General features: G+C 38.7%; 1 protein-coding gene and 1 long non-coding RNA gene across 4 annotated transcripts; both read left to right on the top strand.

Annotated features, from left to right (window-relative positions):
- The first annotated feature begins 8,607 nt into the window (after window positions 1-8,607).
- LOC139464274 (uncharacterized) lies at window positions 8,608-10,108 on the top strand. Its single transcript, XR_011653099.1, has 3 exons — window positions 8,608-8,885; window positions 9,611-9,731; window positions 10,063-10,108. It is a non-coding gene; the product is annotated as an uncharacterized lncRNA (long non-coding RNA).
- A 23,539-nt stretch (window positions 10,109-33,647) lies between these two features.
- On the top strand, window positions 33,648-58,862 carry LOC139464273 (transmembrane protein 98-like). 3 transcript variants are annotated; one of them, XM_071245798.1, is made up of 8 exons: window positions 33,861-33,986; window positions 43,296-43,353; window positions 44,906-45,074; window positions 46,054-46,185; window positions 47,650-47,859; window positions 48,937-49,057; window positions 53,257-53,293; window positions 57,911-58,026. In XM_071245798.1, the coding sequence occupies exons 3-8, from the start codon at window positions 44,938-44,940 to the stop codon at window positions 57,937-57,939; spliced, it is 666 nt and encodes a 221-aa protein (XP_071101899.1). In that variant the 5' UTR covers window positions 33,861-33,986; window positions 43,296-43,353; window positions 44,906-44,937; the 3' UTR covers window positions 57,940-58,026. The 3 variants fall into 3 exon arrangements, with proteins under 3 accessions (XP_071101898.1, XP_071101899.1, XP_071101897.1); XM_071245797.1 differs by lacking the exons at window positions 33,861-33,986; window positions 53,257-53,293 and adding an exon at window positions 33,648-33,736 and having other exon boundaries at window positions 57,911-58,862; XM_071245796.1 differs by lacking the exon at window positions 53,257-53,293 and having other exon boundaries at window positions 57,911-58,862.
- Window positions 58,863-72,089: the final 13,227 nt, after the last annotated feature.

Here is a 72,089-nt window from a genome sequence, read left to right as displayed (position 1 = left end):
ACGCCATTGACGGCCACAAAACGCCGCCAGACTGAATTCTGGTCAAATATATACTGCTTGCCCTTGGTAATTACCCTTGGTATCCATAAAATAATAATATGGAAAAAAGTCTTGGGCCTCCTTCACCTCTATATACATCATGTTCTGTGTATTAAATATTAATATCAACACTGACGTTCAGTGATAGTGACCGGCAAACTGCATTCTAACCCCGCCACTTCTGAATAATACGATACATTTAAATCATTTGACGATCTGCATGTACAGAAACATATCAACAAGCGGAGGCTGCTTCTGAAAAAATTACTTACCTCATCCGAATTCACAGATCATCTGTCCAGTTCTAGTTGCTGCACAATCTCTTGGTTGTAGACTTCTAATATATGTCTAGAGTGAGCTTGAACTAAGATGGCTGGTGACAACAAATCTTCCGCGACAATGTGACGTCATTCTGACAACAACAGGCTAAACTTTTCAGCAGTCGCTCTCACGCCGCTAAAAATGGGCGCAATTGTTATTAACTGTAATATTGCTTGTGACAACATTTAGTAGACAGATAACTTCGTTATATATATATATATATATATATATATATATATATATATATATATATATATATATATATATTTTAAAAAAATAAAACTAAGAGATGGTAGATCTACAAGTGGTTTCCTAAACATCATTTACAAAAAGTGTTGTAATGTCCAAAGCACAACGTTATCACAACGTTAATTTGCAACGTTGTTGTTACGTTGTGGAATAACGTTGTCATAGAGATACGCAATTACGTTCAGGAAATTTTAGTATTAAGAGATGAGAATTTAAATGCCGAATATATAGAAAGGTAATGCATTAATGCCTTGGTATTCTGACAAATTCGTGTTGATTTTGATAAAGCAGTTCTATTCCTTTATGACTATCGAGAAGCAAACTCTATAACTTTTCACCGACGTTTCAGAAACGTAGCTACAAAACGTTGTGTGATGTCCAATGCACAACGTTTTCACAACGTGAATGTGCAACGTTGTTATAACGTTGTGAAATAACGTTGCACGTTGACGTTATAACAACGTTGTGACAACGTAATATCACGACGTTACCAATGCACAACCTTTCCACAACGTTGTGACAACGTCGTTTGTTAGCTGGGAAAATATTAAAAATCCAGGTTGTTTAGATATTGGATCCATTTTGACAGCTTTCTCATTGTACTCAACTCAACGCACATTATTTTTTGTTGAAATATCAAGCCTTCAAACAGATATGAAAAGCACATGTCCGGCCACATACCAAAATTAGAAAACTGCGCCAAATATTCTAACACTGTTAGTCAAATGATAAGCGGTCTCATTCACTCGTCGCTCCCCTCAGACATTTTCCAATCGTGATGTACTAGACATGCTTTCTAGTTCATCCACGTCACAACACGCGAGGTCAAATCACGCGCACCTGTCCAGACGACAAATTCACAGTGGCGGGAAATCACCGACCGTCTATTAGCCTATCTGAATAAAATTGCAGATTGCAACGAAATAAAATTAATTTTACTCATTGCTGACATTTCAGATGACATAACAAATATGAGTTGAAGACTTGCAATAGATTATCGTACGTTAATCGAGAGTACAGTGTACATAAATGAGTTGTAAATCTAATATTAATTTTTTAACTAATATCCATGGCAGAATGTTTGAAAACGAGCTATAATATGTTCCATCTTCTGAAGAGATTAGTAATGTGTATTTGATTATTTATATGCATACACAATTGGTTATCAATTATCTTCTACAATCACAGCATGTACCATGCACATTAGACTCATGGAAAATACTATTTCAGCAAACCAATAACAGCACCATTATCACAGTTACAATGAAAGGAAAAACAAATCGAAATCGAACCTAACAGCACAGCGTATCCATAAGCGGTTAATCCAAATACAAAAAGGTATTGATGTCATCATTGTAGAAGTTATGTTGATGTTTTCAATAGTTGCACTGTGTTTGTATCGTGTGTACCATCGACAGAAACGGGGGCCGAGCTACCACATGTGGAACCGACCTTGACACAATTTGTTTACAATATGGCGTCGACTCACGTTAGATGTCGTGGCCACACTTTTGAAATCTCCATTTGCGACAAAATGTGAAACACTTAGGGCAAGTCACTGTCACGGTCGGGTTGTTCAAGCAATCACACATGACTCTTAGTCATTTCATATGAAAAAAGGAGCAGTTATTTGTCTGAACGGGCGAGTAGCTAGGACAACCGGTAAACAAGAAATCGCGGCACAGATATGATGCGAACGTGCCCTGTCGATCACTTCGGGCTTGGCTATTCAATGTTTAGGTTTTGATCATGAACCTCCTGTCCATAAATATACACTGTACCAACTTAATATTAACGATTAAAGCTATCTTTCAATATCTTTGTTTTGAATATTTTCTGTAAATCAGCATCATAAACAAAAAGACAATCTGCACTGTCGGTTGGAATGTAGCGCCATGCTACATCGCCATGACACAGTCGACAAACATATGCAATACTTGAACAAAAATGCTTCCGTGGCCGACTAAACGTTAGTACTCTTACGCCAATTACTGTACAATGAGGACTACTAAACCTTCTGACCAGTCCGATCACATTTCTTTTTCAAATTGGCTGTCTGATATATTAATAGTTACGTGTATGTGACATGGGTGCATAATAAAAAATTGCCTTCATTCGCAAAAAGTTCAACATGGCAGAAAAAAAATCGAGAAGCGCGGTAACCACATTACTAATCTCGCCATATTTTGCAATCCGTAGCATTGCATAAAATATGGGTTACACGATATTAACGTTGAGATTGATTAGGGTGATTATGGTTATAAATTATTTCAATGAATGTCATAAATGTAATGTACCGACCATTCCGCCATTACCGATAGTCGATAAAAATATACAAAACGTGTAAACAAACTTGTTCATAAAGGAGTGAACAGAATTGTATTTACGTGAATAAGTATACAGTTGGGAAAAATATGTCTTTCTGACCACTCAGATCATATTTTTTCTTATGAGCAAGGATTTTGTCTGAAAATATTTATGTTTGTGACATGGGTGCATAATCAAAATTCGCCGTCATTCGCTTGGTGTTCAAACATGGCAGAAAAAGGCCGAGAAGAGCGGTAGCCACTTTACTAATCTCGCCATATTTCGCAATCCGTAGCATTGTATAAAGTATGAGTTACACGATGTTAAAGGGGAAGTGTACACGCAAAAATCACTTTCTTTCTTTTTCTAAACAAAACGCAATTTTAGAATTAGTTTGTATCTGTGTTTGAAAATAAACACTCATTTTTTTTCACAGTGAAAGTAGGAAGCTCACAATAGTGTGAAAGTGATATGCCGTTATGAGGCCTTCGTTTTACGAGCGAAATAGGCCTGAGTTATCCCCCTTAGATTATGACGTAATTGGTGCCAATTCAACTGGGTCCCTGTCTATTCTCAACGCAAAAGATATCAAGGACCAGTTTGCGGTAAAACAACATGGTCTACGACACACTCCGGCGCAGTGGTGTCTCAGCATAACACAATTCTGGCTGGCATCTGAGAAGCTAGAATCACAAAACTGTACCTACACCACGTGAAGCGGCTCTAACAAAGCATGATGACGTCATAATGTTTATCAATTGGCACCAATGACGTCATATTGCAAGGGGCATAAGCCATGGTGTTTTTGTTATGGAAATAGAACACTTGGTAAATGTGAAAAATATGAATCGTTTTAGTGCAAAAAATATGTTAATTAAATATGATGTTTTTATATTTTTGTCTATGACACTTCTATGTTAACACTTTTAATGTGGAAAAAGTACAAGAAAAAATGGTTCCTTTCCGTGTGAACTTGCCCTTTAAAGCTAAGATGATTGGGGTAATGATGGTTATAGTTTTGACTTTGCGCACTCAGTGTTAAATATCAAAATTCACAGTTTAAAAAGGGCATTTTCTCGGGACCATATATGGTCCCCTGGCACTATGCGGGTGTGAAAAGTGAGGGACCATATATGGTCCCGTAGCACCAAGAGGGTTAAAGGGCAAGTTCACACGAAAATAAATTTAACCTATTTTTCTTGTACTTTTTCATCATGAAAAGTATTTACCTAGTAGTTTTAGAGGCAAAACAATTAAAATATCACACGTATCAAATTTATTTTATTCATAAAATCGGTTCATATTTTTATAATTAAATTTTCGTTGTGTTCATGGAAATTCCTGCATTCTGATTAGCTGAATTGGTCACGTGTTATTGCATTCATTTCCCAATGAATGTAAAAAATTAAGCCACGCCCACCGCTGCGCACTACTTTTATTACTGCGGAATGTCGGGGAATCCCAATATTACAGTCGAGGGAATTCTCTTTCTGCTCACGTGTATCGTCATGCACAGGACATTTAGCGACTTTCATGCATATTCATTGTCCAAACTACCCTTTGAAACCGAAGGCCGAGAATGAATGAAACAGCAAACGTGCAGGCTCGCTCGCCAGTTATTTTCCGCTCTCCTCGGTTCAACTTTCATGTCTTCGCGTTTCATTTCTAACTAGCATTTCTCCAACTGTTTTACCGTAATCAGAGAAGTAATGTTTGAATCACGCAGTAAATGACCATGTTATTTGAAACCACAGGGCCACGTATAGCCATACTATACTGACTGTACTGGTTACACTAAAAAAAGAGAAGGGAGGACACCTCCGCTGATCGAAAACCGAACAATGTTTCCATCCCAAAACAGTCCGATGTATTTCGTTTTACAACTGACTAGTAGTTTGTCAAATATAACTTTAAAAAGATTTAGCACCCGCAAAAGTATTTACCTTGTACATAGTTTAATCACAATTTCGTCTCAAAAAGTAAACGGCGAACAACGAACATCGAGACGCCCGGAAGTTGTACTCGCTTTACATACCACTCTCCAAAGATCGTCTCCGATTGGTCGAAAAATAATTGCTAATCGCCGTTGGCGTTTTTTATAACTTCGTCTGCTAAGCTTACCACTACATTGAGTAAATGGCAAATCATCCGTTCTGCAAGATTGTCAGCTGGTAAAAACATTATTGACTGTTAGATTATAGCCCAATGTTTATGTCTAAATGTCACCAAATAAGTGGAGAAATATTATTGAACTCTGGTCTAGAAAAGGGCACAGATGTCATGATGTTTTCAGCATGATTAATCTTTGGTAAATACAGCAATACATCAATTTATAGGGTTATGGGTTATTGTAGATTCATAATAAAATATTTATACATATATGTGTATATATATATTCCACTTCATTAAATTAGATAAAATATTACTTGCATAGTTAAATTTTTCCCACCTTGGTGTTCAATGCAGCCATCAAGAAGTGTTAAATGTGTATGAATTGCACTAGTATACTATTCTACTCTTAATTTAGTAGCTTGTCATCTGTTGTACCCAATTACTACAGTGTTCCCGCTGGCTTTTTTAAATTGCCAGTCCCCTCTAATTTGTGCCAGTCACAACTTTCAACAACTAAAAAAAATATGAAAATTATTTAGTGTTAATTCTTTCAACTTCATGTTCTGAAATAATTAGTTAGATCTGTACGTCATTCACACAAACTCAATCACAATTTTCTCTTTCTTTTTTAATATTTTACTACAAAGTCGCTACAACTGGTTATTTAACCTAGAAATAGACAGGGGGAAACCCTGATAGTAACAAACAAGCTGAATTTGTTCGAAAAATGTACTTATATCTGAATATATGAATATCACTGATGTTTTTGTTCAACAACAAAGATCTATAAGTACTTTATTTGCCAGTCCACAGGGACACATGACTGTAATTACCGGTAAACGGGAACACTGTACTATATCATGGAATTGAGATCACTGTGTACACAGGCCTACAGATTGCCAATAACAAGAAGCTATTCATTAAATATGACAGCTTCACATATTTTGACTATTACTTGCATCATCATATCACAACACAACAATTTTATGATACATAAATGAGATATTTTATTAACTGCAAAACAATTAACTCATCAATATCACATCACACAATTAGGAGATAAACATACTGTGTTTTCAATGTAGAGCTAGGTTACCTGTAGATTTAACCCCGCTAAATTGAATTTGGAACCAAACGCGCAACGTGAGGTTTCAAATGTTAAATTTAGCGGGGTTAAATCTACAGGTAACCTAGCTCTACATTGAAAACACAGTATGTTTATCTCCATTCTACCATGACTAAATAAAATGCGAACTCTTTGGTGTTAGCAAATATACAGAGTGAAGCGGCAAGGGTTGAGTTCAGTGTTTTGAGTGGGTTATCGATCTGCATTACAGAATCACCAAACAAAATATGGTGCTGTATATACTCAAGCAGTTTGTTTACACCGTATTTACTTCACTCGAACATATGACAGGCATTGAAAGCATATAAGCACGGAAACTTGGTAAGCTAACATGAGGTGGGCATCCCTAAAGAAAACAAAGCAAGCTTTGCAAGGCTTTCGCTCTACATCGCACGTCACCATTATGACGTCATATCGCTCATTGTGACGCTAAAGATATGACGTCACAGTCGTATATAGAAAAGCGCCAAAATTTCAAGCTCTCTTTTGTCTCCAAAATGTAAATACATTCCCTTTGTTGATTTCTGTCGTGTTTTTCTGCACGAAATGTATTGTCACACATCCTTTGAATATTGTAGTAACCGCATCTGAGCATTTTGTAACCGGTAATTGTAGATATAGTTATTCAAATATGCCTACCGACAATGACTGACAATAGTACTATTCTATGAATATTAGCTTCCGCGGTGATGCGGCCGTCAAACCAGCTGTTTCAATCAGAGGGGGTTTATTGTGATTTAATAGCCTCTGATTGACCAATCAGAATCGAGAAAATTCCAAATTCATGGTAGAATGTGAATTCATGTAAATTAGGGATGATGTAAATCACAGATACAAAAGCATCAATCTAAAAGTAAACTGTTATTACTTTAAGAAATTATGCAGAAATCCATTATTAAACAAATATTCCACTCTCAATAATTTTCCTCATTATCAATCCATCAATAAGATTATTTATATAGCATGCCTGAAACTTTTGTATACCTTCACAGGGCCACGTTAGTGTGTCAGTACAGTATGGCTATACGTGGCCCTGTGTTTGAAACAGCCGCCTTCTCTCGGACATATTTCTTCCGGTTCGTTACAGTCTGACTGTTGCAAGTCTTTTCGCCTCTTGCCTTAATTGACAGGTCAAATGAACATTGTTTTAATCCCACTCTCCGTTGATTGGCTACTGACTGTGTAGGCGTGTCAAGTTATGTGCATAAATTAAACGATCACCTGATTCATGTCACGCCACTGTATGTATTCCTACACCTGGAATGTTCATCAATGCCGTCATTTTTGTCTGTTTTGATATATGCAACTGTTTTGGGTTAAACTATTGTAGATAAAACATGTTTTACGTTGTCAAATTTAATTATAAGCATTGACTGTGTATTTGTTTCGGTTCATTGAGGTATGAATCGAAAAACCGATGTGCAAACTTTTGTAAGAATCCGCTACGCGGATTCATACAGTTTGCACATCGGTTTTTCGATTCATACCTCAATGAACCGAAACAAATACACAGTCAATCCTTAACCCATTTACAGAGAGTTCTATTTCCATAATAAGCACACCATGGCTTATGCCCCTTGCAATATGACGTCACAAGCTCCTCACAGCGATAGTACGTTCCCGGAGCTCTCTATACTATCGCTGCCACCAGTCAAAACTCCCCACTGTGAATAGGTGGCCACAACCATGCTTGGAGTTGAACTCGCAACCGAATGACCGTTATGTTTACAAACAAGTGACGACTGTCGTGACGCCGAATACACTTATCGCTGCTAAATTACTTTCTTCGTTTGTCAATTTGAATTTCTGTTTCATTAAAACTATCGTGTTATTGATATAGTAAGAATGTAAGGGAGAAGTTGGTTGATTTTCCGTTAGTCTGCAATCTCGAACCAATCTGATTATCAAAACAACAAAGTGAATTCATCTGGAAAACATGGTCAGTCGTAAACCTTTTCAAATTGAAATATGATGGCATTCCCAGAGACATAAACAAAAGTATAAACGTTACTACATATGGGGTTGGAGGGCAAATTTCAAGATTCTTGAAATGGCCGCGCCCACACTGGTGGCAGCGATGTTACCGAGAGTGTAACGAAGGTGTCACGCGCTGGGAAGGAGCTTGATGACGTCATTGGTGCCAATTGATAAAGGAATGACGTCATAAGACTTTATTAGACGCGTTTCACGTGGTGTATGTAGGTGTGTGGTTCTATCTTCTCAAATGCGCAGCGTAGCTATTGTTTTGTTCGGTGCCGAGCTGTCCAAGACACAACGCTAAGCACAATTACTCTAAAATTATTTCGTTTTCCAAAATCGCGACTGAAAAGACAACAACACACTGATAACATACTGTAAGATTTGCAATTATGGTTGGAAGGGTCCGTTGTATGAATTGCGCTTATTCGTTTATTTGTGTTGCGCATATTCGCTCTTGCTGAGTTGCTGTCGTCTTCCGTTAGAGTTTAGATACCTGCTGGTTCTGAAACCACAGGACCATATGTAACTAATAATAACAATAAAAAGAAAACTCGCCAAAAAATTATAGACGAGGCCGAAGGCCGTTTTTGTTTCTATTATTAGTTACATATGGTCCTGTGCTGAAACTGATCGGAAGCGGATGGTGTACGATCCTTATATGGAAACGGGCTAAAGGGACAGCACTCTCATCAAGACACTGACTGGGATGTTTTTGTAAACAAACGCCGTAAAGTTGAAGTAACTCGATCAGGTAAGTTTGCTGTCTTAGTTTATTCTAACCACAGCAGTATTTAAGAACTTATTTTAGCAGGGGTAGTGTGATATTTGTACATAGTTTCACTTGATAATCATGAATATTCGCGATGTTGTCTCGTTCACGTGTTCACTTCCTGCATGGTTATGTCGATGCTCCTTATCAGCTGATCGTTGCAGTATGCAGCAAACTCCTGTTGATGGAGTAAGTTGTGTTACGTAATGTTTTAGTTTTACAGACATTCCCGTCTGGAATTAACACAAATCATCTCATTTCGGTAATAAACTTTATAATAACACTGGAAAACAAATTATAAATTATATAAACTCATTGAAAGTCTGTGTGTGTGTGTTTGTGTGTGTACCTAATCTTTAAATAATCATGAACAATAATTTTGATTCAGACTGTCGAAGCAAAAATCCGCAAAAATACATTGTTGCAACATGTTTATTTTTTTATATTTAGGCTTTATATATTTTTTATTTAAAAGATATCTGGTTTTGCTGGTTTGTATCTGACAAAATATCTGGCACTATCCAAAATCATCGCCCACCTACCACCCAAAATATTCAAATTTCATGTTCAATGCAATTTACACATATATACAATTTATAGCACATTGATACATGAAAAAAATCAAATTACCATTTTATATTTTGTGATAGTGAGATATAGATGACAAAAGTGTTAATGTTTCTATGCTGTATCTTTCAAATATGAAGTATCGAGCCAAGTCATGCCAGACACTGATGCCCAGAAAGTACAGGTCCCCGGTCCATCATGGTGTAAAGTCGCTGTCCAATGTACACCAGAAGCATGGCACACAGTGCTTCACTGTATGAGGTACAAAATAATATTTTGACAATGAATAATCACACAATGTAAATACTATATGCAAATAATTTCTGTATTGAACTATTTTGTGTATCTATTATATTCTCTATTGTTGACTTTTGTTGTAAAAGTGTAGTGTGGATGACAAATGAAAGTTTACTGTGAATGACATATAAAAGTTTAGATCTGATACAATTTGTACACAGTTAACTGATGATATTTGTATTCAGGCACCCAGTGACATGACTGTCACTGCTGAAAATTATTAGCACCTTCTTTTACAATTATTTAGTCAGTGTACATATTATTTTGACAAATTTATGTTAAAATTATTTTTCAGGTCCCACAATGATATGGAAGAGTATAAATGCGACAAAACCCTTTCCATAATCATATGAAATCTCTGTAAAAAACAGTTGATGGTGCGATTCTGACTATTCATGAGCACGTGTTAATGAATCACTATCAAATAGTGATAATACCAGGTGTTCGCGAAAGGTGAGAGTATCCTGCCCCACCGGTGTCACAAGAAATCCCTGGTGTTGAGATCCATTTTCATTGTGTGCAAATTGTGTTTATTTTCATTATATATAAGTTATAAGTCATAAAATATTAGAGTGTCTTGTGAGGTACAGTGCTTCAGACAACAAAAGAGCTGTACTTTTGAAATAGTCAACCAGTGCACTAACAAGGTGCCACTGAGCATTTAGCCAGTGCTTGTGATATTTTCTTCAGTCTTTTCCCCGGCCTTCGCCCTTGCCCAAAACTACCTCATCCAGCATCAGCCATCCTGTATTACAGAAACTTATCAAATGAAACAGCAAAGGCTGATTGTTGTCAGAGACCATAAAACAAGATTTCAATGAAAAAAGTTTATTTTAATGAGCATAGAGTAAAACATTACATACATCAGATGGAAATCTTTCATGAATCACGTCGACAACACAAGATGGAATAACTTTTCTCTGATTCTTCAACTATTTCTGCAAATCCTCAAAGTCAACCTCTTGTTTATGAGGTGTAGATAGATTCTGAAATGAAAAAGTGTCTTTTATTAGTCAAGCAATGCACATTACAAAAAAATATCATACCATTTACATATATATTATTGTCATTAAAACTGGAGGGATGCTTATATAAGAAGTAACTTGTATTGATGATATATGCATAATTTTTATTACATGTTTATAATTCAATAAATACCAAAACAGTTTATAATTCTATTATGTTGACATGATGTGTTTATTACTGTAGGTTTTAATACTTCTTGAAATATTGTGGGCATGTTTTAATATCACTGATGTAAGTTAATAACCTTACAAGCTACATATGCTTTCACAACTTGCTGGCAAATAAACATTTATGGTACTCAAATCTCTTATTTTACTTGTCAGATTTGTTTGTTGTGCATGATAGATCTTAAAATGCATAATAAAATAAATTGATGAAAGTAAATCATATTATATGTTTTCTAAACTTTATTTCAAGTGTTCATATAAAAAAGGGTGGTGGGATAGCCTTGTGGTGAAAGCGTTTGATAGTCACACTGAAGACCCAAGTTCGATTCCCCACATGGACTCAACATGTGAAGCCCTTTTCTGGTGTCCCCCAGTTGTGATATTTCTGGAATATTGCTAAAAGCTGGGTAAAATCCTACTCACTCACTCATATAAAAAAATGATTGCATATTTCATTTGCATTTTAGGGGGTGGTTGTTACAGATGTTTTGCTCAAAAGGTCAGGTTGGGAGGTCCAAATTTCCAAACAAAGATTTACAATTTAAAATATCTTCACTAATATTCAAGAAGTTTTTCTTATAGTTTATTAGATAATTTATATGTATTGATTGTGACAGTAAATGAGCTTTTTATACACATTTTACATATATCTGTTCCACTCAGTTAAACAACCCACTGTTTTTAATAATTACATGTAATTATATATTAGATGTTTCTTTTCTTTTTTATAGTTTCAAAACATTTTTTTTTTAAATCTGGCCCCATAATAGATGATAAATAGTTTCCCTGCAAAGTTGCAATACATTTTCTATGAATGGTTGTCAGAACAAACCAATAACCAATTGTCTATTAAATAGAATAAGATACTGTAGTCCTACTGCAGTAACTGGTTTCAAACACCTAAACAAATCAATGGAGAGATCTATCTTTTCACTTTCAAATGGGGACGGTGTGAAGTGTGAAGTACGACATCCAATTACTTATCAATAAATATGGCAGGTATTTTGAACTCGGATGGGAAAAAATCAAAGAGAATCTTTTTTTTCCCCAATACGTTTCCACTCGGCAACCGACTTTAGAAACGTACTGGGACGTACCCCATTTTCGTGTTACACTAAGCATATGGTCTCATCAGATGGGGGCCTGATGTGTAATCTTGTTGAGACAACGTTTGGCCACAGATCGTATTTGTTACTTGATATTGGCAAGTAGCATTGATCTGTAGTCTATAGGTGGTGGGAATAGTTACACCTAATACAGACAAACTCAGATTGACGACAATGCCGATACCGGCGATAGGGTTGTAACAGGGTGGGACAGGATGAATAGGCCTGCTGACGAAGCATGCGGGTCACCAGGCTTGACAAAAATCTCATAGAATATTACGTTTCCGCTTCTGAAAACATAATAATGAGCATATAGGTAATTTAGGTATACACACATCAAGTGTTATTCTTACCACGTTGTCACTGGTAGACCTAATTGTGTAGATGTCGAGTCGGGGTCGGGTGACAAATTAGGTGATGTGGGTCTTCTCTTGTTTCCACTTGATTTTCATCGTTTCCATACCGCTAAGCTTGCTCGTTTTGGTTCAAAATCGTAAGATTTTGCGATTTCTTGAAGGGTCAAGGGAACCTCTTCGGACCAGGCAAGGTATCGGATGCCATGTTGTCTCGCCATAAACTGGTAATTGATATCTTTTGCGTTGTGACAAGACAGGGGCCCAGTTAAATTGGCACCAATTACGTCATAATCTAAGGGGGATAACTCAGGCCTGTTTAGCTCGGAAAACGAAGGCCTCATAACAGCATGACATTTTCACACTTATTGTGAGCTCGCTACATTGACTGTGAAAAAAATGAGTGTATATTTTCAAACACTGATACTAACTAATTCTAAAATTCCGTTTTGTTTTAAACAAGAAAGAAAGTGATTTTTGCGTGTACACTTCCCCTTTAAGAACGAAAGAGAAGAAAAACGTATGAAATCTCAACCCTACAGATAAACCTCACTCACCGCAGTCTTATGTTAAGGTGACGTCATGTTATCAATTTGTGAAGTCCAGAACAATGGATGAAGTCATATCGTATTTTTCACAACGAAGCACCGTGACGTCATGTGGCATCAGTTGACCAATCGGCTTTGATAATAGCTAAAATTCGCTAGTGACAATATCGGAAAGTTATCACACACGATCATTGTAAGTTCTCTTGCCCAATATTCCCCAAGAACAATGCTATAGTCAATATTATAGCTAAATTGGATAGAATTATCATCAAACCGCCCGCACGTTATCAGAAATGAGCGGGCCACTGTAACTTGATAATGCCCTCATATTGCTTGACCACGGGCCATTAACAAGCCCGTTGTTAGGTGACGTCATAGAGTAGAGAAAATTACGTCACGTATTATAGTGACGTCATCTTGTTTGTTCTATGACGTTTCCATATTTGTAAAATGTGGTCAGTGACATTCGTGTTGATTGCAGAAAATGTTTCAAAACCGATGTTGTTTCTTTTTATTTGATAACAAATTCCATCCATTTTAGCTATAATAACGGTAACGCTCTTTTTCAGGGCATTATCATTTGCAGAAGCCCTCAGTCTTTTCAACTGCCCTCCTTCGTCGGGCAGTTAATAGAAAACCTCGGGCTTCTGCAAATGATAATGCCCTGAAAAATAGCGTTACCCTTATAATCATACCAAGTTATCAGGCATTATGCATATTGCACAAATACATGACATTTTTAAAGCTAACTTTGCCTTCACAGCTCGAAGGTTCTTCGGCTGTTAAATCATGGACAAGTAATCAATAAATGTTTATTATTTTCCGCAATATGTTTTTAATATGATGAGTAACAGTCGTTTTATGTCAGTGTGTTTTATCATTAAACAATGATTGTAACTGTGTTACATCGTTTCTGTTTAGATTCCGGTTCGCCCCGATTATGTTTCTAGGTTTGTCAGCACCATACCCGTGCTCGTGGGTTTAAACCGAAGTGGTAAACGTCTAAGGCCTGCATCACTTCGGGATTTCCTCCCACATTAAGCTGACACGCCGCGATATAACTGTAATACCGTTAAAAGCGGCGTTAAACCCAACTCACTCACTCACTCTGTTTAGATTCGTAGACGCTCATTGCATAGTATTTTGACAGTAATTAGTTGTCAGGAATGCAGTACTGTTCAATGTAAGCAGTTTTGCGGAAGTTACGATATTTAGATGTAAGAGTCATGTGTAAATGTCGGGAATACCGTGGACTGAATGAACTGTAATGTTCTAGTGCCGCTAGACTAGTGATGGCATTGTGTAAAAAAATCCAGAAGCTGTTTAGACTGTATGTAAGAGGACAAGAGCGGGCATCTCGTATCCCCCACACATTTCATCTCTCACACATTTCATAACATCAAGACCAGCTCTCGTGTGAAGATCAACCATCACCCTGAGGTCCCTGCCAAGGGCCATCTCAAAAGCTTGACCACCGTCACAGAGAGAGAGAAATATATTATTATCAATGACTTTTGCTATCACCACTGTGTTTTTTGTGTGTTTGAAACTTACCACTGCCATCATATTATATATTGCCATTGAATATTGTACTACCACTCTATTGTGTACTGTCATTGTAATTGCTGTGCAGTTATTTGTATTGATTTGTAAACCTAGTTAATTTTGTAATACATTTGTTGATTGTATACCACATGCTGGTTGTTTACATATTTCTTGGTTAACTTATTGTTGTCCCCTACCGGTTACTTTTTTCAAGTTAATATTTCAAATTTTAAAATCTAATAAGAATTTTTAGAATGAATGAGATCATAATTAGATTTCATATAATCATCCAAATTTTATTAAAATCATGATGTTACATAATGGACAATCCTATGCATATTTTACTGCCCTATTAGAACGGTTGTCGCCCTATATGATCAGGCACAGTGGTCTTTATACAGGAGTAGCAGGTGATGTTTCAATATTTTCACACACTGTTTCTAGTTGTATGCTTGTATGTTCACACGGTTCACGTTCAAGGACATTGACTATTTTTTTTCAACATATCCTAAATAATCCTTTCTTTGTTGTTTGTAATTTAACGCCGCACTCAGCAATATTCCAGCCATATGACGGCGGTCTGTAGATAATCGAGTCTGGACCAGACAATCCAGTGACTGACACCATGAGCATCGATCCACGCAATTGGGATACGATGACATGCATCAACCAAGTCAGCGAGCCTGACCACCCGATCCCGTTATAGTCGCCTCTTACGACAAGCATAGTTGCCTTTTACAGCAAGCATGGGTTGCTGAAGACCTATTCTACCCCGGATCTTCACGGGTGAAATATTCCTTTCAAATTTGGTAATGATAATGAGGAATGTTCGTCGGGCAGTTCATAGAAAACCTCGGGCTTCTGCAAATGATAATGCCCTAAAAAATAGCGTTACCCTTATAATCATACCAAGTTATCAGGCATTATGCATATTGCACAAATACATGACATTTTTAAAGCTAACTTTGCCTTCACAGCTCGAAGGTTCTTCGGCTGTTAAATCATGGACAAGTAATCAATAAATGTTTATTATTTTCCAGAATATGTTTTTAATATGATGAGTAACAGTCGTTTTATGTCAGTGTGTTTTATCATTAAACAATGATTGTAACTGTGTTACATCGTTTCTGTTTAGATTCCGGTTCGCCCCGATTATGTTTCTAGGTTTGTCAGCACCATACCCGTGCTCGTGGGTTTAAACCGAAGTGGTAAACGTCTAAGGCCTGCATCACTTCGGGATTTCCTCCCACATTAAGCTGACACGCCGCGATATAACTGTAATACCGTTAAAAGCGGCGTTAAACCCAACTCACTCACTCACTCACTCTGTTTAGATTCGTAGACGCTCATTGCATAGTATTTTGACAGTAATTAGTTGTCAGGAATGCAGTACTGTTCAATGTAAGCAGTTTTGCGGAAGTTACGATATTTAGATGTAAGAGTCATGTGTAAATGTCGGGAATACCGTGGACTGAATGAACTGTAATGTTCTAGTGCCGCTAGACTAGTGATGGCATTGTGTAAAAAAATCCAGAAGCTGTTTAGACTGTATGTAAGAGGACAAGAGCGGGCATCTCGTATCCCCCACACATTTCATCTCTCACACATTTCATAACATCAAGACCAGCTCTCGTGTGAAGATCAACCATCACCCTGAGGTCCCTGCCAAGGGCCATCTCAAAAGCTTGACCACCGTCACAGAGAGAGAGAAATATATTATTATCAATGACTTTTGCTATCACCACTGTGTTTTTTGTGTGTTTGAAACTTACCACTGCCATCATATTATATATTGCCATTGAATATTGTACTACCACTCTATTGTGTACTGTCATTGTAATTGCTGTGCAGTTATTTGTATTGATTTGTAAACCTAGTTAATTTTGTAATACATTTGTTGATTGTATACCACATGCTGGTTGTTTACATATTTCTTGGTTAACTTACACTACTGCCTAGAAGTTCATTCCCCTTACACGCATGGGCAACGCGTTACGCAACCAGTGTGCATCGGGTTGGTCACGCGTGTGATACCCGTGTGCAACGCGTTGCACACGGGTGTGCACCCCGTCCGCCACTCGTGTGCAACGCGTGACACACTCATTAGAGGGGGAACAAACTTTTGACCAAAGGAGGACCCGTCTTAAGCTGAACCTGGAGGTGGTAACAAGGAGAGAAAATTTTGTTATCCTGACGAAAAATGATAATACACATGTATTTGCTAATGTCTCCTTTCTTTATGTGATTTTGTGGGAATAACATGAATACTGTTGTGTTTAAATAGATCTATCTTGTTTTATACGACCATTGCTTCTAAATCCGATGGTGTTAAGAGAATACATGGTCCTGGAACACGTTATTGCAATTGAAATGCTTTTATTGTGATTTGACATTAACCGTCTGTAGTACGACTTTCAGTGATAATATGTATTAGGTTTGGCGGCGCATTGTTTTTATTGGACCCTAATTACTTTATGATGACTTGGACTCTTTACCTCAGCTCCATAGCCGTGAGGCTGGAAAAGAGCAGCATGTAATTAATGAGGGTGGGTTATATCATTGAGGATACACTTGAGGGAGAGAATACTAATTACCGTACTACAGGAAGAGACCTGTAGACGTAAGCGCGGGGTGGTGTTTTAGCTGGCCATTCGATAATGGCCGCCATGAGAAGTGAGCTTTGACTGCGTCATCTAAAATAAATAATAAGATACAGCAGTGTTATTTTTTCGGGTCTGTTGAATAAACTCCCAGCTCTGCGGTCAATGTATCTTCTACTTGATCATTGATACATCATTTTGGCATTCACAATATATAGTATTTCAACGTACTAAGGAGCACTGATCTAAAGCAATTCCGCGGGAGTAGTTGTTACCTGTGCATTACTGTATTTTCCCAGTGAGTACCCGGATGATATAGCAGAAATCTAGACTTGTTCGCGACCTGTGATGGCCATTCGTTAGCGCATTTTTATTGAAAGTAGAAGGACGTATGGTCACATTGATCAACAAAAATGAAATACAGTTTTGGAAATGTAGGTATATTTGTGGGGAGCATCGGTAATGGTGATGCAGTTTTGGTAAGTCACTTGCTTGGTAATTGTGCGATCTTTGTGTACACTATTTTGACTTGCAACACAAAGTAAATATTTCATCTGAACATTGCTTATTTTACCGTGTGTATATGTTTACATTCAAAATGTAAACAGATTTCACTAAGGAAATTTATTAAACGCCTAAATATTCAGTTTATTTTACAAATTAACTGAAAAATATGTCCATCTTTATTAATATGATAACGAATTCCAAATATTTGTTTATGTTTAATATCATCACCAAGTACAGTTCTGTATTGTTTGGCTTCTTTTCTTAGCATAATTAATATATTGTGATGTGTTTAAGCTCTTTTGATCGTCTTTATCATTTTTAGTCAGTCGGTTAAATAAATGAATGGATTATTCAGTCAATTTGTAAAATGACTGAAATATTTAGATATTTAATAAATTGCCTGAGTGAATCATATTTTACACATTGACTGTAACATATACACGCTTACAAAAGAAAATACTTGTGAAAACAACGTCTATCGCGCATCGAAAAACTTCCCAACCAAACGGAAAGGAACAAGAATGATTCTGTTCAAAGCTGCAGCGAATGAATGAAAACAAAATGCAAATATCCTTATTACAACCTACCAAAGTTATAATGTATCCGGGAATATCAACATAAAGGAACAATATCCATTGCGTCTGCAGCTGTACAAAAATACTTATTCGATGCCAAATGTCTATGTGAGATTCAAATACTTTAATAATAATTATTTGGAAACAATATTTGGAATATATATGAAATATATTAAAATATTGAAATATATCGTTTTTAAACGTTATTTAAATGTATCGAATATTATAACCCGTGGTTGTTTCTTAACTGATCACCTAGTTTGTTTCAATTGTTTCACATAGGTGCCAAGTTAGCTGAGAAAGCCCACGTGACAACTATTTTTATAATGTCCACGGTTCTTAAAAACATACATTGAGTTAGATAACAATGAACAACCAGTCAGTGTATTATCGGTTACCCTTTGAACAAAGTATGTTGTTTTTACATCTGTACTTCACGCCATGATATGAGTGTATTCCCTAGGTTTAGTAAACCTACCTTCATATGTAAACACTTACTTTTGACATATCCACTGTGCAAGATAACAGTAATTAATCAATCAACGTATTTCCTGTTGATCCTTTCATGTCTGGGAATGATCAGTTGATTTACAAAAAAAGTAAAGCAACTGACCATACATCTCTTGCTGGGCTGCCACGTGCATATCACATAACTCACATTCAACCTCACTTCAAACCTGGATTTAGATTGAATAATTACCCCAGGTACAAGAAAGACCAAATTTGAGCCTTTATAATCTGAGTGGTGCTACAACTAAGTATACATGTTATAAATTCATTAACTGAGCAGCAAGTGAATTACGACAAATACACAAGTGTAGGGTTATACCAGAAAATGTGGATGACAACAAGGGAGTAGTAATTGTATCATCCACGCAATCCGAAATCCGAAAATGCTTTCACTCAGGGATACTTTTTTATTATTAAACTGTAACCATCAGGGGTATTTCCAAATAACGACATCCGATGAGCTTTCGCCGTTATTTGTCTGTTTGTTTAGGCTGAAGAAATTAATTACCATGCTCCCTTTGTTGAAATCTTCATAGATCACGGGTAACCAATCAGTTTTAAAAAATGCTTAAGCTTATTTAGCTGTCCTTGGTAGCCCAGTCTCTTGTCACGCTCGGTTGCGTTAACGAGTAAATTGACTCACGGCAGCTAGAAAGCCCAAGCGGAAATCCAAAGGTCCTATTACCTGAAGAATCAACCTTCATTTTCGAAATATCTACTGCTCTCAAAATTAAAGTCAGAACTTTCTAACCAAGGATTACCAGTTGAAACTGGTCGATGGCTGAACATTCCCAGGGAAGACAGCCAGTGTCCACTCTGTGAATCTTTCGCTGTGGGAGATGAATTGCATTATTTATTCCAATGTGAAGCTTTTCACCAACGGCGATATGAACTCTTAATAAGCAATATCTTAAGTTTCCAAACATTTAAGAAAATTATGACCACTAACAGTGTAAGAAATCTAAAAGGCCTATCTAAATTCCTTAACAATGTGTACAATACAATTGGTAAATTGTATTAGTATCCACGTATCCTATTTTTATTATTTTTGTTAAATTGTACATAATAAAATTGTAAATAATTGTATGTCATGTTATTCTAAGAATAAATGAGTTTGAGTTTGAGTCCAACACCCGAGAAGAAGCCAGAGATTAGTGCCCCTTTTTGAATAGTTTACAATCATGTGTTTTATGGTTAGCTGTGTTGGCGTAAACGTATTTTTATTTCAAAAGAAATCTGGATCGGTAAACAAGCAAAACTTGCTTATGTAATACCTCTCCAGGTAACAACTTAACAACAGCTGGATATATATAAGAGAGTGATGAACATAAACATACAAAATGCACAAATGAAATACACGAAGCCAATACACTGAAGCAAGTGGTGTCTGTGAAATAAGGTAATGCAGTTTTCCTTTACTATATGCATAAAATTAAGCTACTCAAACCTTTTGCTTTTGACAATGATGTCGTGAACTGATTTAAGAAGAGTCATGTTTGTAGAACTGCTTAACTACTGCCACGCAATATCATTTTTAGACCATACCCATGTGTGTAGAAATACACAGTGTTTCTGATATTAACGTATTTTTTGACAGTCATAGAAAAAGTGAATTGCATCTTCAAGGTGATATCCACAAGTGCAGTCTGGTATGTCTGATACATGTCGTCTAAACTTATCAGCGTTTAAGTCACTGCAGCCGAGCCTAAGGCGACAGTGGACAATTTGGCATGATCTATGAAAATATTTCAAGTCAAAATTATTAGTAATTGCATGAGAACGATTAATTAATGATTTGATTTCTTTTAATGAGCGAGCATTAGTTACTTCATCGGATAGAGGGTTCCGCAGGTTCATAATAGCCAGAAGAAATTATTATTAAGCATAGGTCTGTGTTCTACATTTGATTGTTTGTATGTTGAATCTATTTCTAAGGTTATATGTGCTGTTATCAGAGAATTGAATATTCACTTTTCAAATATTTTGGCTAAGCAACTTGTGAGTGCTACAGGTCTATAATTTGAGCATTCATGTTCATCGCTGACACTGACACCGCATCAGCCCGGCAGTGGACTTGACACAGTTATTTGCGCTCCGATTATATAACTCCTACAGACAGGGTGGGGTGGTTGTTTAAAGCGAAACGGACGACCCCGTCTGTTATCTAATAAATGCTGTGCGGCGCCTTTGATCTTGCCTCAAAACATACACCTTATAGTAGTAAACGACGATCAGGGTGGCCTGGAAATAAACACAATTCTGTCTGCCCAGTGTATCCACAATTAACTAGAATGCTTCATATCCACAAATATATATATAGAAAATAGATATTTGCCCACAGCAAATATTCATTTGCTTAATTGCATCAGTGTGGTTTATCAGAACATATACAATGCTTTCTTACGCTTGGTGAAGCAGACTGAATTTGAACATTAGGATAACGTCAGCAGGGATAAAAGAGGTCATACCAAAGAACTTTATTTACTAGTGGAAAAGTCAGACATTCCGATCAACCACTACAAGGCCCGGCCGGATCTCAAGGTTGACCAGATCAACACCCCAAAGGAACATCTCTACGCCAAACAAGGAGTCCCTTTCGTCATGGTGCACAAGAAGGGGGGACAGGACATCGAGTACGACATCACAAACTACACAGACTTGTACCACTTCTTCCAGAGTAGTGGCGTACCGACCTCAAACCACTTCGTCGCCAATACCGCCGCCCTCCTTGCCAAGAGTCCCTACCAGAATCCCGACCCCCAGGATGAGAAGCTGACCAAGAGACTACTAGAAGGATACCGCCGCTAGACTTCTAGCCACACATGCTCGCCAGCCGACGCCGTGCCTTCCCACGCTTCCCCCCCCCCCCCCCCCCCCCCCCCCCAACCAACCCCCAGGCCCAAACTTTTCCATATTATTGAATTTTCTTTTATCACCCACTCCCACCCAGCCAAACCCCAACCCCCTAGTATAAGTGCTTCCCCGTGTGCGAGATAGGCTTAAGTCGGAAAGCGCACGTTAAATCTCCGAGGTACCTATCTACCAGAACTTTATTTGCTGTTCTGGTCACATACATAGGCTAGATTATTTACAGCTAACAGCAATATAGTGCAAATATTATGTTCAATAAAAGAAAACGTTGATAGATCTATAACACACTTTTTGTACTATTAAACAAACTGTGGACTTTTAAGACATTTTCGCTTATTGTAATAACATCTAGCTAACAAATCATGTCTATCTCTGAAATCCACAAGCATAGTTGCTGTCAAACCTAAAAAACATATTCAGGGAGGTCAGTTTTGACTTGCCAAGCACCTAAAAGTGAGTTTATTTTTAAACTGTCAAAAGCGATTGTCCCTTCAATACTAGTATATGGCTGGAAGCTGTTTCTAGTACTGTTATGAGTTATGATGTATTTTATGATATTACTTGGGAATGTTCAAATTAGTTACTGTCATTTAATCCAACGTTCTAACTGTCAACTGTCTCAACAGGACCATATGTTTGGTTAGATATCTCCTCCCTGTCCCTATGTCTTAAGTTGTTAATCGGTAACTGCGGTCCAAATGTATCAATTTATCTATTGTTGCAAAGTTGACTGATTTAAACATATCTAATTGATCATGAACTACTCAGTCAGTCAAGCACCTGTATCAGAAATGTAAAACCAGCCATGTTTCATGTAGTCCCAATATCACTGAAAAATGCCGATGAAACGTGACATATAAATTTACTCACAGACAATATATTTTTCGTGAGAGTGAAGCACAATTTTATTAAAGTTTTATTAACAATTACATAAACTATAATAATATTAATATCAAAATTCATCATCACTTGCCAAATTTATGAAAATGTCCCCATTTGGGAGATGTCACATATAAACAAGGATTCGAACTAAGTTTGATCGTCTTTGACACTGAGGTTTATCCCCACTTTGCCAGCAAACTGCAGAAGATTAACAGTGAGTGAGCATCGTTTCTATGTTTATACAAGAAAAGATGTTACGCCAAAAACGCTCACAGTAGTTAGTGAGTAAACTCACGGCCTGTCATGACCTGGTTGAGTGACTTCCTCCAATAAACGTGAAAGGATTACCCACAGAGAAAGAAAAGGATTAAAGTCACCCATAAATCTTATCCTAACGTAGTACTCCAACTTCTAAATGCCTCTCAAAGAAGGATTAAAATCCTAAAGATATCCTATCTACGTGGTATAGGTACTCACAACCTCTAATAATAAACTGTTACGTTTGGTATCCCCAGCAATACTCACTATGGTCATTGGGCAAATGTAAAAATCACAAACCCTAACGAGATTCTGTCTACATGGTCACACCCGGTGATTGTGAAGATCTCAAATTCTATCAACAGTCAAACAGCATGGCTGTTCATATTCATTTACAACATCCTCTTATAATTAGTATAAAAGTGTCCCACACAAAACCTTCTTTTATTTATTCTTTCAAAATACAAAACAGTAAGTGGGGTGTGGGGAAATGGGACATATTCCTACCTGAAATAATGAGACATTAGTAGTGGTGACGGCTATATCATAATTGTACTGTCTAAAGCATAAATTTGGCGAACGAAAAAGTTACATTTGCAATCAAATGGAATGACTCGTGTGGGCAAATGAATATGTTCGCAATCCACAAACAATCATTTTATTAATGGCGAACATTTACCAACCCGCGACAATCGTGTCAACACGGGGGTTCCCCTAGCAATAAACTCGCATCTAAATTCACTACTGTTCTACTGTCGGCTAGCCACAATGGCTAGACGGGACCCTAGTGGAATGGTTCATGCCATAAAAGTCTAACAACCGAACACTAATTAAGACGGGCCGACCTTGTATTTACGGTCTGGTGAACACAGCTCAATGGCCGCTCATTAACTCAAATTTCACATCTCACTGTTTTGTTTTATCTCACTATTCATTTGATAATTTTGTCAACTTCAACTGGAACCCGGTCCCGTGTTACACGCGTGGTACACGCGTGTGCCACGGGTTGCACACGCGATGCACACCCGTTGCACACCCGAGGCCAACGGGTGCTCACCCCGTGTGCAACCCGTTGAGCACCCGTGTCACATGCGTGTTACACGCGTTCTCAACGCGTGTTAGGGGAATGAACTTTTAGGCAGTAGTGTATTGTTGTCCCCTACCGGTTACTTTTTTCAAGTTAATATTTCAAATTTTAAAATCTAATAAGAATTTTTAGAATGAATGAGATCATAATTAGATTTCATATAATCATCCAAATTTTATTAAAATCATGATGTTACATAATGGACAATCCTATGTATATTTTACTGCCCTATTAGAACGGTTGTCGCCCTATATGATCAGGCACAGTGGTCTTTATACAGGAGTAGCAGGTGATGTTTCAATATTTTCACACACTGTTTCTAGTTGTATGCTTGTATGTTCACACGGTTCACGTTCAAGGACATTGACTATTTTTTTCAACATATCCTAAATAATCCTTTCTTTGTTGTTTGTAATTTAACGCCGCACTCAGCAATATTCCAGCCATATGACGGCGGTCTGTAGATAATCGAGTCTGGACCAGACAATCCAGTGACTGACACCATGAGCATCGATCCACGCAATTGGGATACGATGACATGCATCAACCAAGTCAGCGAGCCTGACCACCCGATCCCGTTATAGTCGCCTCTTACGACAAGCATAGTTGCCTTTTACAGCAAGCATGGGTTGCTGAAGACCTATTCTACCCCGGATCTTCACGGGTGAAATATTCCTTTCAAATTTGGTAATGATAATGAGGAATGTTCTGTCAAACCACTTTGTTGTTCAAGAATGCTACATAACCAGCTTGTTGTTCAATAATGCTACAAAACCACCTTGTTGTTAAAGAATGCTACAGAACCAGCTTGTTGTTCAAGAATGCTACAAAACCACCTTGTTCAAGAAGGTTACAGGCCGGCAAAGCCACATTTCGAAAATAGATAGCCCAAATTGATGTGGCTCTCGCGGCAATGGTTATGGTTGCGTGATTGTATAATGTGGCTCTCGCGGCTATGCTGTCAAAACATGCTTTGTGATTCTAACAGGTTACCGTATATAAGAAAACAAGTCTTGTTTTCTCATTTTTTTATTCAACAAGGATAACATATTCATCAAAACTTTACATTGATGAATATGAATAGCATATGAATATCATAATGGATTTAATGTCATTACTGCAGATGAAGGAGGTCGCCCACGTGGTCAGCATATTCCATCTCACTCAGGTGTGGGTTCAGGAGCTGGATCTTGAGGGACGCAATACGTGCAGCGATTGCCTTGTACTTTTTCTTCGTGAAGGTTCTGACCACTGGTGTGCCAGGGGATTGTTGGTACGGTGGCCTTGGTTTTCGAAATGGTTCCAAATCTCTGGCATGAAGGCCCCTCCTTGAACCCAACTGGTTGTCACGTAGTCCATGAAGGCAGTCACTTTAGGGCCAGCAGGAGAGTCAGCAATGGCATCAAGCCACACATCATCCACTTTGTCACGAGGTACTAGAAGGAGGGCAGCAGTTCTTCTCACCAGCTTCTTCACCTCCTCATCTTCCTTATAGTCCATCACCAGACCTTTTTTTCTGCACCACGCTTTGTAATTTAAATGTGGGACACTCATTTAAAGGTATCTCTAAAGAACACCACGCTTAGTAATTTAAATGTGGGACACTCATATAAAGGTATCGGTAATCGGATTAATTAATTACCTGTTAGAATAGGTGAAATGCACTCAGCTGAAAATGTGGCTCTACCGGCAACAGCCATTTCTGAAATGTGGCTCTCCCGGCTAGACACCTTCAAGAACGCTACAGAACCACCTTGTTGTTCAAGAATGCTACAGAACCACCTTGTTCAAGAACGCTACAGAACCAACTTGTTGTTCAAGAACGCTACAGAACCAACTTGTTGTTCAAGAATGCTACTGGCATTCGTCGAGGACGATAGCATATAGAAACCAGTTTCTGAAAATACACACAGTAATGCATTTTGTATATTTTACCTTAGCGGACATTTCGCCAAGAGATGAGGCGAAAATTGGGTTTAACGCCGCGTCAATATAAGTGCGATAATCTTTGGATGCGACTTTAAAACCCATTTCACTTCACCTCACTAGTCATGTGTACGTGGTACACATGTTAACCCTTTGTCTGTGTCATTCGATGCTACTCGTGTGTGATTTTCAAAAGGGGGTGGGTTGAACATCAGCAACATCGGGACCAAATCTTTGAATATATGCATGGAGAATCTGCTGTTTCATTTCCACAATATGAAATTTAAATAAACATGAAAACCATTTAAACAAATATAGACACCTACGTATCATATATAATATAAATATATTGTGAACTGGAAAGAGCGCCTCAGTTTGGAATTAAACCAAAAAAGAAAAAAACAATAACTAAAATCTAGTACTCTGAAGACAAAATACATCTTACCTAAAGCAGTGACTATCTTTGACGCGATAAAGTGGTAAAACCACAATTTCCCATGACTCAGATTGGATATAATGATATTTTACTAATATAGAGACTATCATTATTATTATTCACACCTCAAAAATACTCAATGGCCTGTTAAGCTCAAACACGACCTTAATTACAGGTAACTTCAGCATAGAAACACGGACTGTAGCCAAATACCATGGAGCGGTGAATTTAGGATATGAACGTAAGTTCTCGCGTACGCCAGGTCTGTGAAATGAATTAATAAAACAGTTAATATTCACAGCTGTCTCACTCTCTCTCAAAACAACGTTAATTATCGTGCGACTTAAAATAAAATGCATATTGTTGTTATATTCTTACGCTTACGAGGTATCGAAGTGACACGTGCACAAAATTCCCACTTCGGAGCAACACAGCAGACAAACACCATGCCACGTGACATGGAAAAAGCGGAGGTGGTCTATGTCAAAAATTGTGATCAGTGCCACAGTAAGTACAATGTCATTTCAATCATAATGTAATTATACATTCTGTGACTCCGTAATAATTAACACCGTTCACTTTATGATACGCAACAACCACAACGATAACACGTGGCCTTGTTGCCAAACAAATTCTTTTCCTTGTTATCGTCTTTTTTTGTTTCTCAAGTGACGTCATATTTATGCCGTCATATATATTACGTCATTTCAGACGTGCCTGCTTGTACAGTGGGAGCCCATTCCAGCCCTCATTCTTCCGTGGGTGGACACAAATGCACATAGGTCGTCTGCTGTGCAGTAGAGAGCACATGGTTTTCGCTGCTGCTAGGAGTTATCTCCCTTGCTCGGTCTTGCACCCACCTCCGCCTTCCACACCTGACCTTTTTATATCCAAACATTCTTTTCTGTTGTTATTCTGTTCCATAGTCCATAACAGGTCAGCCGGTAATAGTTTTATTACAGATATTGCGTGGGGTGTCATTTCAGGCAAACCGATTGTTACATATATATTGCGTGGCGTGTCAGTAGTTTAATAACATCCATTAGGGACGTTAGTCGATTATTGATTCTAATGACATGATGCGTGGTCCAGTCTCTGATTCCACTGTGTACTGATCAACTGTGATTATATTTCAGCCGGATCTGCTATACAGGATATGATGAAGAACAACAAATTCCAAGCAACTTCCCCCAGCAACTTCCGGGAGCCTCGCTTTTCCCATCGGGGCTTGCCTTCCAGTCGACTGGTTCAAGGGAGATAACTAAAGCTCAATGACCGCTTCAGTGATTGATGCACGCCATGTAGCCCATTTCCCTGTGAAATAAGAGTGAGTGAGTGAGTGAGTGAGTGAGTGAGTTGGGTTTAACGCCGCTTTTAACAGTATTCCAGTTATATCACGGCGGGTTACCTTGATGTGGGAGGAAAGTCCGAAGTGATGCAGGTCTTGGACGTTTACCACTTCGGTGAAACCAACGAGCGCGTGTATGGTGCTGGCAAACCTAGAAACATAATTGAGTCGAACCGGGATTCGAACCCACAATCATAGGTTTCTGGCGTGCCCGAGGGACGCAACTCTGCACAGCGAATCGCGGCGCCTTAGACGATTGGGCCACCCGTACGCACACACGCACACACACACACGTACACACACATTTTGATACAGTTCAGCGTGAACTTTGGTGTTCTGCTGGCCTACTGGTACGGGTTATTTGTGAGAGGGAAGTGTTAAGTAGGGTGTTCTCCAAAGATGTAGCTGGGCTACGCAGATAAACGCAATGGCCCAACGATCGCATCCAAAAGTGGGAGAGATATGACAATTGGTATTAGGAGATAAGGTACAGATAATCCACGTGAGGATTGTGAGAATATGCGGGAAATACTAAACTTTAATCAACTGTTAATAAAATGGACTTGTCCGTCATTCCCAAGATCGCATTCTAATCAAGGAGTCATCATTATTCAAAAACTGGATAATAAATATTAAAGTTTGTACATTTCATCAACATCCTTAAAGAGGTTGTACATAATGTTGATATCTCATATAAGAAATAAACGACTCGTGCTCGTTGTTGATCGTACTCCTGGCTTCGCCCCTTATGATTTATTCTCCCTTTAGAGTTTTATTGTACAAGAAACTCCCACTCGTTTATTTCTTAATTTTTAACCACATTTTTATCATAGTTCTATTTTACAATGACACTGAGGAATGCTTCATTCTGATTGATCGAAGTATGATTAAAATCAGGTATCGAATGAATCCAATTTGATACCTCAAAATTGACATGCCTTTCCACACCAAAAGCTTACGCATCGATGCACATACACTGGCTGCCGATAACCCGTTAGAATTGTAAACGATCGATATCATAACAACATCTTATCAAACATGATGAAATCAATTACAGAACACAATTACCTCATTATAAAACACAATTACCTCATTACAGAACACAACTAAGTAAAACACATATGTATTACCATCTCTACTCATAATTGTTTGGTAGGCATGTCGTATGGTGGATGACAAAGTAGACACAATTTATGGCTTACAATTTCTTTACTTTTCTGTAATGGCGACGTTTCAGTATATATGCTTATACCGCTAGCTTGACAATGGAAAAAGGATCTATACCGAAACAGTTTTTACAAGAATCTGGAACAGTACAAGTCTGACCTGATTGGGCATATATATTGACACACGAAATTTGACTTTTATCCTGAGGTTTACACTTTGCAAAACTAAGTCAATAGTGGTTCAGTTCATTTACATAAATAGGGATGAAACTGACTTCCCAATGTGACTACAGTAATTTGTGTAGGCAAATTGGGATGTAGGCGCAATGGAATGTAGGCACAATGGATTTGAACCGCTGTGTCAGGACCAAACAACCATCGGTCAAATGAGCAGCCCCTCAGACTCTCTCGTCTCGCACAATGATGACTCAAGACAGCGGTATTCAGTGCTCCGTGTTCAAAATTTAAACAAGAGGTATCTAATTTACAGTTAGACTACCTCAAATTTCAAACCACTATACAGTAACAGTAGTCTTGTGTTAAACTTTAGTGTTTGCATGATTAGAAAACATATTCAGCTGACAATGTAACACAACAATATGAATATTTCATTTTTCATTTTCCTACGTGTTCGTATCGTTATCTATCGTGTAGTTGTCCAATTTTCGATCACGAACGTTTATACTACCTAATTTCGATTATCCGACATACTCGTTAATCCGACATAACCATATGCAACCAACTATGATGGACCATTCCTCAATACCATTACGAAATTTGACAAAATTGAATAAAAATCGGTCAACTGCTTTAAACGTGAATCGTGCGTGCATACAACACAACTAGAAACACGGTATGGCCATAATGAAATTTCATACTGTCACCTGGTATACTTTGTATAGACATCACGGTATCTGATTATCAAGGGTAAATGATGTTTCCCTCGTTTGAAGAATGGAATTAGAGGGAAACTACTTTCTCCAAGAGGTACGTTCTATAATCAGAGAGGTAATAATGCCAGTAGATGGCGCTGATATTTGGGGGTATATGAGGGTACTATTACTCATTCACCCGTGTTGCCATGTTGTTTGTAGACCAAGTGTCGGGCGAGTAGAAATCGGTGGAAAACCACTGCCGATCCACATAGTCCAATAGTTTCTTCAGCTGGAAGATGTTTTCTCTTTTAGTCTGCAATATGCAGAATCATGTTGCGGATATTGTAGCATAAAAGTACTACTCAATCTACTAAAACAGCAATACTGTCTGTGAAATTACGCATCAGTGACAAACATGATGTCCGATGCAATTCCCTAGTTTGACTTGTACCATATGTTCCCATTTTTCTTTAGGTGAACAATTGACTTGCCTTTGCGTGTGTTTGTGGCGGGTGCCAACGATGGGGCAGGATACGCTCACCTTTTCGCAAACACATGTTATCATTACTATTTCATAGTTATTCATAAACACATGCTCATGATATAGTCGGAATTGTACAAATATGCAGAGATTTCTATTGGATATGGAAAGGGTTTTGTCGCTTTATTAAAATAACACTCACCTTGGAAACGCTGGCTTCACGTGTTCTTTCGGGATATACGGTAGTGCCAGCAACTTCCTGATGAATTATTGCTCTTGTTTTTGGGGTCTGTAAAGCTTCTTGAAAGAAAGAATTACATTGTACTGTGTGTTTATCTTTGAATAAATGAGGTCGTGAATTGTATTTGTGAGTTTCCTTTAGCGATAGTTGTTGTGTCTTCACGAACACTGCTTGCGTCCAATGGAAAGAGCAGTCTCGTATTTCAGTGTCGGTACGGTGGATCGGGGGGGGGGGGGGGGGGGGGAGGGGGGTTGTTTAGTGAAAGATCAGGATCTGCAACCCGTCTTGTCCACTGACATCGCCCTTGTACATGACACCCAAAGGAGAGGTAGCACAGTAAGTTAATGAAGCGGTCTTACAATACCCATGACTACGATGTAAGTACCCATACACATCGCCCTCTCATTGTTTTGTTTGTTTGTTGTTTAACTCCGCACTCAGCATTATTCCAGCTATATGAAGGCGGTCTGTAAGTAATCGAGTCTGGACCAGACAATCCAGTGATTGACAACATAAGCATCAATCCACGCAATTGGGACTGACGACATGCTTCAACCAAGTCAGCGAGCCTGACCACCCGATCCCGTTAGTCGCTTCTTACCTCCCTTTCATTGAATATTCGCTCATGCATGAAAATGAATTTTTAACTTGAACCAAGACAAACAAGATATGAACATTTGGAAAAGTAACTCCCTTTATTCGGGTTGCTGAAGTCCTATTCTACCCCGGATCTTCACGGGTCTCAACCTGGATGTCCACGGGCTGGAACTAATTGTACATGTCTTTGCTGCATAGTGTTGACGCCACACACACAACCCCTATATCTTCCGTAACTTGGATGAGTATTTCCTAGTTGTGATGGATTATTAATGATATTAGGTCTTGTCAAGTCATGATAATACAAATATGCCACCTTGCAATTATTCAAATGAATAAGTGACAAGCCTGTCTCTCTCTGGACATTCGTGAGCGTACGGACGTTTAGTAAGTAGGGCTTGATATATCTTTTTTTTAATGCAGCCGGTCAATATATTGTGCCCGAGTCCGTTGGTTAAATAGCACTACAGTCGCATGCACGTGTGTGTGTGTGTGTGTGTGTGTGTGTGTGTGTGTGTGTGTGGAGCTCACACTTTTTTCCTCTGGGTTGAGAAGACAAGACATTATGTACATCTTCTGTTAAACACGAGGCAAAAGGTTTTATTCTCCAAACAACCCCAGTCACCACCCACTCACTTACGAATGCGCATCACGTCATCCATAAGGTTCTTGCCATACGGTTCAGGAGACACCCGCGTCCTGTTTTCCACGTGACTGTGCAAACGTTATCGCCCAGCTCGTCAAGTCTGACGGACAGACTTAATTACTTCAAACAGGACTGTTCTCAACAAAGAAGCTTTAAATGATTCTAATTTCATATAAAGGAGGCTTCAAACGCATTCATCCTTGAGGGTGTCACGTGAAATAAGACGCCAGAGGGCGCCTCGGGCACGGTTCATGGGTGGATAAAACTAGTGTCGGTTCAGTTATGCAAACAAACATTACACTACCATGTGCACATTACAGGTGTCAGACCCGTCCTCTCCCAGCTGGGAGTCTATGCATAAATATTCAATATTTAAAATGGGGATTTGGACGCCTAATTGGGTGGTGATAGCATGTCGTGTAGTTACTTGAATGAGAGTGAATAAAGTATTACGCCGCTTTTACGAATAATCCTCAAATATCACGGCGGGGAGCGCGAGAAATGAGCTTCACACATTGTACCCATGGGGGAATCGAACCTGGGTCTTCAGCGTGACGAGCGAACGCATAAACCAATAGGCTGCCCGACCGCCCCTTACTTTAATAACTCAATAAATGAGTTGCTACGTGAATGTTGTGAAATTCCACACTCTGCTTTATATCAGCTATTAGACGGTGGTATATAAAGCACTTGAGTCAGGTAGACGAGTGATTGATAGCATGAGCGCCTATTTGCAATGTGCAATTTCGGGGCACGATGACACACAATCAGCCATGTCTTTTTGTTTAATTGTTTATTCAACGACCACAGACAGTAATATCACAGATGCATGACGGAGTCCTGTAAATAATCGACACTGGAGCAGTCGACCCAGTGGACCCGTGAAGATCCGGGGTAGAAAAGGTCTTCAGCAAACCATTCTTGCCATAAAGGCGATTATGCTTGTCGCAAGAGGCGACTAACGGGATCGAGTGGTCAGGCTCGCTGACTTGGTTGATGCATGTCATCGATCCCAATTGCGTGGATCGATGCTCATGATGTCCATCACTGGATTGTCTGATCTAGACTCGATTATTTACAGACCGCCTTCATGTAGCAGGAATATTGCTGAGTGCAGCGATAAACAACAAACCAACCAACATAGACTTACAACAGGCGTAGTGCTAAGATCGACTTGTCGAAAGGGGCCCTGCTTTGCTTAGTGCGGCGTTAAACAACAAACGAACGAACAAACAAACAAAACAAAAACAACACAGTGATTAATAGTGTGTACAACGATTAATGCCGTCAAGGAACGATGGCACGCGCTATCAACCAAGTGACCGAACCCTAACCTCCTCATTTGGTGAGTGGGTATTAATTTACGACGCATGTGCCAATATTCCAGTCATATCAGGATAGAATCATTTCAGTCTTTGCGTTTCAGTCGTCATGCCGAAGGCCGAGGTTAGATTCCCCACATGGATACAATGTACGATGTGTGAAGCCGGACCATGTCTGGTTTCCGCCTGCCGTGATATAGCTGGACATTTGCTAAAGCGGTGTAAAGCCATACTCACTCACTCACTGGTTTTTAAAATTCATAAACTGAAATATTCTTAAACAAGCACATTTTATGTCAAACTTTCTAATTTTATCCAGACCTATATTTGTTGTTACCTTGCCTGGCGTTCGGCATTATGGGGCTAAAGCAAGGACTGGTCGGCTCCGAGTCCGTTCACTGTGTGAGTGGGTTATCCGTGTTAAATTGCGTCGCGGTATTTTATTAGTCCAGCACTATCAGAAGTACGGACCAGTCCGCAATGTAAGTGCGAAAAAATAATACTGCAGAGACGCTTTTGAAAGCCACAAGTTGGTATGCTTCTAAGTTTACGTCTCGGTAGGAAGGAGTTGGCGTCAATAGCGTCCCCACACATCGTACTGAATTAATTTGCAATGACTTTGCAAGATTTGCCATCACGATACGTCTTACGCTCCCCATTGTCCTGACGATGGATCGCATTTGCAGATTATGTCAAACTGACACGGGATACGTAAGCGAGACCTAAACATTCCAACCCTTTAACAGTTACTCCCCTTTACATACAAACATATCCAAGAAGTACTTGACATGTCGTTACTCAGGTTTGGTGACAGGGGAGTCTCTTGACAAAATCGAGTGACTCACGAGACCTTTCAAGTCACGTGATCAAAGTTACGCACTTGTGAAAAGAGAAAAGTAAGTTAAATTTGCAATATATGCGCCTTATATAACTTTTATCCAACTTATGTAACTTTCTGAATCTTCTTCGCTTTAATCTTGTGCAAAATTGTAAAAACTTTTCACATAGTTCGAGGGTATGACCGCCATCTTAGTCTATGAGAGAGGTGGACCAGTTTGTTTGCATTTGTTGATAACGTTCAACAGGTGGTATCACCTCTAATCACTCACTGATTTACACACTACTACAAATCGGTAACCCTCCCAGGTGAGTTATGTACATTAAGCGCCACACGATTGTGATATATAGGTGATAACATTCTGGTTTTACTGGGGTTTGTTTACAAAACGATTTGGGAGACTTACCGTTCACAAATCATGTTATACTATGGTACAAACTCATACAATGTCATGTATCGCAGTGCATATAGTCATTACTGACATTTTGCCCCGTTGCATGATCTATTTATTGCCGGTATTGTTTGATATGACCTAGTCCCCTGAACTAACAATGTTGTCATCAGGTCGAAATGTACTACAGTGTAAACAAAATGAGACCCTCCTATGTAAACATAGTATGTGAAATACAGCCATATTACTTGTGCTGCTATTTAAGGTTCATAATATTACAGTGATATCATTTATCAAACGCTTGCTACACAACATTAGTCACCATTCATTTTAATCATATATTCATCTATGTTTGTTTTGTATGTTGTTTAACGCTGCACTCAGCAATATTCCTTCTATATGACGGCGGTCCGAAAATAATCAAGTCTGGACCAGACAATCCAGTGATTGACATCATGAGCATCAATCCACCCAATTAGGATATGATGACATGTCATCCCATTAATCGCCTCTTACGACAAGCATAGTTGCCTTTTGCGGCAAGAATGGGTTGCTGAAGACCTATTCTACCCTGGATCCTGACGGGGCTTCTTGTATATGCACGATGCACATTTAATTGACTTTTTCAAAAGAAAGTTCCTAATTTATCATCTATAACTCAATTATTGGTAGTTCAATGGAAAGGGAACTCTAATGCAGTCCACCATCTAAAATTTGACAAAACAGAACTGGTCAGGAGAAGAATACATTTCCAAGTAAACATGATAAAATGCTCTATTTTGCAAGTGTGTGGGATAGGTTTCACACCAGACCCTATACGCCATATACACTTTGCAAAAATGTGTTTTCCAATAATTGGCTGACATATCAGTTGCAGGCCTCAAAGTTTTATTTTTTACCAAGCAGTCATAGGGCTACAAGTATTTTTTCCCGGTAGCCAGTGGTAAAATCAAGAAGTCAAGACAATCATGGGCAATATTGTAGGTAGCAAAAAGCATTTGAAATTATCTTTTTCAAATAACTATTAATTGATATGTACAAGTTACAGCAGTAGTCTTGAAATTGTATGTTAGTGGAAACTGTACTTGGTTTTTGTTATTTGTGACTCATACAATGATGCAATTTATGTTACAAGATTATATAGGCATATCCTTGCATTGTCAACTAAAATAAACTACTAATAACATTAATATTCATGTATTTTGGTTCATTGTCGACGTTAGAACTAGAAGGAATTATTTGCGAGTACAATTATTAGCAGACATGTTTTCCAATACATTGTATTAGCTATTCTAGCACATCTAGCATGATTATAAATAGCAACAGTAACTATCTGAATGTATTAAAACAATGTGATCATTGGTGGCATCAGCATACCAATCCTCTTTTATTTGAACTTTTTATTTTTGTATGTTTCCATGGAAACGAGTAGGGTTCGTATCGGGGCCATAACTTCATAGCAGTTCCCCATTTTTCTGTGAAATTGCACATGTGCATTGGTTATCAGTGTAACTGGTGCCTTTTGCTATTTTGATATTCGTTCAAATTATATTTTTTTACGTTTACATAGAAACAATTTCAACAAATTCTCAAACAGCTCTAGGCTTTGTTTCTGAGCCATAACTCTCATACTAATTAATATTTTTTGCATGTAACGGTACATGTGCAACGACCACATGCTCAACTATTGCCTTTTCATCTTTTAGATTTTTTGGAATTTGTTGCGTTTCCATGGAAATTTGGACTGGACTGTCTCAAAAAAGTAGTCTTTGTTTCCCGCCATGAAACCATTATTATTACTACTTGGCTATAATTTGCTATTATTGTTTTTTTTATTTGCAAACACTTTTGCAGTAAAAATGGTAACAACTTGAACTAATGTATAAAAACATGGAGCAGGGAGACTGTTTTTGAGTAAAACCACATTCTTAGTATGTATATGAGTGTAGTATTAGGGAGTAAAATAACAATGATGAGATGTTGGAGCATATACAGTGCCATACATTATTCTCAGGCCATTAGGGGGAACGTTTGGCCCTGTCGTCTAAGGCGCAGTGATTTGCTGTACAGAGTTGCATACCTTGGGCACGCCAGAAACCTATGATTGTGGGTTCAAATCCCGGTTCACCCCGATTATGTTTCTAGGTTTGTCAGCACAATACCCGTGCTTGTGGGTTTCACCGAAGTGGTAAACATCTGAGATCTGCATCACTTTGGGCTTTCCTCCCACATGAAGCTGACACGCAGTGATATAACTGGAATACTGTTAAAAGTGGCGTTTAACCCAACTTACTCACTCACCCACTCACTCCCAGGCCATTGTCAGCTCATGGGGAATCTGGCATAGACTTGGTCCCTAGCAAACTATGCTGGTCAGAAGAGGTGACTGAATAGATGGGGTGGTCAGTCGTTGTGTCAGTGTACTCAGACAGCATGGATTGTTGCTCATAATATCAATCACTGGATTGGTCCAGACTCCGTTATTTGGATGATGATGTCATATAGCTGGAATATTGCAGAGTTGGCATTAAACAACAAACACATACAGTTGAAGGCCATTGTCAGAGTTCCCTAAATTCAGATCACATCCCACTCAAAACTTTGGAAACAACCCATGCAACTGCACTCAGTGTCTTGGCTATCACAAAAGAGGTCGCATTCTATTTTGTCATGGTAGAATGAAGATAAACATACCGTACTGACTGTATTAGGTGTACTTTTCCAATAAGCTTGGTCGAGTTTGGTTCATTTTCCATTTGAAATTCAGTTCAGTTTAGTGTAAATCTTCTGTCTGTTCATCCATACTCATTTAGTGTCCGGAGCACAACTCGAAAACCATTCAGTATCTTTCAACAAAAATTGGCAGATATATCAAACATAGCCTGAAGTGGTGCCTTTTGCTATTTACAGATTTTTGGTATTTTTATGTTTGTTGATTTCTATGGAAATAATGTGTACTTAGTCGCATAAGGGTGTGGATTTCATTTCTGGAGCACAACTCAAAAAAAGTTTAATATCTTTAAAAAAAACTCAGCAGATATATCAAACACACCCCAAAGCGTTCTCTTTTGTTATTTGCAGATTTTTGCATTCTTATTTTTCTTGGTTTCCATGGAAACAGTTTGGACTGAGTCTCAAAAGAGGTGATTTGGGGTGGATTTCCTTTCTGGAGTACAACTTGAAAACCATGAAAGACTTTTCACCCAAACCTGATATATGTACATGTATTTATCATGTTAACCAAGGGCTCAAGTGCCTTTTGCTATTTAAGAATTTTTTTTAATTTGACTTTTCCCTGTTTCCATGGAGACAACTTAGACTTAGTTGAAACAGAGGTAGGTGTTGTTTGCTGAGCAGAACTAAAACACTTTTCAACATTTTTCATCCAAACTTGGTATGTGTATTAAGGGCTGAAGTGGTGCCTTTTGTTATTTACGAATTTCAAAAAAATAATTTTTCCGTTTTCATGGCAACAAATTTGACTTTAATTCTGTTCATAGGCGTGTGCTTGTCCGGACCATATCTCTAAAACTAATAGGTACTCTTTCTTGAAACTGTGCACACACAAAGACCAGTTTGTCAACTGATGCCTTTTGCCATTAATGTATGGCTCAATGCTTAGTCTGTCATACAGACCCTGAAACAAATATATCCAATACAGCCCATGCAAGTCTATAATATTTTGCATATTTAGCATGTCTAGAATCACTGCAGTATAGGGTATCTCGGCTCCTTTTTATTATATTTTTATAACTATAATTTAACAACTGTTTTTTGTGTAAACATGGTAAACTATGCTCATTTCAGTGACTAGATGTTTGTCTAGTCTTGACCTGTCCTACTCCTGTGCATTGTGCGGAGAAGGCTGATCACGTAATATCATACCCCGGGCTTATCTCTCGAAAAGCAGAAGAAAATAATACATAGGCCATTGGTAATACAAAAGTACTGGTTACAGACAGATATCGATGATACAAAAGTACTGGTTACAGACAGATATCGGTGATACAAAAGTACTGGTTACAGACAGATATCGGTGATACAAAGTACTGGTTACAGACAGATATCAGTGATACAAAGTACTGGTTACAGACAGATATCGATACAAAAGAACTGGTTACAGACAGATATTGGTGATACAAAAGTACTGGTTACAGACAGATATGAATGATACAAAAGTACTGGTTACAGACAGATATCGGTGATACAAAAGTACTGGTTACAGACAGATATCGGTGATACAAAAGTACTAATTACAGACAGATATCGGTGATACAAAAGTACTAATTACAGACAAATATCAATGATACAAAAGTACTGGTTACAGACAGATATCGGTGATACAAAAGTACTGGTTACAGGCAGATATAATTGTTTAGGAAATATTTTAATAATCATGATAATAGTTATTTATATGATTATGTTATTTTACTCAAGAGCTGTGACCTACATCAAGTACATGCTTCTAATTGTACAGTTTCTGACACAATGCATCAGTGTAAGCTTATAAATTAGCTCGGGTTCAGTAGACGAACATCTTGTCGCCATGGTCTTTAAGTGAAAATGTTTTAAAGTGGAATCAGTTATCAATTATCTCTGTGAAATATAATAAAAAAAGGAGCCCAGTGACTAGTTTCATTTTCAGAAACAGCTCAACACTTAGTCTGTCATACATGCGAGTCTATAATAGTTTACAAGCAAAGATTTCTGCAATTTCATATTATCATTTTCAGAAGCATGAAATTGCAGTAATCTTTACTTGGCATCTATTATAGACTTGCATGGTCTGTATTGGATATATTTGTTCTAGGGTCTGTACGACAGACTAAGTGTTGAGCTGCTTCTGTTTGTAGTAAGGGACTTTGTGCCATGGGGAGAGGATGGGCATGTCTGCTGACCATGCGCTCCTGACTGCTGATAAGCTGTTGACAGTTTTATTACTAAACAAGATCCTTTTGGATAGGGCCATTCCTGTCGAAATGCACAGGTGTACCAAGATGTGTTGCTCCAATTTTCTATTTATGTAAGTGCTAGGGCACCAGTAACTTTCTCCTGTTGTTGCAGATGGGAGTCCCTGTTCATGGGGTTGTGACATTAACTACGCACTTTCCCTCCACAGAGCATGGGCAGTGTGTACCAGGCCGTGAAGGAACATCTCCTTCTTGAACTTTCCTGCTGTCTGTGTTTAGACTTTTACCTATAAGATGTTATCAAAGGCCAAACATAGGTTTTCATGTCTGAGAAAACACACTGTTTAAAAAACAAAGGACAACAAAACATAATTTGTCTTAAATAGAATTCCCGGGGGTTTAGCTGGACATGCTCGGAGGAGGATGTTCACCCCAATGCCTGCAGCAAATGTCAATAAAAAAAACCAAACTGGAATTAAAACTTTCTGAATGCATGTTATACATTGTTAATTTAGTTGTGACTAATGTTATGGCTTTGTTACCATGGTAACGGTGATTTGTGTATCTCTGATAGCAGGACCAATGATGAGAAAGATCTTTTTATGCTTTATTTTACATGACTGCCCTGAATTTGTGTTGAAATACTTATAATTTAGGAAAATAGAGCCTTTAGATCAAAACGCAGTTTTGAATAAATTAAAGATTTTTTTTTTAATATTCCCACCAAGGGTTTGGTTTAGAATCCTAGATAAATCCCAGAATACTGACACTGAAATTGTACTGGTACTAGGGAACCTCAGAATGCTCAGTTCATTGTATGTATGGCCAAAGACAGACAGGATTATAAGAAGCTCAAGCAATGCATGTTTATTAACATGATTAAAGAGCACACTGACTTGTTTTTCTTGAAAGGCTGTCGCTACATGGCTGAAACAATGCTGATGCGACGTTAAATTTTTACACACTTGAAAGGCTGTGTAATTTAATTATGCAGTGGTTGACAATGCTTTTACCATGTTAACAGATAGCATCTAGCACCATGGTATTACACAACAGTTGCACTTCAACAGGTACATGTGCACTATGGCTGTCAGCTATCATGAGGTGTTGCTACTGGTTTTGAAAACATTAATGTCAAACTAAAACTTTGAACAACTTTATTATCTGACCTGATTCTTTAGGAATGCTCGGAGTTTGACATTTAATCCAAGGTCTTCAACAAATGTTGGTAGAAATGCCGAAACTGGCAACAAATACCAAATCAGGTCATTATTATCTGGTAATAAATACAATGTTACAATGTTTACAATGTTAATAAACCACTAAATGTAGGACAATAAGCCTATCATTATTCAGGATTCTAAAAACAATCCCAATATTGGATAAAATAAATTTATCTCAGTTTGTTTGGCACAGGCACATAGTTTCGTAACACAGATCAATGCTTGTGATTGGATGCAACTTCAGAGGCCTAGGGGGCATTGATGGCCCACTGTCTAAGGCGTGGCAACTCGCTGTGCCGAAATGCATCCCTTGGGCATGCCAGAAACCTATGATGGTGGGTTCGAATCCTGGTTCGCCCCGATTATGTTTGTAGGATTGTCAGCACCATACCCGGTTTCACCGAAGTGGTAAACGTCTAAGACCTGCATCACATTGAGCTTTCCTCCTACATTGAGCTGACACACCGTGATGTAACTGGAATACTGTTAAAAGCGACGTTAAACCCAACTCACTCACTCACTCACTCGCTCACTCACTTCAGAGGCCTGACGGTACCGAAGGAAAGGTGTCATCCTTGCCTGTAAACACGCCACAGAGAGTGTTATACAGTGAAAGCATGTTGTCCTTGTGACCATTGGAAATCCATCCAATTATCGGTCATGCAAGAAAAACAACCTCTGGTTCTAAGAAGTGTGTTAATGGGATCGTTTGGTCATACTCGGTGACTTGCTGGTAGCGGTCACGCTCGGGGACTTGGTTGATGCATGTCAGGGTACCCCAACAGTGTGGATCGTTGCTCACAATATCAATCACTGGATTGTCTTGTTCAGTCTCGATCATTTACATGACTGTGACCTATAGCTAGAATATTGCTGAGTGTGGCATTGAACAACAAACAAATCTCTGAACATCGAGCTGATCCCATGGTTTCACTGTATGTAGTTGTTGCTAGCTGTTACCATGGTTACAGGATGCCTATTCTTGGCACCATCAAGTTAAGCTGTAATTTGGCTGCCAATTTGCACACAAAAACTTGACAAATACTTGTCTGCCACTCATGAAATTAACAACATCCATGTGATGCATCAACATGGAGTGAAATGTGATCGACACAATGTATCCGACATGCCAGCCATGCATATCACCATAATGACTCTTAAAACCCTCCTGGATATGTTTCTGACAAACAGTCTCTTCATAACCAGTTAATAGTGCATGCTTGAAAATGTGTGTCCTTACACCATCCATTTCATCATATGTTGTGGAGAAGAGTGCATTAACAAATGTTTAAAAGGAAACTGAAATGGATTTTAAATTATATTTAATATGTTTTCCACTACAAGTTTTCTGTATAAACACCTGACGGAGATTAAAGTCCCCAATTCACAAGTTTTTAGAATGTGTTCTCGCAAAAAGTAATTTGTCGCCGCATTATGAAGACTATTGGGCATAAACCATGCTGAATGAGAGCGGGAGAAAGCATATTGACTGTTTGCTTTATCCAGGCTAAAACAAACATGGCCAGATTAAGGCTTTATTTGACGCTCTCTCGGCCCAGCGATTGTTGGCCGATGTTTGCTTCTATAATTAGCCGGAGGAATGTCTTGTTCCTGACTGCCGTGGTGACTGAGTCGTGGTCAGCATCATTTGAGATGCATAGTCAGGTGGCACCAAAACTGCAGTGGCGTAGCTTTAATACCAAGTATGATGATGAAGATGAAGACATTGAAACAGTATTACAAAGTGCTATATTAAAGGTACACATGTATATGTTGACAAAATGCTTATTACACTTATAACAGTTATACAATGTCATGAATGTTGTGTTTGTGTACATTGTTATGTCACAGGACTCAAAGTTTAATTTTTTACCAAGTAGCCGTATCGCTAGAAGTATTTTTTTCCAGGTAGCCAGTGGTAAGATCAAAAGGTCAAGCCAATATTGTAGGTAGCCAAAATCTTTTATCAAATAACAATTATATGTACAAGTCATAGCACTTGTCTTGGAATTGTATTTTAGTGGAAACTGTACATGCTGTACTCATGGTACTTGAGTTATGTTATTTGTTACTCGAACAATGATGCAATTTATGTTACAAGATCATATAGGTATATCCTTGCTTTTCCAATAAACTATCAACTAAAATAAAATACTAATCACATTAATATTTATGCATTTCGGTTCATTGTTGATTTTAGGAGGAATTTTACAATCAGTAGCAGACATGTTTATTTTTGTGTCTACCATGTCTACACATGTGTAGCAATAGAATCTAGTCGCCGCAAGATATTTTTTGAGGTAGTCATTTGGCTACCTCTGAATTTTAGACAGTAGACAAATTGAAATTTAGGTCGCATTGGTCAGCTTTTTAGTCGCAACTTTATGACCTGAGAGATATGTCAGTTTGGATTAAAGTGGTTGTGTTGAAGATCCAGGTTTAACAGACACTTTCTTCCATAAGTGCATATCACCATGTCGTTCATTTCACAACACTCCTTAAGCAATATCAAGTGTTTGGGGTATTTTTTCACATAGTCTATAGAGAAAGTTTTAACCATGTTAAACCATTTTAAACCATTTTTTTATCATGATGATGATGATGATGATGATGATGAAATGCCTTTTTGCTTCATTAATGATTCAAACCCTCCCCAAGCAAGCCCAAACAATATTTAGGTCACCACCACCCTCCAGACCATTTTAAACCATTTTTGATGATGATGATGATGATGAGATGCCTTTTTGCTTCAATAATGATGTCACCCCTCCCCAAGCAAGCCCAAACAATATTTAGGTCACCACCATCCTCCAGATTCTCTTACATTTTTTGTGCCAGCCCCCCTTGTTTCTGATTCGAACTCCTCCCCAACCAAACACATATACATTTACATACCCACCCAACCAACCAACCAACCTGTATCATGTACATCAGATAGAGGACAGGTCACTTAGCATGATCATGTTCATAGTGCTCAGTGTTCCAGACTTCCACAAAACCTTAGGCTATATCATGTATTTTGACACATTACCAGCATTATGTACTACCTTGAGTAAGATAGTTATGCTATAATCATATGTGACACTTTTTCAGACTGGGAAGATGCGATTGTGAGCAGATGCTCTTGGACAGAATGAAGACGTATAACTAGGTGAGACAAGCATCTTGTTTACCCTGTGTTGGCAGGATGTGATGTGTTTATATTGACACCAGGACACAAGGGCCGGCAGGGCTAAACCAGCTTGTGCTGGGGGGACATGGCGTGCACCAAGGTGCACACTTGTACAGAGTTGTAGGAAGATCATAGTACAAACTTGTCCATATATTGCAGTGGCAAAGGTTGTATTGGCACTGCAAGATACAAAAAGGCCATGTTGTGCCGTGTTAAGCCAAACAAACAAAAGTTGTGTTTCAGGTAATAGATATGGGTCAATAGGTATTTTTGTCCCTGTTTATATATATTTTTTATGGCTATCGACACAGATGGCTTGATCAGCATGTTTTAAATTAATGTTACAATGATACGTTTTATTTGTAGGTCAAAATTACTGAGGAAACGATAATGGAAACATCAAAGTCTTTCCCAAATATTAGATATGAGCTTCTTCACATCTGTTTCCAACGGAGAGAAATAAAATTGTGTTGCAGCTGAAAAAATGGGTCGCTTGGGTTACCTGAAACACAAGTGCATTTATTTCCTTTAATAGAAAGTTGTGAAGATGTGTTCAAAGAAGGTTGCTGTGCATTGTTGTGATATGGAGGGATGCACCGCGATCATGGCAATAGAATGGTGGTTTCTGGCTCATCTGTATTGTGTATGAAACATGTTTATACCTCACGGCCATGATGTCTGAAGTGGGTTTTCTGATCCCTGCATGGCCAGTATACAAAGCTGTAATCACTGGTAATGTATTTGGATCACAAAAAATGACAATGGATGTGTAATGAAGGGAAAATGTCATGCTGGCAGCTGCATTTTATATATCAGCCAGTCCGATGACCGTGATGACTTGTTGGTTTTACTGACCTTTCTCACCTGAGAGCTTGACACGATAGAATTGTAAAAAAAATGCCATGGGCCATGCTTGACATGATTTGAGAGTACAGTGACTGACAAAAAGCAGACGTATTTGGTATGTGTTTCTGTGTCTGGGGGTGGGGGTGGGGGGTCACTATTTGGTAAGAATTCAAAAGGACATAATTTTGGTACAGCCTGGTCCCTTTAACCAGCGACCAGTGCAGATTCCGGGGTAGAATAGATATTCAGCACCCCATGCTTGCCGTAAAAGGCGACTATGCTTGTCGTAAAAGGCGACTAACGGGATCGGGTGGTCAGGCTCGCTGACTTGATTGATACATGTCATCAATCCAAATTGCGTGGATTGATGCTGATGATAATAAGCACTGGATTGTCTGGTCCAGACTCGATTACTTACAGACCGCCGTCATATAGCTGGAATATTGCTGAGTGCGGTGTTAAACAACAAAACAACCCTTTAACATTGTTTAACCAGCAAATATACAACTCCAATTTTGTTAAGGAAATTTTTATCTTTCCATGATACACAAAAATGATTCTCATAAAATGCTATAAAGATAAGTGTACATTTAGATAGAAAACATCTGTGGTTATCCCTATCCAAAGGGTATAAAGCCTTACAGAAATGCTGTTTAAGACTGAGTAAGGCGTGTGTGTGTTCCAGATTCCCAGATCAACCCTTCGTGTCGTAGCAACATGGAGGTTGTGGTTGTGGTGGCCATCAGTATTCTTGCCACAATATTTCTTGCCTCCCTCGCAGCACTAGTATTTGTATGCCGGCAGAGATATTGTCGCAAAATGGACCTCATCACAGCTCAGCACAAGGATACAAGGTAAGATGATGTCATGTGGCAATTTTTTTATTTGTACACAAAAACAATCATGACAAGAATGTTGGGAGATTCTATCCTATGATGGTGTGTGTCTTTGAAGTGATAAGCCAGAAACTTGATATCACTATATGATAAATATGCAAATGAGGTCCTCTTGCAGGAACTGCTTTCAAGCTCCATATACTGCTGAAATGCTGTCTTTCTTAAGTAACTATTGACTGACGATCCCAATATGCTTAGAAAGGGCTTCCCCATGTGTCACCATGTTTAGCTTAACAAACATGTTGTAAGTCATTTGGCAGGATAGTGTAAATTGGGCAGGTCACCCAAACATTGTAACCTGTTGACCGCCTCCATGGCCTAGTAGTAGAGCATCCGCTGGAAGGTTCGGGGTTCTATCCCCTAGCCTAGGTGATCAGTATTGCTAATCCATGATAATAAACTCTCAATCATGACAATGTCAAAATCATTGCTTCCATTTAGTTACCCGTGAAGAATAGGTGCTCAGCAACACATGTGACTAACCAATAAAAGTACCTTTCTCATACAAGACTGTGAGACGCCTGATAATCCGGGGTAGAATAGGCCTTCAGCAGCCCTTGCTTGCTGTATAAGGTGACTATGCTTGTCATAAGGGAGCAACTAACGGGATCGGGTGGTCAGACTCGCTGACTTTGTTGATGCATGTCATCGTATCCCAATTTGCACAGATCAGTCTATACTGTCAATCACTGGATTGTCTGGTCCAGAATGGAATATTTACAGACCCCTGTCTATATGTTAGTTGCGAATGCACTATGAATAAGCTGCTCTATTATATGTTGTTCTGGATAGTTTATTGATCTTGTCATTTCTGAGCACCACATCTGACTGGATGTGCAGGTTCATCTGAATAATGTTCATGTCTTTATTCTTATGCTATTCTATATCAGGTGTACCACGACAATCCTAATTCTCCTGTAATCCTGTGTTTTGTCAGGCCTGATGTGCAGCTCATCACATCCGACCCGGGGCCACAGACAGTGACTGGCGTGGAACTGGACGATGTCCAGATAACCAACCCCAAGATAGAGGAGATCCTCAAGGACGAGCGATGGGTGGACGATGCCACGTAAGTCACATGCCCTCCTTCACCTTCTGGCAATCATGACCGTCACCATTATCTACTGGATAGAGTCCCTTTAACCAGCGACCAGTGCAGATTCCGGGGTAGAATAGGTCTTCAGCAACCCATGCTTGCTGTAAAAGGCGACTATGCTTGTCGTAAAAGGCAACTAACGGGATCGGGTGGTCAGGCTCGCTGACTTGGTTGATGGATGTCATCGATCCCAATTGCGTGGATCGATGCTCATGATATTAATCACTGGATTGTCTGGTCCAGACTCGATTATTTACAGACCGCCGTCATATAGCTGGAATATTGCTGAGTGCGGTGTTAAACAACAAACAAGCCAACATAGACTTACAACAGGCGTAGTGCTAAGATCGACTTGTTGAAAGGGGCCCTGCTTTGGGGAAACAAGATCTTACAGAATGCTGAAGATTTATTGATTTCGATCTGTAATCCTGAATCAGTGACAAATTTCAGTGAAAGTAAGTCATTATGGAAGGGATTAATTGCAAATCAGATGTCTAAGAATGGACTGTAAATCCAACAGTGCCCATTGTAAATTGTATGCTGTGTGTGCTGCAATCATATGGGTCAGAAAATGTGATATGGATTGGATCCCAGAATTATTTTCTCAGTCGCAAATGTGTGAAAAACATGCCGTTCAGATTGATGAAATAAGTCATTTATTATATATCAAGTTTGAGTAGTATTTATCAAAATGTTCCTGGCTTAAATTTGTTGTCTGGGTTTGAATCCCAGATAGCACTGATGATGATCCTTGGTTTCACTTTGGACTTTCCTCCAATATTTAGCTGACATGATATTATGTTGTTAAAACTGTTGAGAGCAACTGAAGACCCATCCACACACACTTGAAAACCAAAAAGAACATTCACCGGTATTGGATGATAATTGAGTGAAGACCTGTGGTGAGAAAGTTAACTCTCCAGAGCAAATTGACATAACATTGAAATCAAGTACTGTAAATCTTGAAATTAACGCGAGCTTGAATTGCCACTGCTTGGGTCAAGACAAGAGTTCTACTCACTTATGTCATCACTGATCACACCTGCAAGTCGAGACAGACGCCACCCAACACGGTGTCTTTGTTCTTTGCGACTGCGTCAAAGGCCAACACGAGCGAGCGTACATGTATTGTTTTAGCGGCGCTATTTGGAGTGTGATTGGATTAATGTAAGGTTGGATTAAGGTGAGCATTCTCCTGTAAACCTCCTGTAAAATGAGGGGGGTGTCGCATTCGTATTGAGTCGCATTTGTGGCTACGGACCAGCAGTCGCATTCTTGTGGAGACGCATTAATTTCACGATTTACAGTATTGGGAATAGATTTACATGACAAACATACCTGTGTCATGACAAGGCTCACCTGATATATATGCCCATGGTCTAATTAAACACTAATCTTGAAATGATTCTTTCATGTTTTTCTGTCACTTATTTTCAGTGGATTAGTGCCTCACTGTATATCTATACTGAAAACTTGCCACCAGTTGACAGAGAAACTGGTTGGCATGACGATGGGCAATGCTCAGAATATCCGGACACAGGAAACACTGACAGATATTGTTGCCATTGCCAAAAGAATCAGCCCGAGAGTTGATGAGGTGGTGAAATCCATGTACCCCCCTCTAGACCCTCGGTTACTGGAGGCCAGGTGAGTAAAGCTTTTAGCCCCCATTTAGCCCCCTCTAGAGCCCCCTCTAGAGCCCTAGGTACTAGAGGCCAGGTGAGTAAAGGTTTTGTCAACCATGTACCCCTCCTCTAGACCCTCGGTTACTGGAGGCCAGGTGAGTAATGCTTTTAGCCCCCATTTAGCCCCCTCTAGAGCCCCCTCTAGAGCCCTAGTTACTAGAGGCCAGGTGAGTAAAGGTTTTGTCAACCATGTACCCCTCCTCTAGACCCTCGGTTACTGGAGGCCAGGTGAGTAAAGCTTTTAGCCCCCATTTAGCCCCCTCTAGAGCCCCCTCTAGAGCCCTAGTTACTAGAGGCCAGGTGAGTAAAGGTTTTGTCAACCATGTACCCCTCCTCTAGACCCTCGGTTACTGGAGGCCAGGTGAGTAAAGCTTTTATCACCCATTTAGCCCCCTCTAGAGCCTAGTTAATGGAGGCCATGTGAGTTATGTTTTTACCAACCATGTACCCCCCTCTAGAGCCTCTGTTAATGGCGGCCATGTGAGTTATGTTTTTACTAAACATGTACCCCCCTCTAGAGCCCTAGTTACTGGAGGCCAGGTGAGTTAGGTTTTAGTCAACCATGTACCCCCCCTCTAGAGCCCTAGTTTCTAGGTGAGTTATGTTTTTACCAACCATGTATCCCCCACTAGACCCTCAGTTACTGGAGGCCAGGTGATTTAGGTTTTAGTCAACCATGTACCCCCCCACCCCACCCCCCCACCCCCCAACCCCCAGGTCAGGTCAGATCAGGACTGTTCTGTATGTTGCTTCCAACATAAGTATTAGCTGTACAGGGGCAGCAGGATAGCCCAGTGGATAAAGTGTTCACTCGTCACGCTGAATACCTGGCTTCGATTCCCCACATTGGCACAATGTGTGAAGCCCTTTTTTGGTGCCCCCCACTGCGATATTGCTGGAATATTTCTAAAAGCTTTGTAGACCCATAATCACTCACTCCCTCGCTCATTATCTGTTGCTTCACGGGAAAGGCATTTAGTCAGCAATTTATGATAATCGTCTTCATGACAGTTGACATGTTTCTGTTATTTCATTGCAGATGCACAGCTCTAGTCCTCTCGGTCAGCCATCTTGTTTTAATCACTAAAAATGCCTGCAAGATGTCAGGAGTCCTCGACTGGATTGACCAATCTCTGGCAGATGTGGAGGACCACCTTCGGGTAGGAATCACTACCTTCTTGAGATCCCACAATACCACATACCCTCCAATATATGTACCCACTTCCTTGTTCATCCCTCCATGCAATACACCAACATCTAGATCTAGAAGCAAGATCAGATTTGTACTGGGAAGGACACTATGTCCTTTTTTTCTTTTCACATTCTGAAAAAAATATTGTTTGTTTTCATATTGTTTGTTTATGGATTATTTGTTATGTGTTTATTTTTATACAAAACATACCTACACATTCCTTGGTAAATCATGATGTGGTAGTTGTGTTTGTGGAGAGTAGCTTAACCTCCTCACAGTCACATAGCTCCATCTAGTATTTCTTTCAGGTTATTTAACAAAAGTATTACACTCAGAAATGAGTCCATCTTGCTTTCTGGGCTGAATTGATGCCACTAAATAATTGAACACTTTGTGGTTTATTCTGATGGACGTATTTTTACCACATAACCTTGTTGGGATTACCTGTTTATTCTTGTGTTTTTAGCACACAGCAGGGTAGAAGCTTGTCATTGTTTTCACCAGTCTTCCCATATCCAATAGAACTTGTTTTGATGTTCTAATAATGTGCAAGTCTGACCTTGAATCTATAGCATAGATACATCTTTTTAATATCTCATGAGACAAACTTGTATCCAATTTTTACCCCACTTGCTCACTCTGCTGAAAGCATACAGGGCTCCAGATGAATAGATTATTTATCGACAAGAACTTGAAAACATGAACACTGAAACTCAGCATGCTGAGTTGCATCTTTTATATATAAGGATATATATATATATATATATACCGTATTCGACGTAATAAGCGCCCGGGGCGCTCTCAAAATTAGAATAGGGGGCTCTTATTAGAATATTATTTTGGTGAAAAAATGCTGACAGCTTGAAATGTTTATGTACGACAGATATATTTTTCCAGATTTTAATTGCCCATAAATAAGGGTGCATATAACACACGTGTGCGTATTATACCGAATAAATAAGTCTTGTGTACATTGACCAATCGGAAGGGATGCAAATTAGGCTTGTTCACTAGCCAATATATCAGCAAATATCGCGGTGGGCGCTTATTAGAACGGGGCGCTTATTACGTCGAATACGGTATAGGACTTTATCATCCAAAACTGGCTCCCACAGGAGATATCGCTTGGATGAGATCAAGCGATATCTACACTGTAGATGCAATAAGATTACATCACAATGCTTTGCAGACCATTGTGACATCACTGGTAACCATGACGTCACAATCAAATGACATCACTAATGGCTCTGCTACTGAAGCTGTTAGCAGAACTTTTTACACTGAAGACACTGCTAATTACTGTCTCCAAATTGAAAAAGTTGGAAGAATGATATTGGATGATAAATAAAATCTCACCCTCGTGTCTTTTGACATCAAATATATCAACATTCGTTGATAAAAGTGGCAAAAATCCTCGGCAAGCCTCGGAATTTTTCCACTTTTATCAACTCGTGTTCATATATTTGATATCAAAAGACACTCGGGTGAGATTCTCTATTTGTTTTATATATAGGGTTATTAGGATACTTTGTTTTACACAACCCATATATGAGGCTAGAGGTTCAAACAAAAAGCTGCCATTCTTGTTTCGACTGAAGGTATTTATATTTCTGAGCCCAAAACAATGGCTTTCTTTCACAATCTGTTGGCGCTTTCAGAGATTGTTTTTAATCAGCCCCCTGTCATTACTTAACTTTGAGCTCTGTCACCGTCACAACTGGTTTTCTCAACCTCTTGTTTATGATAGATGTTAGAGTCTCGTCATACCTGTCATGTATCATCATTGTTTCAAATGTCAAGGTCGGTTTGAAGGTCATGGGAGTCGGAGGCATAGACTTGTCTGTTCAAAGTTGACTGCATTGGTCATGCGTGTTATCATGGCAGTCGGAGGCATAGACTTGTCTGTTCAAAGTTGACTGCATTGGTCATGCGTGTTATCATGGCAGTCGGTGGCATAGACTTGTCTGTTCAAAGTTGACTGCATTGGTCATGCGTGTTATCATGGTAGTTAGAGGCATAGACTTGTCTGTTCAAAGTTGACTGCATTAGTCATACGTGTTATCATGGTAGTTGGAGGCATAGACTTATCTTTTCAAAGTTGACTGAATTGGTCATGTGTGTTATCATGGTAGTCGCAGGCATAGACTTGTCTGTTCAAAGTTGACTGAATTGGTCATTTGTGTTATCATGGCAGTCGGAGGCATAGACTTGTCTGTTCAAAGTTGACATCAATGGTCATGAGTGTTATCATGGTAGTCGGAGGCATAGACTTATCTGTTCAAAGTTGACATCATTGGTCATGCGTGTTATCATGGTAGTCGGAGGCATAGACTTATCTGTTCAAAGTTGACATCATTGGTCATGCGTGTTATCATGGTAGTCGGAGGTATAGACTTATCTGTTCAAAGTTGACGTTATTGGTCATGCGTGTTATCATGGTAGTCGGAGGCATAGACTCGTCTGTTCAAAGTTGACTGCATTCATCATGCATGAGGTTAACTGTCTCCTTATAATGTGGTAATTACTGTAAACAGCTTTATTTCTGCGCCGTTAAAATATTGCGAATACCACACCAAAGACAATACTGCGACAAGATATTTTTGCGAGTTGCCGTGTTGAGATGACCCCTCAATTACCAAACAATAGACAGCTTCTCTCAGAAGCTAGTTAATCTGAGTTGGCCGGAAAGTTGACCGGAAGGGATTGCAAGGGGTAACAGTGACACTAATTGGTCTGTTTACACTGTCAATTGTGTTGTATTGTGTGACCATTCTGCATTCATTTGTGTTTTTAACTTATTGAGTAACTTGTGGTTTTGGTTGATGATTTCAACATTTGATGAAGTGTTGCAATGAATAAAGTATGTATGTGTTATTTATACTTATTTTTGCGTTTTTAATTTTTGCGATTGAGTCTCGTTCACAAAACTTGCAATAATAAAACAGTCGCAAAAAATTCCCTGATTACAGTTATTTCAATCATTACATATACAAAAAGCTTAACAAGAAGGGTACTGAAGAAGCTGTCTGGAGCCCTGTATGAACTGGGGCAGGATCCATACCTCTGTATATTATATCTGGTCAGGCTCGGTTTGGGAAACGTGAGCAAAGCTGACTGCTTCGGTCATCAAGACTTTTCTTGGAATGAAATCAAAATGACTGATGGAATGGAAGACAATCTGATACTAAATTTATCTAGAATATGGGTTGGTGTTGTCAGAATGTTGCTTTTTCCCATCTAACATGTTTGAATTTGGAAAAGTTGGGTGATAAATCAACTATTGGTTCTCAGGCACTGATATGACAGCCACACAGCCTCCTTGAAAACACATGTACCATGGAACTTGGAGCATTTTTGACAATGTATACATGTTATCTAGGTGCATATAATACACCAGAAAATAGTGTATATAAAGACAGTCTGGATTCCTAGGCAGCTCATTGACAAAAGACTTCACAGTTTTTTACAAATATATTTTACAAATCAGTGCCTCATAACCAATTGATTTATGATTTAACCTGAGGCCAGACCAATAAATGTTCTTGATTTCAATATGAGTCTGTTCTATTTTGCAAAAAGTGAATAAATGAGAGACTGTTTTTGATTGAAAACATGTGTTTATGAAACTTATTTATACTTCTCAGCATTTTTGTTTTAATTTTATTCGGGCAACATGTTAAAGAAATTAACTCATTTCAGTTTTTTAAAACCTTTTTTCCGACCACCTTCTTTAAAAGAAAGTCTGTGAAACAAGGCAACAAATTGGTCTGGTGTGATGGTGATGGTGATGGGATGGGAATGATGGTGATGGGATGGGGATGATGATGATAGTGATGGGATGGGGATGGTGGTGATGGGATGGTGATGATGGGATGTTGATGATGGGATGGGGATGGTGGTGATGGGATGGTGATGATGGGATGGTGGTGATGGTGATGGGATAGTGATGGTGATGATGGGGATGGTGATGATGGGAATGGTGATGATGGGATGGGAAGGTGGTGATGGGATGGGGATGATTATGATGGTGGTGATGGGATGGGGATGGTGGTGATGGTGATGGGATGGTGGTGATGGGATGGTGATGGTGATGGGATAGTGATGGGATGTAGCTCTTGTCGTAGACCTTAACATGTCAGCCACTAACATAACCCGCTTATTTTGTAGATAATGAAAATCATGGCGAGCAATGAACCTGGTGTAGGTTAGTATCACTAACAATGCTGATACCATATTTCCTCTAATAGATGCTGCATCTAGATGTACTGTCAAAACCACATTGGAAGAACAGGTCTCTAAAACGCTGGGCATGTATTACAGTAATAATTGTCTTTATTTAGAAAGTATAGTCCCTGACTTACTGTGAAAACATAGAGCCCGGGTCTTCAATACGTACAAGATGATGTACAACAAGTACGCAAGCAGCATCAGTTGGAGGAAATATGCTATGCTTATGCCACAACAAATTAATCACATTTATATGGACAGTGCTTTGTGTTTAGAATTTGTTATAATACCCTTGACCTTTTAGGTGAGGGGTATATAGTTATACAAGGTTCCGTCTGTCCGTCTGTCCGTCCTAAAACTTTGTCCGCGCGATTTCTCTTAAACTATTCAGTGGATTCATCTCAAACTTAGTACATATATTCTGTGTCATATGGAGGGGTGCAGTCAAAAGAAAAAAAATGTTTTTATTAATTTCCCATTTTTTTATGAATTTTTCAAACCCTAACGCTATCCATTATTTAATTTGAAACTACTGAAACACTAGGAGGGTCGGGGGTATTCGTGAGCCTCGCTCACTTTTGCCCTTGTTTTTGGTTTGCTTTTACCTATCATTGATGACTGCTGTCTATTTATTTGCTAAGTTTACATGTTTCAAAAGGCCTGGTTTGGGCACACCATGGCCGCAGTTTCAAGTGAGCTTTTCCTGATGGTTAGTCTGTCTGTCCATTCTCTGAGACAGAATATTGAAGAACTTGGAAAAAATATTTTCAAATTGTGTCCAATTTATCTGCTATAAAAGGGCTTGGTCCTGTTCAAGGGCTTGTAACCATGTCCATATTGCTGAGTGCACCATTAAATTACAACAAGAAAAAAAACCAAGAGCATGTAGATAGAGCTGTGATAAAATATGTCTCCATCATCATGTTGAGATATGATTCATTATTTGGCATACATGCCTGGAAAGTGGAAGGTCAGGGTTTCGATCTCTGGCCTTGTCATATCAAAAGACCTTAAAAGATGGCACTTGTACCCTGACTGGCACTCAGCAGTAATGGAAAGTTCGGATCGAAGTCAGTATACTGTGTCTGAGTAGGATATTCATGCGAAACTGTGGCATGGTAACTCAGTGGGCTAGTATATAGAATCGGCATCAGTACAGACTAGTATAAGCAGCCACACGTGCATGCATGTCGTTGTATAAGAGCAATAATCTTGGACGCAACATTAAACCCCATTTCACCTCAACTCATTCGTGACATTGATGCTCAATTTCTTATATGAAGTGTCTGAAATAGTTGCTAGCCCACTATCCTGTGACTGGAACACAAGACACTTGCCCAGAGCAAATTTGTAAAGTTTAACTAACATTGATTTCTGATTATCTGAATGTGTATGTCAGATAAAAAGTGTTTTTTTAAGCCATTTTCACACTAATTGACACATTCTTGTCCAGTATTCACCTGTCATTTTGTACAAGCTACTTCGACACCATTATAGCAATTCACAGAGACATGACTTTGTCATGACTACAAGCCCATGTAGGCAGTGATCAGGCCTTGTTGCCTCCTAACACTGAAGCATGTTGTACCTGCTCACATGTCCCTCCTCATTGTGACTTGGAACAAAAGAACAAAAGTTCACCAGTAAAACTTACTTCCTTATTGCGTATTGAGGTCATCACGACCAACCTATTTCTGTCTTTTAAAGGGGCGGTCAGGTAGCCTAGTGGTTTAAGCGTTCGCTCATCACGCCAAAGACCCGGGTTCGATTCCCGACATGGGTACAGTGTGTGAATTGGTGTTCCCCACCATGATATTGCTGGAATATTGCTAAAAACGGCATAAAACCATACTCACTTACTCACTCACTCACTCACTGTCTTTTGAATCTTACAGAAGGGGGCACCATCTTTAGGCCAGATTTTGATGGGTTTTCGAATTCCACTAACAAATATCTGAAAAGTGGAAACATTAGGATGTGACATAGGATTAAGTCCCGCTGCATATGCTGGGTACATGGCAACATTCAGATAATGTTTTGGACCCCCAACCCCAAGTCTGTTTTATACGATTCCTTCCTCCTGTAGACAATCTTTTCGTCAACAAAATCTGAAACCTATGTACATGCTGATGCTTTAGGGTTTTGAATTTTAAGTAAGTCTGGACCGTATTCACCATAATAAGTACCCTGGGACTTACAAAGTTGACAATTGGGGAAATAATCAACGCCATGCCAACTAAGTTCATTTGTTGTCAGAGATAAACAGTACAGAGAAAACATTGGTCATGCTGATGAAACTAATTGTTTTTTGTGATAGTTATGAGGGAGTAATATTTCCTTTCTACACAGGTGTTTTCTCCAAATAATCTGTAATATGCACAAGAAAATATGGACTCTTCTAAGTTGTCGGTTCAAGTATGTGGTAGGAGGGCTTTTAAAAAATTACTTACAAATTCGTCGAAATGTTTTTGGAGCAGGCACTCAATATAGCAAATACGGTACTTTGCTGTGCCAAGACATTTCAGCGATGTTATGTCATATATCTCCTTTGCCATTTTGTTTAATTATTGATATGTCAAGAACAAGGTCATCCTCAAGGTCATATAGCCTAAAAAAAGGTTTGATTGATAAATTGGGAGGGATTCTGGCATGTTCATTACATGTAGCAATGTGTTACACATGGTGACACTCGGTACACTCTGAGAGTCACAAAATATACCTGCGGTTCCCAATTTGGAAGGGTATTTATTATCAATCTCAGTGAAAAGTAAGAGGGTAAACATGAAAAAGAATAATCTGAAGTTTACATGATAAACAACTTTTCTATTGGACGAGATATGGTCACATGACCGAGAAACTGATGTTTATAAGGGTAAGAATGAAACATTTAGGATGCTAATTTGATTTTCATGAGACTGAATTCTTTAAATAACAAACATAGACTGACTACTTCCACATTCCTAGAGAACACATATTATCTAGCTCATGATCTTACAACAACAGTTTCCCCAGGGGAACTTAGTTTAGAATCCGAGTAAAAGAAATTGTAACTTTATCTGCAAATTCAAACATTCAGACGTTCTCCAGAGCCTTATGTCTCTACCTTTTGCAAAGCTCAATTTCACAACGTCTCTTGGGGACCCAACCTCCTGATCTAAACTTCCAGTTGTTCATTTAAACAATGGCAGGGGAATGTGTCAGTTGCAGCTTCAGACATCAATTTACACAAGAGAGTGTTCTTTCTGCTGCTGAATTCACACAGTTATCAGTATTGAAAATGACATGAAATAAGGCAGCTGTACTATGGGCATTAGACAAAAGTGAGTGAAGAGTATGGCTTTTCGTCCCTCTTAGCAATATTCCAGCAGTATTGTAGGGCATCACAAATGGGCATTACACAATGTACCCATGTCCGGTATTGAACCTGGCCAATGGCTTTAAACACTAGCCTACCCCACAGCCCCCATTAGACAAAGAATGGGCTTTCACCTTGGTTTGTCTCAACCAGTGCGGTTATATTTGTCCTTAAGTCTGCATCTTTCTCCTTAGAAAGTATACCCCCCTTTGGGGATTCTGGGTTAGAATTGGTCCCCCAGCTGCCTCTGCTGGTCGTAAACAGTGGCTAAGTGAATCGGGTAGTCAGACTTGGTGACTTAGTTGATAATGTGTGTGTACCCCAATGGAGTGGATTGTTGCTCACAATATCAATCACTTGATTGTTTGGTCAAGATTCGATTATTTAGGAGTCTCTCTCTCTGTGTCGCTGTTAAGGAATTAACAAATTAACCAAACAAAACCAGCCAGGCAGCTCTATGTCTTGAACAGTGTGTCCATTGTTTTAGCGTCAGTGAAGATACTTTGGAGCAGTCTGTTAAATAATTGTTTAGTCAGTGGTAGCTATGTAATGTTTTACGAGCCAATTTCAGACTTAAGTAGCCAGTCTTTTTTACCCGGCAAAATAGAGGAAACCTATTTCAAATTTCAACATGGTTAGAACTTCAATCTGATCTTTTACTACTGTCTGGTACATGCTCTTACCCCTGTAAAAACGATTGCAATCTTGACGGTAGTTAATCGATGTAATGTGCTAAAGACCATGAGTGGTCAAATGGCAGAGTCAGAAGTTACTTATGACAATATGAGGCATTCCGAAACTGAGAAAAGTCGTCTTTTCCTTTAAAGTTGTGACGGTTGATGACCTCCTTGTAATAACCGATATCATTGTTTTAAGAATTAAGTCTTATTTTTCAAGTTTTTTTATTTGAGATGAGAGTGGAAGGTAAATAGAAAAAAAAGGAAGTTGGGCTACGTATCCGGTTTGTCACCTCTTACGACATGCATGGGTTGCTGAAGACCAATTCTAACCAGGATCTTCACGGTTTAAGATAGAAAGAGATCATAATTATGTTTGTATATGTCTGTCTGTCTGCTAACTCCATTTACTGCTGAGGCCACTCACCTTAAACATGAATTTATCATGATGTGGCCCTGTCACTACCGTTTATGCAGTCAGACAATCTGTTCTTTTTTGAGACGTAACCATGGCAACTATTTTCACTTGGCCTTGTTTAAGATTCAAGATTTTTGTCCCCAGGTCCTACGAGAGGCGAGTCTGAACAATGAGTATTACAATCCCCCTCAGACAGACATCACTATTACAACGACGCCGGACATCGAGGTACAGATGCCGCAGCCAGAGATCGTCATGCAAGCAATATCCGCCAACAGCTCGTCTCAAGTGTGAACATGCCAGATATTTGTATGAAAGTGGATGCATATTCTAAGTACTGCTTTAATCATGAAAAATAATAAATGGTTGTCTTTGTAAAAGTCCGAAATGACATTGTGGTTAGTTGCAGCGTGTAGATAACTACGATCCAGAGCAGACCCGTAGTTAGGCATGGGTAGGACAAGTTTGAAGTTTTTAAGCCCTGCTATTAGGATTGTTTTATTCTGTGACTTTTTTTATTCTGTTGGCCGTCTTATTCTGTGACTTTAATCACTGGTCCTCAGAGCTTCAGATAAGCTTTTGGTGTTGTGGGTATTTTACCCATGCATTTTAAAATCATTGGGTATCAGTAATTCTATCTGGGTATTCAAATTTCTGTTACCCACTCGTTTTATGTGGGTATTTAAGTTAAATATTTAAAAACACTATTCATCTTGTCCCTGCAAACTGGTGTCGTGTGGGTTCGAGAGCTTTATAGGACTCAAAAATACCACGATACTTCCACAAGAAAGTGTGATGGTAAATGATCATGATGTAACTGTCATTGTGGAGTTTGGCAAGGTTGACGGAATGCCCGTTTATAATTTCAAAATAAGTTGCTGATTTGCTAATCGAATACGCAGTATTACTTCACAATATTTTGATGATACCCACAAGTTTTATTTTTGTAGCGTTTCTATAAGGTTCATTGTGTATTTGATACGCTTGGATTTTATTTTACTGCATATTTCTGCATTTCTGATGCGTATTTTACGCAGATACACAGCTTATCTGGAGCTCTGGGTCCTCCCTGTGTATGATGTAGCAGTCTTTGTTTCACAAGACAACGTCTATTTTGTTTCTTGTTATGATGAAACAAGGGCGGTCGGGTAGCCTAGTGGTTAAAGCGTTCGCTCGTCACGCCGAAGACCCGGGTTCGATTCCCGACATGGGTACAATGTGTGAAGCCCATTTCTGGTGTCCCCCGCCGTGATATTGCTGGAATATTGCTAAAAGCGGCGTAAAACCATACTCACTCACTCACTATGATGAAACAAAAGAAAATACAAAAGAAAATAAAGGACACCTGATTTCCAGGTGTTCTTTAACTTATTGTAAATGGTATGTGACAGGATTGTCTGAAGGTCAGCAATGGTAATATGTCTATCTGACAGTATAAGTTTATCTATTTCCTTGATTGAATCATCATTGATGGAAGTTAAGGACATCCAGACCTAGAGTCGTCATCATCAAGGCTTGTTTTCCCAGCCATAGCCACTAAGGGTGCGTGGTATTACCGGCATGTCAGTACATTGAGGTTCCCTCATTCCACGATACGTATCAGAATATAAGTTTTTAATGCTTGGTATATTGGGTGATTTCAAAATGTGTTTAATTTTATATACTTGCCAAATATACGTATTTATTAAAAGAGTATTCAGTATTTTGGGAAAAAAAAGTTTTTCGAGTATTATGTACAGAAAAAAAACGTATCACTTCAGCCAATGGGTGACAACAAACGTGGTTCAGTACAAATTTGAGCTAAAACATCACTCGACATGTTGATTTACTGTTTCAGTTGTAATTCTTGTTCTGCTAGGCATTGTTTTGTATTAAGAGATTAAGTTTACCGTGTGTATTTTCTCTGAAACTAAGCCTGGGTACAGCAATCAGCTGTTCATGTCTTTTCTTCCAATCTGCTGGTGATTTGGTTAAAAAGTACCCAACACGAATTTTGATGCTATGATCAGCAGAATTTCTTGGGGAGTACTTGATGACTGCTGGGTACTCATTCCTTTCCATTTCTTTTTCCATTTTGACCCCTATTACATTCAAAGAGGCGGTCGGGTAGCCTAGTGGTTAAAGCATTCGCTTGTCACACCGAAGACCCGGGTTCCATTCCCGACATGGGTACAATGTGTGAAGCCCATTTCCGATGTCACCCGCCGTGATATTGCTGGAATATTGCTAAAAGCGGTGTGAAACCATGCTCACTCACTCACTATTACATTCAACTGGCCGTCACTAATATACAAACAGCCTTAACAGACCAAATGCGCTTGCAATAACTTACTCAAACAATGTACTACACTGACTTGTTCACTTTGTTATCGCCCATAGTTGAAAGTTTGTCTGGCTTAGAACTTTTTGACCAGCCCCGTACTCAGAACATCTTTGACACAAGAAACAAGGTAGCTTTGGAACTACAGTGTTATTCATTTGGTCAGTCCTTGTATAATTTGCATCTGTGAACTTTCTGCCTTGACTTCCACTGTTTTAGATAGTGTTTCCTTCAGTTTTCTTGATATCCATGTGTGTTTGTAGTTGAACAGGAGGGTTTCAAAGTAGTTATAACATGTCACTAACACTGTATTGTTTGATATGAAATATGGTCATGAGCTTAATAAGTCAAATGTGGTCGTCAGTGTCCTCGTTCATTAAACGTTTTCAAGTATAGCTACATATTCCATTTTATATTTAACCGATTATGCTTTTGAATACTCAATTTGAATATGAACATAAATGAAAGCAACAGCCTGAAGAGTACATTTAAAACTTTTATGGGTGGCACGGGTGGCCCAGTCATCTAAGGGGCCACGATTCACTGTGTAGAGTTGCGTCCCTTGGGCGTGCCAGAAACCTATGATTGTGGGGTCGAATCCTGGTTCGCCCCGATTATGTTTCTAGGTTTGTCAGCACCATACCCGTGCTTATAGGTTTCACTGAAGTGGTAAACGTCTGAGACCTGCATCACTTTGGGCTTTCCTCCCACATTAAGCTGACATGCCATGATATAACTGGAATAATGTTAAAAGCAGGGTTGAACCCAACTCACTCACTCACTGGAACTTTTATGGCATGATTGATACAGTAAATATTGTACTGGTAAAGTCAGTACATGTATTAAGTTAAGATACTGAAGTTTTATCAATTCCCTAAGGCCACAGTAAATTAATTATTGGATTTTTATTATATTTTTTTCACCCAAAAAAGTCAGCATTTTTGTTTGGAAAGAATAATTTTGAAACAAAACTGTTCAAGACTTCTGTTTACATTGACTGCTGACAAATGTGATAAACATGACTGATTGGTAGGACAATGTATTGGATGTATTTAAAGTAAAGAAACAAGGTGACACATGTAACGATTTTCATTTTGTAGGTACAATAACATGAAGGGAATCGGTGTTCAGTAGTGAGACAGCAGGTATTAATTAATATCTAACACTTTACTTATTATGGCCTCTGGTGTGGCTTTAAGATACATGATTTTTCAGAGAAAAGATTGGTAAATGTTTAATTCCATAACTGTGAAATAACTTTGTGAATATGCATGATGATTCTGTCTTGTTAATGTGTAAGCTACAGGTTGTTGGCAAGAATGATGACAGCGGTATTGCTGCTCGCTCTGCATCAGGACAAGTCCTTGTTCATAAACCAACAAATGACAGCTTCAGCTCCCCGAGTCAGATATATACACATGGTTGTTATACAGAAATAATGCCTGGAGTTTCAGGACAGCTTGTTGGACGTTAAATATTGGACAGACATTTAGTTGTGTGTGTTATGGCGTCAGAAAACGGAATTTGTTTTCTATTGTTTTGTATTGTTTTATGCAAAGAACATGGATGCACTTCTCAAGGTTCAAGGGCTAAGGTCAGCTTTGGATAGCCTGTATGCTGGAATTTAATCTCCTATCAGTTCAGTATCTTATATACTTCTCAAAAGAAGTTAAAAAACGTTGAGACAGACCATTTTGTCATTTTCACTACGGAGGTGCTTTGATTGACTCAATTACTGAAATGATTTTCTGTGAGACAAGTAATTTTATTTTCTGTTTTTGTTCATCACACACCTGAACAGGATAAATTGTTTTCCATATTTATTTTTATGCCATGATATAACTGGAATAATGTCTAGCAATTTTTTCATTGAACAAGTAAGCCCATTTATTAGTGTTTAGATCACGTGAGCACCTCCTGGTTCTATTAATTTACCTTTTGCTTGGATGGAACTTATAGTGCTAGAACCATGCTGGTAGTTCATGTCCAATGCTGGACAACAGTTCTTGTAAATAATGGTTGCTACAGTAACGCTCACTCACTCACTCACTCTCAATAATATTTCGTGAACTGAGGAAGCTACAGCTGACATAGACTTTTGAACCTTGGAATAGGTTACGTTTCCCGTGTTTGTGATCGTTAGTGCTTTCTAGCTTTAATTATTAACACTTGAGATTACCACTCATCATAATATGCAAACATGTAACCATGGTAACTAATATTCATATCATCCTGGTTTTCTGTATTTGTGTTTGTATCTTCACAAGATGTCATTGGGAAAGTCGCGAGGTCGACGTCCTTCATCTCGTCAAAGCTCAGTAGAATTATAGTGCTATAGTCACATTTGCCGAAGGGTTTGTTGTCGTAGAGGGTACTACAGAAATGTACCGTTCTTTATGTGATGTACACTTGCTGGCCACTGCATAGCACTGAGCAACATCAGAGTCGGTGAAAATTGTTCCTCTTCTAATGTCCTGTAGGCAGACAGTAAGATTAATCACAGGCTCTAATAAGATCCATTTTATGTAGGGCTGTACATTTCCCAAATAATTGTGTTGCAGTATATAGGGAGCTAAAGTGTTTGACACAGATTGTACATGCAGATCCTATTCTCTTCATATTGACGTAAATAATACTCATCGCAGCCATTTTGTTGTCATAGAAACAGGGGAGATAACAATGTGAGAGAAACATCAACCCGCATTTCAGCTGCTTTCCTGAATCACTTTCGAGGGCAAACATCATATGTAAATGAATTCTGTGTAGATTTTAGGTTAAATGATACAAATAATAACGAACCTTGTTATATATTAGTCTCCCAATATACTGGAAGATTGAAAAAATTATTGCAATACGTAATGTTTAAAAAAACGTATTGCCGTATACCACTTATACCATGCGGTCATAATTTCATGGCAACACCAGATTGGCCACTTTCTAACATCAACCTATTCCAGCAGCATGCAATATTTACGTCCTGTGGTTAAACAGGAACTGGTTTTGTTCACCATTCAATAGATTAGCCCCGGCGCCATGTGCCATGTAGTGGTCACCTTGGATACATCCATGCAGCCCCCTTCAGCACCACTTGCAGGTTTGTGTCAGATGTTGGAAACTCTTCGAGATCAGGAGCATGTTTCAAAGAAACTTTATCAAAACTGTGGAGCTTAGAATTGGAATATTATAATCATTGAAAGACTGGAAACAGAAATTGATTGTAGTGTGCTGTTATTATGTTATTGTGAACCTTGTAAAAAGATAATGTGATGAGATTAGTTTGATATATATTTCATGTCTTTTATGATCTGAGAAAAACTCATTTGTATACTGTGCATGTATAAATACTGTACTCTGATTAATAAGTGCCTCAGTTGAATGTGAGTGTAACCCGTGGTAACACAAGTCCTGATCGTTGAAACCGTGCAAAAATGTCCATCTGATGTTAAAGTTGTGTAAAACTTGACTCTGAAAATGGATTTTTTTTTGAAGGTCTTTATTCATGTTCATACGGGGTAGTAGGGTAGCCTCGAGGTGAAAGCGTTTGCTTGCCACGCCAAAGGCCCGGGTTCGATTCCCTTCATGGGTACATTTTGTGAAGCCCATTTCTGGTGTACCCTGCAATGATATTGGTACACAATAGCTAAAAGTTGCATAAAACCATACTCACTCATTGTTCACAAAACCTCTCAACCGAACCCTACCAGTTGGAATGTAAGTAACAAATCTGATGAGATATTGTTGTTTTGGCTTATTGTTTTTTGTTTTTTTTCACATGGCTTGAATATTGATAAAGGTAGATTACAACCATACACCTTTCCTGATACAGACTTTCTAGTATAAGGTTACGTCCGAGGACATAATTATATAGGATATGGTATTTATTTTTGCTGTCACATTCCACATTTGAAGCATATCACAGAATTGTTGCTATTGTTGATGTGATATTATTTGTGCGGTTTAGCTCTGGTTGACGTGATTCTCTTGTATAACACTTAATGTGATTTATCTTGTCAGGCTGGAGGGATTGTACTTTTTGTGAAATTATAAAAGAGTAATGATAATAAATGTAGAGTATTTTCTGCTGTCTCAGCACAATGACAGTATTACTTGGCAGTTTATAGATGGTAGAGAATACAACAAGACAACATCTACAGGGTGGAACCCTGTTTATCTGGACAATACTGTGACATAGTCTAGATAAACAAAATTCAAGGTTGACAAATCATGGACTTTTTATACCACTCAAAAAATGTTAAGGAACACCCAATGGCTGTTGTTTATGTGCAGTAGCTGATGGGGTATTGCAGCAAATAGCCTTCCATTTGGGAGTATTTTAACTTGTTTCATAGGCATTTCTCAGAAGTTGACGAAGCAAACAAACGTTTATGGAAAACAACTTCTTTGTTATTCTGTAATAGCGAGGTTTTGGTATAGATTCTTATACCATTTTTGTTTGACAAATCAGTATAAGGACCTATACAGAAATGTCCCTTTTCAGTGTGTTAAAGAAGTTTTATTCCCTTAATTTTTGTTTACTTTGTTTTTTAACTTGTTTTGCATATGCACCCTAAGCGATATTTAGACACTTCTAGTGATAATTGTCCAGAATACAGGGTTTCACTGCATTCTGTATTTTTTGCAATATTCTCAAATTACAGGCTTGCTTCGTGCTTTGAAAGTAAACATGAAAGTCTGGCGTCCATGTCATTGCCCTAATGTTGAACGTTAGGGCGTACCAAGAAACAAATACTGTAGGAGCCAGCCTCAAGGACCCCCTTGATTAAAACACTGCATCTGCTTTGCTTCATTGCTCCCATGTTAATTGTCAACAGGGGTTGACAGAATTGATGGTCCTCTGGACCAAGGCAAGCTAAAATAGCAGAAGGTGACATTTTTTTAGTTGAGTGGACAGTCAGTCGTCTGTTGTGTAGAAATATGCCTCCACTTATTTTCTGTTGCCACCCATTTTAATGTCACTGTATGAATTCCAAGGTTTTTTGCATCCTCCAACATCCTTGGCCATCTATCGCTACCATTACAGCAATACTCTGGTGAACAGTTCGCAGGGGAGAGATCTATCCTGTGGTTGAAGGTGCTCCAAGTCACTGTGAACACAAGCACTTGGATTGCCTATGTTCAAATTATGAGCGTCATTCACTGATGAAATGACAATTCAGTGCAAAATTTACATCTCACACCTTTAGTTCTAAATGCAATAAAACAATCAGTTGTAAGAAATAACATATCCATAGGAGTTTGTTTGCTGTTTTCTTTCATCTAGTGATGATTATGATAAAAGTAACCATAAAAAATGACCACTACAGCTATAAATGTAGGAAGGTGCTGTAACACAGATGTACAAGGTATGTAATGGTATGGATAATACGCCCTGTATGGCTGAGGATGGTAGGTATGGCTACAGAGATGTGTACATGAGAAAAGGGTAAATTATGATAATACTCAAGAAATGTTCCATGTTTTAATACTTGTTTTTCTTCATTACTGATAAGGAAATTTATCATTGATGTATTTTATGTGTAACACATTCAAGATTTTAGCTGGCCCTTGTTAAAATGTGATATTCTGTTGTGAAGGCTATTATCAAAAATATTATTTTCTCTTTTATTTACATGAAAGGGTAATGGCATTTTTTCGGTTGGCATTGGAAGTATTGAATCTAAGAGTATATTACTAATTTGTTAATGCATTGTTTTTATCTAAATTAGAGTTACTGGGTTCCGTTTCAAATGGCATGGTAATATAGCAAATAAATATGCTTCACGCTTTCCTTTATCTTTAGTACATTCATTTTAATCCTACATGCAGTGTTTGGGCATATATTTAGTATTTGCTGACTCTCATTCCTTTGAATAAGTGACAATTGAGCAGCCTAGCGGTTCTAGTGTTTCTATTTCACCCTGAAGAATTGGATTCAATTCCCACATGAGTACAATGTGTGAAGGTCATATCTGATATCCCCCTGCCATGAAATGGCTGGGATATTGCTGTGTAAAACTTTAGTGATATTAATATCTGACATTCCATAGATCAACAACACCAGTATATATATATATTTGATTTGGTCATACACCCTGTTGGATATTGTCTGTAAGGAAATGTTTGGTCAGATTTACATAGTTCACTCCATGATCACTTCAACATGAATATGAACTTGATACGGTTGATATTGTCAAACATCGCACAACATCTATGTGTTTCGCAGGATCAGGACAGTCTTGTCTTTAATCTTTCCCTGTACAAAATGTAAAAGATGTTTACTTTGTGAAAAATAATCTTTTGATATTTGTCATGTTTTCCAAGCATCTGGCCAGTGTTGAATTTGAACCAATCCTTAGATTTGACAATTTTGAAATGGTTCCAGAAATAGTTTAACTTTACCAATGTCAGTCAAGCTGGTTCTATTTAATACATCAACCAGTTCCTGTCCTGTCTCTGAGTTTGTATTGTACAAGACATTCCATATGGCTACAACACCATTCCTACAGCTTTCAGATAGTTAGAATTTGTTTAAACAATCAACATTTGTTACTGTTCAAAGGTTTTATCATGGCTGTGTATTATTGATCAATTTGAAACTATATATTGTTCTTGGCATTCCAAGTTGTTATGGCTATCATGTATGGTGCTGCAGTTTGCAGTAGTTATGTCCCTTAGGTGTAACAGAACCCTATGATCATGGGTTTGATTCCCAGATTTGCCCTGATTATGTCTTTTGGCTTATTGCTCATGGTTCCACCAAGACGGTGAAGGCCTAATTTTAGGTATGCCTGTCACTCTAAGCAGTCAGGATAGTTATGTGGTGGCCTGTTTGTCTGACGTGTGTCATAAACATCTCAGAAGCCACTAAACCAATAAAGCTTAAACTTCTCAAGTTTTTTCCCACCAATGATGACACCCCAGTTTGTTCAGCAGGTTCAGGGGCGGTGTGGATAAAGCGTTCGCTCGTCACGCCAAGGGCCCTTTGACTCCCAAATAGGTACAATGTATGAAGCCCATTTCTGGTGTCGCCGCCATGATATTTCTAGAACATTGCTAAAAGCAGGGTAGAACCATACTCAATCAAGCAAGAGGTTCAAATCTTATATTCAATATGGCCACCATTTTAATGTAATATCAATTCTGACAGCAACTTGTCTGACATTTGAAGATGTTGACTACATATCCAGATAAGCTTCAGTGCTGTGGCACTATATTTACTTGGTGTGTGGATCTGCTGACCCAAAAATCAGGAATAAGGGGAAAATGATCTTCCAGTTTATGGATTTTTTTACGGCTGCACTCGATAATCATAATTACAAGAAAATAAATAATAATTTTGTTCCCTGGCTGACAAAAGCCCCGAGTGTGACAAAGTTGCCATGATGGATTATATTCGTAGTTTCACTGGTACTCTCAGCAGTGTGAGGCCTTCCTCTCATGCACATCACGACAATTGTAAAAAATAGAGACAATAAACATTATTTGTTGTCATTTCCCTCCTGAATTGAAGGGTGTAAGGTTGTTTTTTACTCTGTTTCGACCACCAAACCATGGTTTGTGACCTTATCAGTGAACCAACTAATAAAAGAAGGCCTATTGAGAAACAAATATATTGAAAGCTATCATTGTAAATTCTGATATGTTTGTTTGAAACATTTGATTGTATTTCTTTATATTGAGGTAGAAAATATGAGCTTTTTTATGCTAAATTGAAATGAAATGATATTTTGTGTAATATTGACCTGCTATGAATGAGTTATTATATCTTTATCAATTCTATAGCAGATTCAGTTTTGCTTTCCGACCTGTCCACCCACTGGAGACTCCAGTGTCGTGTTTGTCTTTTACTTTTATAGGTGTGCTATGAACATTGTCATCATATATATTATTCCTGACTTTATCAAGAAATGTTTATACAAAAATGGTGATTTGTATGTCATGTTTCTATTTACCAAATCATGTGCCACATTAACATGTCCATTTATCATTCATTCCGATACTGAATAAAGTCAGTTTCTATGTGAGTGCTTGTGTTCATTTCATTCATTTTTGGGGAGTAGGTAAAGGTACGCAACCGCGAATGCTCAGAGGGGTTTTCTCATGAGTATTATTTTATTTCTGCTTTTAGCCATATTCCAGCAATATGATATTGGGACAACAAATGAAGGCTGAATCAAACCAAAACTTTGGTGACCGACTTAACCACTAGACTATCACAAACTACAGTAAACTATGTTTATAACCAACACGCTTATAAGGATATAAGGAACTGTTTTTTGGGTCCCGTACATTTGTTGTATATATGCATATATCGAACTACGGTTATAACGAACTAAAATTTGTGGTCCCTTTTAGTTCGTTATAACCGTAGTTTACTGTACCGTTTCCAGGGATTTATAGTAACCATTACAGTTCGGGGGTTGGATTTGTGACGTTTTACCACATAATTAAGAACAGAAAGACATGTTGCAAAACATCTGTCGCAAGTGCATTTTCTGGTGGAATTAATGTTGTCGTGACATCATATTGCAGTGTCGAATTAATGATAAGATAAGATAATATTTATTGCCGAAAGATTACATTACGGAACATGCATTTTTTAAGTGACAAAGCAACTGATTCATGTGTACATATACTCGTACATAATGTAAGCGTACGTAAAATATCGCTATGTATTTGTGCTGCTATTACAGTTTTTCCTTCTCTTGTATATTGTCTGGTCTAGACTGGATTATTTACAGACCGCCGTCATATAGCTGGAATAGAGCTGAGTGCGGCGTTAAACTACAAACAAACAAACACACATAGTATACTACTAGACGGCATGAAGAGAGTTCAATGACCTCTTGCCAGGACAAGGCATTGTACGTTATGTCGTTCCCTGCTTTCTTTGTGGTGTTCAACGCATTGGTAGTATGACGGCGGCCTATATTTAATCGAATCTGGCCCAGACAATCCAGTGATGGATATGGATCAGCGAGTCGGACCACCATTTAGTCGCCTCTTACGACCAACATAGGTTACTGCATAACTATTTAACCAAGAATCCCCGCGCGGTCAGTTGTGTCTGAAAGAGTTTAAAAAAAAACAAAATAAAAAACATGCCGGGTCTGCCAGTCTCCCCAGCTTCATCTCCCGCATCCACAATTTGCTTGTAATTAACGCGTAAGGCTGCACTCAGCGTAATGATAAAATAGTACTTTCAGATATTTTCATTTTAAGTGTCGGGGGAATCCACAAACCAATTCTTACAAAGCTTTGCCAAAGCCTACTTCTATTTAATAGGGAATTGGACAAGTATTGCTGCGTCCGCTGCTGTTTAGTTAGTAAAAGGGGATCGGAACTCTTTTTGACTTGCTCTGGCCCCAAAAAGGTATCAGCATCTCCAGACATTTTAAGAATGATCCAACCAATGTGTACCCCATTCGAGATAATACGATAGCTCACGCCCCAAATCACTTCTATGAGATACCCTGCGTTTATTCAACGCACATCAAATGTTAAGTGTGCTACAATAAAATAGAAAAGAATATGTCGACAGTTTGAAAGCTGCTACATTAGGTCTTCAGAGAATAGTGACAAACTGTCAACGAAATGCTCCAGAAGACGTTTAAGGGTTATAAAACATTGACGGTTTGAGGCCACTCTGGACGACCTGTCACAACATGACGGTTAAAAGTCAACAAGCACCAGAACTGTCCCATGGGATTCCGGGATGGAACTGGTCTCCAGAAACCTATGATGATTGTATGAGGCGACTAAGTGGATCGGGTAATCAGGCTGTTTTGTTTGTTTGTTTGTTATTTAACGCCGCACTTCAGCTAAAAGACGGTGGTCTGTAAATAATCGAGTCTCGATCAGAAAATCTAGTGGTCGATATCATGAGCATCGATCCACGTCATTGGGATACGATGACATACATCAAAGTCAGTGAGCCCGACCACCCGATCCCGTTATTCGCTTCATACGACAAGCATAGTCGCCTTTTACGGCAAGCATTGGTTGCCGAAGACCAATTCTACCCCGGATCTTCACGGGTAGATTAGGCTTGGTGATTTGGTTGACAGATTATGGTACCGTAAGGCGAGCATTGTTTGTGTTCATATCATTCGATTATTTAGTGTCGCCGTCATATGAAATTGCTGAGGGGAGCGTTAAACAACACACACACACGCACTCAATAATCAATCAAGCTTTGTGACGAGAGAGCCAAGGGGAAGCCCCCAAAGCATTAATTCGACAGAATGAAGAGTTTCTTTTAAACGATCCCATTTTAAGGGATGTTATTGGGACAAAACTAATTTAACTTGTTACCCAAGGCTAATCGATTAAGGAACGATCACCTCTTCTATATTGCAAGTGTGAATCCAGCTTTTAGGAAAAGGAGGAATGCATTTGGGGATAACAAATCAACGTAAAAACATATACAAAGCAAATAATCCGGATCACAATTTTCAAATGTATTAATCTCTTAATCTTCCACATTTTTGCTTAGTACTCGTATGCTTAAAATAATCAAGTGGAATCATGGCACATAACCGATAAATACGTTATTGGAATAGGTGTTTCTAAATCAGTATTCTTTCAAAACTGGAATGTATGATACATTTATATTAAATTTGAGAAAACGATGTATAGATTTGTCTCATTTCGCTGGTCTGTGGCAGAGTACCAGGAATACTGTGTTGGAGTGGTCCTGCCCCGGAGTCCTTCCTCGTCCATTCCCTCCCTCACCCACCCACCCACCCACCCCAGTATTTATGCTGGGTGTTTGATTTCCTAACATTTTGTAGACCAAATCATTTAAATTTCGTGGCTCTCGAAAACTCATAAAAACACCTGATGACAATTAGTACGAAAACTCGATCGGACGATTTCAAGTGGAATTACACAGTGCTGATTGACATGATTTCACTATACTTGTGAATAAAAAATAATAATTTGGGGGTATGTTTAAGCACATTGAAATATAACATGCAAAATTAATAAACTGTCAAATAACAATACCTTTATGCCATTTTATTAGATTGGGAGTTTTAAGTGAACTATGACAAGACCAACGGCCGAAATTCGGCCACAAGGAAATTCAAAATCAGCAATTTGGAAAATCGTCAGCAATGTGGTTTCAGCTCCATTAAGAAAAATAGTTTTGCAAGAATCCTGGTTCGTCTTTGAACATGCAAATGGATTATAACGAGACAGCCCACATCGAAATAATTATAAACAACGCATCCTTTGCCCATTTGTTTTAAAACAATTACCTTAGAAAATTGAACAACCTTCTCAAGTGATTACCTGTCTGTGCAGCAGCGTAGCTGAACAATTTAAAGGATTTTGACATTTTGCAAAACGGCTAACTGCACCAGATAATGGGCGAGAAAATTTATCCGTTTTAATAATAGACGCAACAGTAATCAATTGTCTTCAAAGTGAAAAACCAAAGTTGATTGCATTTTTGTCGACGGGATCTGGGATTGGTGCTAACATCCAAGGGAACTCCTGAAAGCTGTTGGCGATAAAGTACGCCCGACTTGTAGCTGTGTGTCCCGAATCCTGTAACTGCGAACGTTCTTCTATTATAGACTCGATATATTTAAGGGAGGGAAATTTGTTTGTTTGTTAGGTTGTTTGTTTGTTGTTTGACGCAGCTCTCTATAAGATGGCGGTCTGTAAATAATCGAGTCTGCACCAAACATTCCAGTGATTGTCACCAAGAGCATCAATCCCGATAGTCGCCTCGTACGACAAGCATAGTCGCCGTTTACGGCAAGCATTTTACCCCGGATCTTCACGGCGTGTATTCATTGTAAAAGATTCGTATGTGATACCATTTGGGGCATTCAAAAAACTGCTAAAGGGATCGCCTTCACTATTAATCTATTACTGAGTCAATATTGCGTGGATCCTTGGATATAGCACAAGTATTAATATGCTCAATCACATATGGCGTATTTCGATATTTTACCCTTCAAATGATCTTAGACCCTCGCATATCCCTTTCAA

This window comes from Haliotis cracherodii, unplaced genomic scaffold (genome assembly GCF_022045235.1).
Source record: "Haliotis cracherodii isolate W230 unplaced genomic scaffold, xgHalCrac1.p SCAF_17, whole genome shotgun sequence".
In the NCBI taxonomy this organism is placed as follows: Eukaryota; Metazoa; Mollusca; class Gastropoda; order Lepetellida; family Haliotidae; genus Haliotis; species Haliotis cracherodii.
Note: the sequence above shows the minus strand (reverse complement) of the source record. Positions and strands in the feature narration are given on the sequence as shown.

What these genes read in the sequence shown, in the direction of transcription:
- LOC139464273 (XM_071245797.1), top strand. Translation starts at nt 44,938, where the DNA reads ATGGAGGTTGTGGTTGTGGTGGCCATCAGTATTCTTGCCACAATATTT. An exon ending in GCTCAGCACAAGGATACAAG is followed by an intron (nt 45,075 to 46,053) that starts GTAAGATGATGT and finishes GTGTTTTGTCAG; the next exon opens with GCCTGATGTGCAGCTCATCA. An exon ending in CCTCGGTTACTGGAGGCCAG is followed by an intron (nt 47,860 to 48,936) that starts GTGAGTAAAGCT and finishes ATTTCATTGCAG; the next exon opens with ATGCACAGCTCTAGTCCTCT.